Here is a 72,089-nt window from a genome sequence, read left to right as displayed (position 1 = left end):
GTGGGGAGCATTTCCAACTCCTTCAGAAGTTTATCATAAATACCTCAGCAGGTTAAATCACATTCCATTGCTTCTACATCTAAGAAATAACAGATAGGCTTAGGGGATTGGGAGGGAGAAGCAGGGGCAGGGAGAGAGACACAGACAGAAAAAGAGAGAGACGCAGAGAGAGTTTGGAATACATTAAGGAGTTTTCCTCTCATATCTTTTCCTGCAGATCTCTTATTCTCTTTTGAGATTATTATTGTAAACTCCATAATCTTCCTTGAATCATTTCTGATATCAAAAGGCTAATATTTTAATGCAGGTATGATTTAGGAGTTCAAAATTACCATGAGAAAATCACCCTTGATTTCTCATCCAGTTGCATAAGTCACTGAGGAAGTCAGTCAATCTCCAGAATTTGCCTAGGAGAATCTGGCTTATTTACGGACTAAATTTGAAGTAGTCAATCAATCCCCACAATGTAAAGACAACCAGATTGGTTAGCAAGAGAAAGGGAAAATCTCTCAAAATACTAGATGACATAGAGCAGTAGAGTAACATAATTTTAGAGTTTGGAAGGATCTCAGCAACCATATAGTCTAAATTGTACTTGAAATCCCTACTGTAATACATCAAAGAAAGGGTCAGTGAGACTCCACTTGAATACATCCAAGGAGGGAAAGAGTCATGCTTTCAAAGGCAATCAATTCTACTTTTTGACATCTATAATTATTAGGAAGTGTTTCTTGACATCACACCTAAATTAGCCTCTTTGAAACCCTTCAAATATTGGAGGACAGCTTCTCTTCTTCAAGCTAAAAATGCCCAGTTACTTCAGCTAGATGGTGCAGTGGATAAAGCACCAGTGCAGGAGTCAGGAGGACTTGAGTTCAAATCTCACCTCAGACACTTGACACTCACTAGCTGTGTGACCTTGGGCAAGTCATTTAACCCCAAATGCCTCATCCTGGGTCATCTGCAGTCATCCTGATGAATATCTGGTCATTGGATTCAGATGGCTCTGGAGGAGAAGTGAGGCTGGTGACCTGCGCAGCCCTCCCTCACTCAAAACAAAGTCAGGTGCAAGTCATGTCATCAATTCTCTGATGTCATCGTTTTCTTTGGCAACGAAGGATGAACACACACAAATGACATAGACTCAAAACCCTTCACCATCTAGGTTGACATTTCCTGTGAATATTTATTTTCCCCTTTTGGGTGAAACTACAAATCAAATACCTCTTCTAGATGATATCCTTTCAAATTACACAAGGTTCTTATAGATACACCAAAGCTAACTCGTTAGATGAGAGTCAGGATACAAAAATATTTACACAGCTTAGGATTCTAAACTGTCAAGGGAAAACTATGATAAAATGGCCAAATCAGGCTCAATACTTGTTTTTATACAATTCCCAAGTTAAGAATGTGGTGGGTTTGGTTTTTTTTACATACCCCTAGAAGAGCATTAGTTTGATTCAAATAAGGTGAAGTTTCATAAGGATAAATATATAAAGTCTTACATGTAGGAATAAAAAAAAACCCAGCTTCACAAGTACAGGATGCTGGTGAGATGTAAAGGCAGTAGAAACTCTAAAAAGTGTGGAGGTTTGAGCGAGCTATACATTCAACATGAGTGAGTAGTATCATATATCAGCCAGAAAAACTAATTCCATTTTGGTTTTCTTTAAAATAACCCTAGTTTTCAGGAATAGGGAGATGATAATCCCACTGTAATCTGTCCTCAGCAGACTTCAGGAGTGTATTCAATCCTAAACATCACATTTTAAGAAGGATGTTGATCAGGTGGCATGTCCTGAGGAAAAGCAACCATGATAGTGGAGAGTCTTGAGTCTTCACAATTTGAGGATCAGTTGAAGGAACTAGACGTTTTCAGCCTCAAGAAGAAAAAATCGCATGGGGGACATGCCCATCCTTTAGAATCTGACGGATTATCATGTGAAGGAAGGATGAGACATGTTCTGTTTGTCAGAGTACTACCCATCCTTCTCAATTTTATTATTTGAAAACTTGATAATCATGACATGTATGCTTTTTACCTATTATTGCTAAAAATGTTAAAAAGCATGAAACCAAACACAAATTCCTGGAATGCTCCAATAGAGGTGTCCCACCAAGCTGACATTAAACTACTGGTGTCTTTTCTTTGGGTATAGTCATTCAAGCCATTCTGTATTCATTTTACCATAGTATTGTCTAGTCCACATCTCAACATTTCCACAAAAATAATATGAGTTATTTTTTAAAAGTATAAAAGCTACTCTCCCAATTTGGGTTCCCAGAGTTTGGTTATGATATCCCCTTAGGGCTCTAGGGTTAACCCTGAGAAGGAGGGGGAGTGTCTTTCTAATGCTGTCTTTCATGAATTCCTATTGGTGTATTTTCCTTATTGATTATCAGTCAATATCACTTAGGCAGCCACATTTAGTTAGCTTTTAGAAATGGATATTACTAAGATAATATACAGAAATGAGTGGTACAACTGGTCCAAGGGAAAGTAGTCTCAAGCTTAGAACACAAATATAGGCCTTTAGATGTTTCCCCTATAAGTGCACATATTATAAAGGATTTTTTGTAGAGCCTTTCATTCTTGAGTTTCCTATTCCTTCTGGGCTGACTCCCCTACAGAATTTTAGTCCGCAGAATCCTACCTAGCCTTCCCCTGAATCCTTCAAAATATGTTCTTCCAAAGTCAAGAGTAATTAAGCCTATACCTGACTTTACACTTCACTATAACAAGAATCTGAGAAAGTATACATGGCCTTGTAAGTTTCCTACCATTACTACCTTAGCCAATAGCTCTTCCATGGAAGTGACAGAGACAAAGTGACAGAGAAAAGACAGAGACAGAGACAGACAAAAAAGGAGACAGAGATAGAGAGACAGAGAGAGAGAAACAGAGAAACCGTGACACACACACGCAGAGAGAGAGAGAGAGAGAGAGAGAGAGAGAGAGAGAGAGAGAGAGAGGGAGAGAAAGATAGAGACAAAGACAGAGACACACAGACAGACTTTAAGAACATTCTAGCAGATGCCTCGATGCCTCTATGAGACAAATTAGTTATTTCCTGAAATTTGTATCTATTTCCTTTTTCCCCCCAGGCATTCTATAACACATTATCTCTTGATGGAGGTTTACCTAGATGTTTTATATCATGCTTTCCCAACCTCAGTTCCCTGGTTACTTCACACAAGCACACCTTCTTAATATACAATGCTATACTTTGCATTTTTATTAATTCCGTATTTGTTGTTTTGGTTTTAACTAGGCAGACACATTTTGAGCTAGGTTTCATCTTGTGATACTTTTGAAGTCAAACTTCCAAGGCATATTAGGATTGTTCTCTTCCTTGTCCACAAAACTTTTAATATTTGTATATAGATGCACATGGATTTTATAACTGACTCTTTTCTTGCTTTTTTTTATTTCCTGTACCTCCAACTGTCCCAACTGTTAGCCTTCTTTCATTATAGCTATTCTCTAACAGAACATGTAAGAACTGATTGGTTCAAGTTTGATAAAGGAGTACAAGGTTGTATATTGTCACCTTATGCATTTAACTTATATCCAGAGGACATCGTGCAAAATGCCAGACTGGATGTATCAAAAACTGGAATTAAGGTTGGAAGGAGAAATATCAGCAATCTCAGATACGTAGACAATCACACTGGCAGAAAGTAAAGACAGATTAAGAAGCCTCTTGATGAGGGTGAAAAAGGAGAATGCAAAAGCTGGCTTAAAGTGTTATATTAAAAAAAACCCTAAGATCATGGCATCTGTAATAGTAATTTAAATGGAAAGACCTTTCTCATTCATTAAAAGGCCCATATGATTTACTTAAATCACCTGGAAGCCTAAGTCACATGTTGTGGGAGGAGTTCGCTGAACAGACAGAACAGGAAAGGTGGAGCAGAACCGGGGAGGAAGTGAGTGAGTGCAGTTGGGGCAGATGAGAGAGGACACAGGCAGGAGCGTGGGCGAGGCTCAGGCTCTTGAGCGTTTGCTTGTGAGAAGGCCCTGGCTGAGGCCGGGAGGCTTGGGAATGGCTTTGCCCCCTGTGGTGATCATGGTTATTAACTTCTTGGTCACCATGACAGATTTTGCTTTCTGGTTCTGGGATTTGACTTTCTGGTGTCTAAATAAATGCTTTTCTGCTGCCTTCTATATGGAGAGTCTTATATTTTGCAATTGAGAACTACACTGACATATTCATAGTCACCACCAGTGCTGTGACTATTGCCTTGGCGATACAGCTTCTGGTCCCATTACTTCATGGCAATAGAGGGAGAAGAAATAGAAGCAGTGTCAGATTTTACATTTTGGGGCTTAAAGATCACTGCAGACATTGGTTGCAGCCATAAAGTTAAGACACTTGTTTCTTAAAAGGAAAACTGTGGCAAATCTGGGCAACACAATAAAAAGCAGAGACGTTAGCTTGCTGGCAAAGGTCCAGACATTTAAAGCTATGGTTTTTCCATTTCATGATGTGGCTATGTGAGTTGAACTCTAAGGAAAGCTGAGTTTCCCAGTATCAACAGTTTCAAATTGTGGTGCTAGAGAAGACTGGAAGGATAGTGATGGGGCATTATCGTTTCTTCTTCAGTGGGTTCAAGCTAGGGGATGTGAGCATACATACTCATGCTCCCTCAAATCCCCTTACTTTTCAGTTTTACAACCTACTCACTTCCCATGACCTGTTCCTCTAATCTGCCTCAGCTACACACAAGGATACTTATACCTTTGAATTTTTCTTTACCCATAACTCTTCTACTTCTATGTTAGCAAAATAAAACTTTTTATCTGATCAAAATATTTGATAAAAATTTCTTTATGCCTTATGAATCTAACTCTTTTTATATTCATTGCAAATTCTATTCCCTCTATTCCATTTTTTTTCCAAGACCATCAGCCCTACATTGACTATACTCGCTTGCCTTCTCTTTCTCAATATTTTGGTGAGCCAATTCAATTCTACAGAGTCTTGTACTCTTAAATCCGTTCTCCTTTTGTCTACACCTTTCCAAACCACAATCTTATCTTATTCCCACTATCCACTGATTTTGCTCTTATTCACATGCTCCTGAAACAAGCTGGGGAAAATCCTGAAACTATTCCGACGGGATCCATCACAAATTTATGTTGCATAATCTCAACTGGGCCCTCATTGAAGCAAGACAATCATTCTGCTCATCCCTAGTCAATTCACAATTCCACTCCTTAAGCTTCTCATGTAACTCTTCCCCTCATCTTCTCAGTTGAGGAGCTCACATCATACTTTACTCAAAATAATCTGATTCTTTCTTTTCCCCTCCTCTTTATCCATCACACAGATGTCATACAGCTTCTACTTCTTCCTTGTATCTCTTTCTACATCCTTGTGTCTCATCAAGAGACTTGCAAAGTCAACCTCATGACATGCACAAATGATCTCATCCTATCTTTTCCAGATCCCCTCTCTAAAATCCTCTCTCTCATTTATCTTTAATCTCATCTTATTTAATGGTACATTCTCTGTTTCCCATATGTCTTCCACTGAAGACATGCCTATGTCTTCCCCATACTAAAAAAACCAAACAAACAAACCAGCAAAAATATTCATTTATTTGATCCTATTCTCCCAATTAGCTATTATCCCTTATTTCCCCTTATAGGAAAATGTCCTTTAGAAAGCCATCTACTCTTCTCTTTCCACCTTTTCTCCCTTCACCCTTTTCTTAACCCTCTGTAATCTGCCTTACCTCCTCATCATTCAATTTAAATTGCTCTCATCACACTTACAATGATTTCCCACCTGTCAAATTTGATGGCCTTTTCTCAACCCTCATTCATCTTGACCCCTGTGCAACATTTGATACTGTTGGTCACTCTCTTCTGGAAACTCTCTTTTTTCTGGATTTGTGCACCAGTACTCTCTTGGTTCTCCTCTTACCTGTCTGACCACTCTTTGGCTGGTTTTTTATACATGTCAAATCTAATAACAATGACTGACTCTATTGCTCTATCCTGGGCCCTCCTCTCTTAATATTTCATTTGGTGATCTCACCAGTTCTTATAGGTTCAGTTCTCATCTCAATGCCAATGATTCCCACATGTATATGTCCAGTCACAATCTCTCTGCTGAGATCCAGTCTTTCATCACCAACTGCTTTTCAGAAATCTCAAACAAGATGTCCCATAAGCATCTCAAGTTCATCTTGTCTTCAGAAGAACTCATTAAACCCACTCTCTCGATCTTTTTTCCCTTGAACCTTTCCTATTACTATTAAGAGCACTATAATCCTGCCAGTCACTAAGGATTGCAAATATTGTGTCATCCTCAACTCGTCATTCTTATTCATCCCTCCATATTCAATGCATTGCTAAATCTTGCTATTTCTACCTTCACACCATCTTTCATAGACATCCAGTTCTCTCCATTTGGACCACTACCATCTAAGTTCAGGCCCTCAACACCTCTCATCTGGACCACTCCAAGATTTCTAATTACTCTCCTTGCCTTGTCTTTCCTCATTCAAATCTATCCTCCCCACTCAGCTGCCAAAGTGATTTCCTCAAAATGAAGGTCTGACCATGCTCCCCTTCATTCAATAAACTCTACCAAGATCAATCTCAAAGTCTTATTTGTAATTGAAGGCTTCCCATCTTGTGGAGATTTTCTACTTTCAGTCTTCTTACATTTTATTCCCTTGCATATTCTCTCCAATCCAGCTAGTATTCTTCACATAAGACCCTATCTCCCATTTTGCAGTTGCTTTACTCTACGTAATATAATGTAGATAGTGGGTATATCCCCTACTACAGAAGAAATTTAGTTGGTGTACACTTTATTGTGGATCTCTATACTATAATACCATCAAGGTGGTCACCTCTCACACAGTTGATACCTGCTCACTCTCTGGATTGGATGGTTCTCATTCTAGCTTCCCAGAGAAAGACAAAGACCAAGTTGTTGATATCACTCTAATTCTCTTAGGATAGTAGGGTTAATCTCATAGGAAGAATGTATACTTTCCCTATTTACCAAGCTAGCTCTTGTGCCTCCACAATGCGGTTCCATTTATATAATCAGCCACTTACAATAATATACTTTTAGATACTAAGCATAACTATTTACTTAGCAATAAGTCAAATGAAATTAAAATATTATAACAGAATACTTAAATATTAAGCAAGTACATGAATAATAAATACATGCTTATAAATATTTATGACTATAATATATAAATATTTAGCACATATATACATATATGTGTACACAATATAATTATAAATAATATGTATATCACAATCCACACAAACCTGTATCATTTTCTCTCACCAATGTATCCCAGCATCTGTTGAGAAGAAGGCACATTTATAAGAACCTGCTGTGAAGTCCACAAGGGATGAAAATCCATGTGCTCTTATTAGCACAAAGGTCTAGACTTCAGGCTTTATTATCATTGGTCAATTCAGGAATATCGGTGCTACATGAAACCACTTCTCTCCAGATTTCTATTGGTCTTCATCATTCTCCAGTCAGACAAATCCTCTTCTCTTCTGTACTTAAATCTAGCATTTACAAATTCTTAAAACTTAAAGTGACCCTGGAAAGGTTACTTGGAATGTGTTACCTCAATGTGAATAGCAGCTCCCCTTACCACAAAGAACTGCAAACCTCATCAGGTTGGCTCTCTCTGGACTATACAGGCAAGCCCAGACAGTTATTAATTCAGTTGGGTGCTACGTCATACAGTCAGAGCAGAGACCACAACAAACAGTGCATATTCACTCTGTGAGCAAGGAAAATTAGCCAGTCAGCTCTTGTTGTGAATCAAAGCATCTGAATAGCCTAGTTCAGGGATGGGGAACCTATGGTCTTGAGGCCACATGTGGCAATATAGGTGCTTAAGTGTGGCTCTTTGACTCTAAGTTTTACAGAACAAATTCTTGTATTAAGGGGATTTGTTCTGTGAAGTTTAAATTCAGGCAACGGTTTTCCAATCCTTTCTGTATCCTTGAACTGTGTTCTTTATACTCATTTTAATACGTAAAAAGTTGTTTCTCTGATATCTTTACACCATTGATACATTGAGGCATCATTCTATTTTGTTCACAAAGTGATTTGTGTGTGTTTGTATGCACATATGCATATGGTTATGTGTATATATATACACACATGTATGTATGTGTGAGCACATATATGTATATAAGACATACACATACAAAATGAACTGCGGTATGTATAAGTATGTGTAAATAGATAGATACAAAATGTGTGTATAATATATTACAAATAACATATATGTCATATGTCTCAGACTGTTAAATCTATCAAAAACATATCTGAATAAAACAGCTTTTATTACAAAAAAATTTATGATTTCTTTTAGACATCAAAATATTCATTTGTAACAGCAGTGATATCATGTCTTTTAACAATTAATTAATCTCTTTATCTTTATGTAAAATTACTTTTTTTTTCTGTCCCTCTCAACATTGTACATTAATGAAAGTGCATGAAAAGGACAGTAACTAGGTGACAGCACTCAACTTCTCTACGTCTACTTGGATTCTGTGGCTTCTTTCAAAATTCAGTTCATCTCCTACCTTCTGCAGGAAGTCTTTCTCAGACCTTCCAGCAGGCACTGCCCTCCCCTTTGAATTGACTTCCCATATATTCAGTACAGATCTTGGATGTGCTTAAGCACTTATAAGTTGTAACCCACAGAAGAATGGGAACTTCTTGAGGGCAATGACTGTTTTTAACCTTTCTTTGCATCTCCGGTGCTTGGCACAGTGCCTGACACATAGCAAATGCTTAATAAATGCTTCTTGAATGACTAGCATAAGTGGAAATAGAGAAGTCAAGAGAGAGTCAGATCTGGGGGTAAAATGACCATATTAAAAGAAGTTGTCATTTGGAAATCCCAGAAAAGAACTGTACTGGGGGAGGCCATATAAATTTGAGAGGCAAATGCAGAGAAATTACAGTCACTGTCTATTCAGAGGAATGGCAGAAATTAAAAAACTGATTTAGCTGCAGCATCAGGAAGCTATTGAACCACCCTGAACCTACAGGGAGAAAGACTATCGTTCTAGCCTGACATAATTACAAGAAAGATATTACCTACCTCTTCCCAAACTCTCAATCTACACTCAGCATTGCCAAGCCTTCAAAGGTTTGGGATCACTAGGCAAGAGAGACTTCAAAAGGCTGATTCAGTAATGAGTGAGGTGACTCTAAGGAGGAGTGGTCAGTGGTGAGGTAACCCCTCAACTTGATACCAGAGAAGATGGTGTCAATGAGCAGAAGGGCATTCCTTAAGTGCTAAGCTTCTAAAACATTGTGCAAATGGCGAGCAGTAGGGCTGCTTTACTTGCCACCCCTGGCTATGGTAATAGTAATATGGAATTCTCTTCATTAGGAAGGTCAGAAGGAGTTAAAACTATAGCAGCATTGTTGAGAAACTAGGGCAGAGAATGATGAGAATGTATTTTTTCTGAAAAAAAAAATCAGAGCTATTATAGTCTTTAAAGTCTTTCACCTGTAATATTCCTCCATTCACTTATCCTTTAGATAGTGCTGTGATAGTAGTCTCACTTTGAAAAACTTTGAATTGATTTCAGTTGATAAAGGAAAGAAATCTCAGTCTAACAATGGGCAATTTATTAGACAACTTGTCAGGAAATACTAGTGAAGACAGAAAACAATATAATAGTGGAGAAATAGACATAGTGTTTTATTTTATTTTTCTTTTCTCTGATTGTAAATGGAAAGGGAATGACCGCCCCCCCCCCCAAAAAAAGCCTTTCCTTACACAAGTGAACTGCTGTGAGTCTTTTATGATGTGAATCTTAGGATTATACTTCTAGGGGGAACCTGGTAGAAGTGGCAGGTGTAGGGGTAGGAGACAAGATCTAGATGGGAAGAAAAAAATAAAACTTTTAAACAACACATTTGATATCAGAGATTATGGATAAGGTAATTTGCTAAGAATGTGATCAAAATTCTAACTGAATGTAAGCAAGGGATTTCTGAAATCCAAGACTCAGATTTTATATGGTCAGTTGTTGTTCAGTCATTTCAGTTGTGTCTGATTCTTCATGATCTCATTTGGGATTTTCTTGGCAGAGATACTGGAATAGTTTGCCATTTCCTTCTCCAGCTCATTTTACAGATGAGGAAACTGAGGCAAACAGAGTTAAGTGACTTGCCCAGGGTCCTACAGCTACTAAGTGTCTGAGGCCAGATTTGAACTTGGGTAGATGAATCTTCCTGACTCTGGTGCTCTATCCACTGAGCCACGTAGTTGCTGCCCTCAACCCCTACCATGGCTAGACTCTGCCCTTATTCTCAAATCAAAACTTAAGTAGTGTCAATGGGGCTAGTTTTTTTTTTTTAAGTAAGGAGATAATGTACTCCCCAACTAATTTGCAAACTCTCAGGGGGCACATATAGGTGTAATTCCATAGAGAGTGCACAAATGCATATCAAATGAATGATTCTCAGAATTTATGCAAATGCCTAAATCAGTCGTACATATATGTATTTTGTATTATACATACATCCACCTAAACATGAGTCTCTCACGTCTAATGGTTTGGTACTCTAAATCTTTACAAGTGAATTTCCATTAAAAGTAGTTGAACTTAATGTTATTTTCTTTCTTAGAGAGCCCTTTTTGTTCATTTTAATATATTTCAGTTTCTCTGTACTTTTATACATACACACATGCCACAGATAATGACTAAAAAGTGATGAATGTTCACAGCTATTAAAAAAACTGTTAGCTAATATGTTATTCTTTATTTGTCTGTTCTCATGGCCAAGTTTTTTAATATATGATTTCTTTTCTTATTAAAGCCAATTGTTAGCATAAGTAATTGTTAATATACTTGGATTTCATAAATAAGCTTGAATTTCATCTATTTCATGTCATAAAAGGGATCCAGAATCCAAAGTCAGTATTTTTTTCAAAACAGTCCTATATTTAAGACAGGAGGTTTTAATCTAACACATCATTGTCCAATTATTTAAGATAACAAAGTATTGTCCTCCTTAACAGAGTTGTAAAGAGAATCCCTAATTTGTAAATTTGCTCCTCATTCTTCCCAGTTCTAGTTATTGGTTGGTTTGGCTTTTTAGCCACTAACATATGGTTTTGTGTGCGTCAATAAAGATTTAAAAACAATTTCACATTTGCTTCACCACCATATGATGACTTTCCAGAAATTACAAATTTTCCAGGCTCTGTATTTAACTGGAGGTGCTTTTGTTTTGTTTTGTTTTTGGCAAGATGTAAGGGAAATTCTTCACCTGTTTTTAGTTAAATCAATAAAAAACATAGTTTCTTGGTGTCAAAAACATCTTATGGCCTTTTGACAAAAATAGTTGAATTTGAAACTCTGACTTGGCACATAAATAATTTTTGATGCAGAGTCTATGCTTTACTGAATTTTCAAAAAGCAGTTTAAAGTTAAGCTAGTTAACATTTTAAAATGTCATGTTGAACATGAGCAGTTGGATCTCTGTTCACATATGCTGTCTGTGAGAAGTGTTCACTTAATTAAATGTAAACTTAATAGATACATTAATGCAGTACATTTTTCCCCATTAAAATGTTAGCTCCTCATTCTGTAGGTGTGGAATATTTTTCAATTGCAACACAGTGGATCAACATATTTTGACCTTGTCTATCAGAGAACAAAACATCAGGATGAAGAGTGAAAAATTCAACCAGCTGTCCCAGACGATCCCTGTCACTGAACCAAAAATCTTCCTAACTAGAAGTGTAGCAATACATTTAAAGTGAGAGCAAGTTGGATTATTCTTCTTCTGAAAAGGTGACCAAGGTCATGTTGCTAGCCCTGTGTTGCCTAATCAGATTATTTTTCGATCTCTATATATCTTTTGGCCACTTTTAACTCATCTGAATCAAAGAGGTCATAGATTTAAAGATAAAAAGGACTGTTGAGTTCATCTAATCCAAAACCCTTAGTTTTATAGACAAGGAACACAGAGGAGCAGAGAAGTGAACTAAGACTCTCTTATTTTGAGAAAATGAAGACCAAGGAAGGTTAAATGATTTGCCCATAGTCATGGGGGTATTAAATGTCTGAGGCAGGATTCTAACACGGGTCCTCTGATTCCAAAGCTCTAGATGGCAAAGAAGGAAATAGGATAGGCAATTAGTATGTGGAGAAAACAGAGTGGAATGATTCAGAAGTGAACCCCTAAGCATTCCTCGTAAAGCAGTTCTCATTGACATCTATACGTGGCATAGGCTCTTAAGGAATCCTGACCATGACCCCAAAGAATACAGGGTTTGAACTCCTCTTGCCACTTTTTGCTGAACTTGCAATCTGAGATTCCATTTCTCATGTCCTCCACCTGGCTAAAGGGGAAGAAGATTGTTTGTTTGTAGCTATAGACAATCAAAGACCATTATCCTCCCTTCTCATCCATTCTTTTCCCTACTGTCCTCACTCCCTATCACCATACACTACGCACACACAACAAACTAACCCTGAAACTCTGAGTTTGGATTCAAAAGGAATTAGAATGGCATCCTCAGGCTCTCTATGATCTAAAATTGTGATTTCCTAAGAAATGACTTTGTATTTCCTGAAATGAAGTTAGTTTTTCATTCCCTAGATATCAAATAGATTTAGCTGGATCTCCTCTAAATGAAGGGAAGCTAAATATCCTTATAGTTAATGTAGAGACTCCTAGGATCCCCTAAATTCTATATGTAACTTTTCTGTCTAGATTTTTTATATCATCCTTACAAATCATTTGGTGCCCTAGTGAAGCAAAAGAAAGACTTTTTTTTTTTTATTAAAGAAACTTCTTTCAATAGGACTTAATAGACTAATACCTAACAAACCTTGGCCATTTCTTAACTTGACTTTACTCTTTCTCATAGCCTTTTTTAAAGGTTGAATTTATCATTTAAAATATAGCTGGAATATCTTGAAAATAATTTTTTCCTTGCATACAACTAAAATTATTTTCAAACAGCTATTGAAAACATAGTCATCACCCAAGACATTATATAGAACCTAGGGACAGCTAGGTGGTACAGTGGATAGAGCACCAGTGCAGGAGTCAGGAGGACCTGATTTCAAATCTTACCTCAGACACTTGACACTCACCAGGTATGTGACCTTGGGCAAGTCACTTAACCCCAATTACCTCATCCTGGGTCATCTCTACTCATCCTGATGAATGGATTCAGTGATAAATGGTCACTGGATTCAGATGGCTCTGGAGGAGAAGTGAGGCTGGTGACCTGCCTCACTCAAAACAAAGTCAGGGTGCAAGTAGTGTCATTATTTCTTTGATGTCATGGTTTTCTTCAGCAATGAAGGAAGAACACACACACACACACACACACGGGGCCTACTAAAACAAGTACACCAAATTTAGTTTATTTACTCTGTAATTCTCACTGGCGACATCTTTTTAAATGATTAGTAATTCAATTCAATAAACATCTATTAAGCCTCAATGTCAGGGTAATATTCTAGGTAATGAATACAAAGGCAATTATTGAGGAAAAATCCCTGTCCTCGAAACTTCTATTCTACTTGTGGAAAACAAAACATACATAATTAATTAAATACAAATACATACATTATAGATAGACATGCACTTATATAAACATATGTGTGTACATATATTTGCATGTTATGTTCATATGTGCATATACACATACATGTTTGTGTGTATATATCTCAAGATAATCAGGGGATAACACTGATCTACTGGATCCACACAGCTGATCATAGGTGTTATGGCCATAAATAGAGAGACAAATTCTGAAAAACTATGACCATAAATAGACACACAAATTCTGAGACACATATTGTTCCTTTGCTAAAGGAGATGTATGACCTGTGGCTTTTGGCTGGTGCATTTGAGTAACCATAACTTGGGGTTCTACTAAAGAGGATAAGTGACTAAGCCAGGAAAAACTATCCATTCTATGAATTCTATAAGTAGCAAAGGCAGCTTCCAACCTTTTTCAAGGGGGGCATTTCTGTTGAGATATAGCCAGTGCTTGTTCTCTCTTGGAAAAGGATCAATGCCATTTAAGTATGTGAGAAGACCTACCATGATCTCCAGGTTGGCTCTTGTGTCCTTGTCAGAGGGGTCTATGCCAAAAATGCTGCCTTGAAAAGGCCCAGAATCCATCTCTCCTTGCTCCTTATCGATCAAAGACTAGGCAGATCTCCCTGGTTCCAACACCAATACTCTTTGGCAAAACCCCCTGGCCAAGATCAGTCAGAAGTTGCTGGTGTCCATTAATAAAGGGCTGTGTGTCCCTTTCCCCCAGGCCAAAGCATGCTTGCTGGTTCAATAGATCAAGAAAAACAGTAATTTTAAAAAGTAATTTCAGTAGAGGAGGAACACAAAAAGTACCCACAACTATGTGGATCAGGGAAAACTGTGCTGGAGATTGCTTCTGAACTGGAGAGAGGGAGAGACAGACAGACAGACAGAAAGTCATAGAGAGACAGACAGAAACAGAGATAGAAAGAAAAGAGAGGTGATATATGACAGACATAAGGAAAATATTGAATGTTTACATAATGAAGTTAATAATAGTTCAATAGTCCAAAACAATGTGCTTCCCCATGTAACTATATTTGAAATAGCAGAATATCTCAATTGCTGTTGTACAAAGCATTGGTGCAATTCCTAAAATAACTCACTAATTTGATTCACTTTTGGCTTAGTAGAGTTATCTCTAAGAGGTCACAAGTCCCATTCTAATCCACAAAATTTTGGAGAAACTTTTCTCCAAGTCCATCACTCTCAAACTACTTCCTTCTTGGAGAGCTGCTTTTATGTTTTTGTTATTGTTTTTTTCAATTCACTGGCATGATGGAGGTGGAAATCTCTAGAAGCCCTTTATCAGTGTCCTGCTGGGCATGTGTTTGGCCTGGTATCTGTTTATGTTAGGAGGAATGCCTGAAAATCGGGGTTCATTTTTGGCAGTAACATAAGCAGCTGCTTTCCTTGGGGGAAAACCAATCTGAGGATCATGTGTAATTTAATTGCAAGCTGCCAATCACATGCAGGATTTCCGTAGGCTTCAAATAAACAAATGCTGTGTCACGTGTTTTGTTCAATCTCTTTAAACCTTATAATTATGCCAGAAGAAGGAACAAAATAAATATTCAGATGTTTAATGCATAAAAAAGCATGGCACTACTAAAAAAAAAAAGTTATTAGAAATATGTTCCTCATGAGACATTAAGCATGACCTTTCTCTAAAGAAGAAAAAGATTTCCAAGTTACCTCACTGGCTACTTTTGTGTGGACATTCCTTCTTGGTTTAGATAAGATATCAACAGGTAATATTGAAATTCATGTCATTTTTAATGAGAAAAATATATCCAGAGTTTACTGAGTTTACCAAACATGGTGAGATCCATGTTCAAATTCCCACAGTGGAAACTTTTACACAATATACTGTCAAATAATAAGACAAGATAATTATGGCTCATAGAAAGCATGAACACACCCAGTGTGCTCAGCAAAGTAGTGATTAAGAACCTTGTAATTGGTTGTCAGACTCACAGGATTTAAAAATTATGAGATCAATCACCTACTTTATGGGTTTCCTTTGGGAAAGTACACACCCATGTAAGTAAAAGTCCATAAGACCACTTGCAGTTTAACCTCTATGAACTTTACACTTTACTGAAAGTTTTTTTTTAATGATGTAGTGTGTGTGTGTGTGTGTGTGTCTGTCTGTGTGTGTGTGTGTGTGTGTGTGTGTATAGCAATAGGAGTTTGGGGTGTTTATTTCTTAAGCACAGGCTTTATATTCTTGACTGATTCTCCATATTCTTCATAGAGTCATAAATCTGAATTTTAGAGTTAGCAGCTTCAAAGTTCTATGGCTACATAGTTCAACCCATACTTGAAAAATAATCTCATTACCTTGTAAGGGGTCATCTTCCTCATTTTATTTCCTAGTAAAAAAAATGTTTCTTATTTCAAAGAAATCATTGGATTAAAAAAAACTTTAAAAATGAAACCTTGAGATATGAATAAATGATTTTGATTAGTGTCAACATCTAGGTCGTCAAGATCCATAGGATTCTTTTTTGTGTTTATTTGGTTTTGGTTTATTTGTTTTGCCAAAGGCATATTAACTCTACTCAGTTCCCATGTCATTGTGGTTGGTATGAAAGGATCATCTGAGGTTCTTTCTTACATACTTCTTTGGAAAGCCTTTCCCTATTCCCTTAGTTGTTAGGGCTCTCTTCCTTTTCCTCCAATTATCATGAACGTCCTTACCTGATTACATGTAGTATCACCCTAGAAACACATTAAACTCTATAAGGGAAGGGGCTGCTTTTTCATTTGCTCATTGTATTTACCAGCACCTAGTATAGTTCATATTACATAGGAGACCCTTACTAAATAAAAATTTTATAGTGCTTACTATATACAACAAAATATTGTAGGATCTGAGCACACAAAGACACCAAAGCAAAGCAATTCCTTACTTCTAGGCATTTTCCTCCTGCTGAGGGGAAACAACATATACAGAAATAATTATAATACAAAGAAAAGGTAAGAGACAGAGACAGAGACAGAGAGACAGACAGACAGACAGACAGAGAAATTTATTGGTAGTTTTTATTTTTTGGTATAATATTTATGAAATAAAATATGCATGTATGTATATGTATATGTGTGTGTATGTACATATACACATATGTACACATATATGCATTATGTGCATATAGATTGTTGTTGCGTTTTATGTATGTGTATATATACATATATGTACACACACATCTCCCATAATATTCCAAATATTACTTTTGTAGTAACAAAGAAATGAAAACAAACAGTTGTCCATACATCGGGGAAGGCTAAATAAATTATGATCCATCAGTACAATGGGATGCAACTATGTTGTAGGAAAATAAATAACTAATGAAAAAACTCAGAGAAGCATGGGAAAACACACACGAACTGATGCAAAGCAAAGCAGAGTACCAGGAAAACAAGCTATAAGGACCATAACAATTTAAACAAAAAAAAGCCAAAAATAAAACTGAACACTGGGTAATTATAATGACCAAGATAGCCCTAGAAAACAGCTAATAAAACTGACCTTCCTCCCTTTATTACAGAGAAGGGGAGCTATGGATGTGGAATATTACCTAGTCAGGCCAGGTCAGTGGTTTGATTAGTTTTACCAGTTTTTTTCTCTCTGTTTTTTACTTTTGTTATAAGATGTGGTTCACTGTGTAAAGGAGAGAATGAGATACTCATAAATAAAGGCATAATAAAACAGAGTACCAATAAAAATATTTTATGTGCATCAGAGGAGTATATGATGTTCTGAATTATGACATGGAGAGCATAGCATATGAGGTGAATTTAGAAGTATACATAGGGTACCAACTGAGAGATCAGTTCAAAATGTTTCCCAGACCTGTGTCATAGCAGGAGGAAAGGAATTTTCTAATCTAATTTTCTTTTCTCTTCTATAAATCCATATTTTCAAATATTTAGCTTGCTTAATAAGTGCAAGCATTTATAAGCACTAGAATTATAGCAAAAATGAAAGAGTACCTTCCCTCAAGGAGCTTACATTCTACTAGGATTTCAATTATATTTCCTACTTAAAACAGGGCCACTCCTGTTTCACATCTATTAAATTCTTATGATCTTATTTAAAATACCTTGCATTACTCATATGCTCATGGTACAATAAACATTTCTGTCTCTAAAAAAATGGTTTTCATTCCTTGTCATAAAAAGTACGAAATTAAAAATTTTGACAGAAAGCAACTTTTTTGTTACAAAGAAACGCCTACTCTGAAGCATTCTGGGGATTGATAGTAATATTTTTAGAATTAAAAGCAGAGAACAGGAATATAAAGCTTTGTTTGGAAATAAAAAGTTATTTGACCTTTTTCTTGTTTCTGTTTCAGAGTTGACACTTTCAAAGACTCATGGAAGAACACAGACATGTACAAATACTTGTGAGTCAGTCCCTTGATATGTTTGTATGTGTGTCCACCTTCCTTACCTTTTTCTTCTATGAAAAAGAAACTGAGAAAACCAAATAAATTAAAACTAATCACAGTATCATCATAGCACACAGCATGACTGTGAACCTCATGCATGTAAATAGTGCAATTATTCTAAGTGTTATTACACTAATTTAAAAGGCTAAGATTACTCTAAAATAAAAACAATTAGGCTCAGGGATTGCATTTTATTTATATGATTTCCCATTAAATTATTTAGACTGTGAGAATCACAACACTTACCAATCTGCTACTTAAATCTAGACCCCATAAAATAAAAAGGAAAGCTGGTGAGGAGACATATACTATATTATCCTCCCAAAGGAGATAATCTAACCACTAGAAGAATGACTTAATTGGGTCTTTGTTAAAAATTCGTAACATACAAGGTACATTGTTTTTCTTTACCTCCAATCTGTCTCCGGAAGAACTAATCACCTCCAATACCAGCAGCCTTTGGTTTGTTGATGCATCAGTCCAATTTAGGTACACTTCATAATTTGGGAGAAATGCTAAAACAAATAGGAGGGTTAAGGAGGATGGGAACAGCCCTAGGGCTGAGAAGGTTACACACACAATGTATGTAATGTAACTTGAGAAACACCTGCACGCTGACAGGACTTGATTAATGTGTTTTTTTTTCTTTCTTTGTTAGAACAAATAGCTCAGGCTTAAGTAAGAGTTGTCTTCTTTCCTGCTTTCCTTCCTTTCCATCTTTCTTTCCCTCCTTTCCATCTTTCTTTCCCTCCTTCCTCCCTTCCTCCCTTCCTCCCTTCCTTCCTTCCTTCCTTCCTTCCTTCCTTCCTTCCTTCCTTCCTTCCTTCCTTCCTTCCTTCCTCCTTTCCTCCCTTCCTCCCTTCCTCCCTTCCTCCCTCCCTCCCTTCCTTCCTTCCTTCCTTCCTTCCTTCCTTCCTTCCTTCCTTCCTTCCTTCCTTCCTTCCCTTCCTTCCTTCTTTTCCTTCTCTTTCTTTTTCCTTCTTTCCTTCCTTTCTCTCTCTTTCTTTCCTTCTTCTCTTCCTTTCTATCTTTATTATTGGTGTGTGTGTGTGTGTGTGTATGTGTGTGTAAGCTGTTATAAGACTGGATTTATTAAAGAAATTTCTCATTTTACTCATAGCAAAGAAAAAGAGATTCAGAGAATTCTAGAATTGTAGAGTTGAAAGGGCCTCTTCTAGCCTAGCCTAGCCTAGCTCCGTACAACAACCCTGACAAATGATCATTAAACCTTCACTTGAATGCCACCGGATGCAGCAAATATCAGGAAATTTGCTCCCTTCAGAGACAATCAATTCCATTTTTGGATAATTCTAATTACCCTTAAGTTTTTTGTAATACTAAGCCAAAATCTGTCTCCCAGTGGCTCTCCAGGACGTTATATAGCCGATAAAATACTAATAATATATAACATATAAAATAATATGTAAAATATGTATAAATAAATATAAAGAGTACTGGATCTGGAGTCAGGAAGTCTCATCTTCCTGACTGGCTGCAGACACTTACTAGCTGAGTGACCTGGACAAGTCACTTAACCCTGTTTGCCTCAGTCTCCTCATCAGCAAAATGAACAGGAGAAAAAAAAACAGCAAATCACTCCAGGATCTCTGTCAAGAAAATCCAAAATGGTGTTACAAAGAGTTGGACAGGACTGAAATGACTAAACAATAGCTGCATGTAAAATAATAATTTGAAAATAAAATATAATCCCTCTTCCAGCTCATTTTACAGAGGAGGAACTGAGGCAAAGAGGGTTAAGGGCAAGCAACTCTAGTATCTTTGCCAAGAAAACCTTAGATGGGAATCATGAAAAGTTGGCCATGACTGACTCTACTAAAAACCATCAACAATCCCTCTTCTACACAATGACTCTACTACATTAAGACAGCAATTATGTACTCATTCAGTTTTCCCTTTTCCTGGTTAACCATCCCCAGGTCTTCCAAATGATTATGGTCCAATGTAGTTTTTAGCCTTGTCCATGATGCTAGTTGTCCTTCTTTAGGTGTGCTCCAATTTACCTATTTCCTTCCTAAAAGGTGATGTCCAAAAGTGGACACATGCTGCAAATTTGTTTGGACCAGAGTAGAGTCTAATGGAACTATCACCTCCCTCAACTTAGGCACGTCACATTAAAAGCTTAAGAACACATTGCTGAATATCAAACTATAGACATATTGAAATTGTAGTCCACCTTCCTCCATCTCCTTTCTAAGGACTTTTAGTTGTTGTCATATTTATTTCATGCTCTACTTGTGTAACTGAATTTTTAAACCAAATATTGGCCTTAATATTTATCCTTCTTAAATAGTACCTTTTAAAAACTCACCCTGTTATTCCAAATTAACAAAAACTTATTGGATTCCAATTCTGCTATCTGTTAGCTTTCCTTCTCAAATGGAAGTCATTCACAAATTTGATAAGCGTGTTTTCTATATTTTCATCTAAATCACTTGACAAAGATACTAAAGATGACAAAATGAAGACTGATGATTTAACTTATCCTGTGACAAAAGTAAACCTATGGGAGAAACACATGAAGGAAAATAATGCAAAAGATAAAACTCCCCAGTTGGCTCCATGAAGGTGTCATGCGGTGATGAAGTAGAATCAGAATCCTTTTAGTACAAAAAATGAAGTAGTGAAAGGAGCGAGAAGTTATTGGCTGTACTAACCTAACCATCCACAATAATCCTTGCTTTCTCTTACTCTGGGCTTTGACACAGTTTGGACCAGCTTTATAAATCCACACTAATATTTAGTTACTCCTAGAAACAAGTGAGACCGAAGGGGAATGTATTTGTTAGGGATCACCTTGATTAATTTGAGCATGGTACGAGGGATGCAATCATTATCTTAACTTCAATTCTGGAGAGAAGCCAGGTTACTTGGTACAAAGAAAACCTCTGTCCCACTGCCACTAACTGAAATTCTAAACCTATCAATCCATTTCCCAGAGAGATATATGGGACACAAGCAAGAACAGATGAGTGATTGTGATTTGCTCAGTGCAATCCATTATATCGTAAAGCACTTGTCCTTCCAACAGAGGGTCTAATAGTTAAATTTGAAGAGTTACAAAGGGATGGTTCATGTTAGGTTGAGTCCTACAGCAAGAAGTAGGATTCTAAGCTGTAGGATTCATCATCTAGTGGTGTTACTGACCTGTCTCTTACTTGGCATCATGAGACCTATAGCCACTTTCTTGAAAGAGCTGACATTTCAAAGGCATGTACAGTAAAGTTTCTTTCATTCTGCCTCTTTTAAAGCAACCATGTAGCACTGAGAACAAGACAATATATTTCAGGCATGATCCAACAAAGATCTCAACATAGATTAAGTAGATAGTTATGGATTACACACTTGACTTCTCTGAACAGATAGAGCTGGTTCTAAAAGTACATAATATTTTACATCTTTGAACTCCCTGGGAGCATTAAAGCTGAGTTAAAAACTATTTTTGATTAAGTAAATATCTCTTTAGGGCTCTGCTTAATAAAAACATCAGCCTATAAATGATAGAGTGCTTCTCTACTGTTCCTGTATTTGAGCCAGGACATTATTAGAACATTGTAGGCATCCATAGAACATGACCCAGGAATACTGTGAACAGGTAAGGAAACGAGTAGGAACAGGTAAATGGAATATGGTGAAATATTATTTCTTGGAATATTGCTTTAGACAGCTGATTAATCTGTGAAATAATCAGCCGTGATTATTTCTGATGGACTGGGAGGGTGTTTTTGTAGGTAGATGGTGGGGTGTAGGGTTGTGTGTATTATAAGAGTGAGTAGTTGACATTTTGACAATTGCTATCACTCAACAATAGGTGAGGTGGTTAGAAGCAATAGAAAATTTAAGGATCACCTGGGATTGAGCAGTACACTCAATAGACATGGAGATATAAACCAGGGGATTGAGTGTCTTAGGGTTAGCCAGGAGGGACTGGGACAAGAATTCTCAAAGAAATCTCACAGATACCATTGGTCTTCAGTCAAATAAATAGTCAAAAGCAGTGATGCCAGTTGAGGTAGTGAAGGGTAAGCAAGTACCATAAATTGTAAAATTTTGTCAATTTTCCCTACACTCCTCTCGCAACCTTGTTTTTCACTCCATTCCTGTAGTCACCTCTCCACATCCCCCAGATTAAGCTCTTCTAATCTCTCCCTTGAGTTATTGCCATAGCCTCCTAATTTGTCTCTGCCTTGTCTATCCCATCTCTGATCTAGCCTACATACAGCTGTCAAAGCAGTCTTCCTAGAGTACAGGGATGACCATGTCACAATCTGCTCACCAACTGAAACAGACCAAATACAAATTCCTCTGATCGACATTTGAAGGTATTCAAAGTATCGCTCCAATTTAACCAATTTACCCTATAATACTTCACTCCTCCTCATACTGTATGTACTCTAACACGTAGGGCTGTCTCACTGTCCCTGACATGTGATATTCCATTTGTTGTACTCATACCTTTGTCCAGACTACCCTCTATGTCTAGAACACGCTCTTTCCTCACCTTTGCCCCTTAGAATCCCTACTATCCTCCAAGGTTCATTTCCACACTTCCTCTGTTACACTACCTACCCCTTACTGCTACTGCCTTCACTCTCCAAATTACTGTGTATTTGTCAGGAGGATGTTTTGAATGTACGTAGCTTGTATATGTTTCTCTCTCTATCTCTGTCTCTTTGTCTCTCTCTATCTCTCTGTTTCTCTCTGTGTGTCTCTCATAAGTTCTTGAGGCCAAGGATTATTTCCTTTTTTTCCCTTTACATCCCTAGCATTTTAACAGTTTGTTTCATGTAGCAGATGCTCAAGAAATCCTTCCTGATTATGTGATAAATTTAAACAAGCAGGCAGAAGGGTCCAGAGACTAGGAGGTCAAAATAGAAAAGGTAGAATAACCAAAAAATACTGAATCACCTCTAACCTTTGAGTAGATCGTGCTTGTTCTCTGACCTATGTTTACACTCATTGATGAGTGTGGGAAATCTTAGGCCCACATGTGTTGGTTGAGGTAAGATGAAGGTCAGAAATCTGAAAACAAACCCTGGTCCTGACTCTGACAGTCCCCAAACCCTCAAAGGATATTCTTTTATATCTAAAGGATTTTCTTTGTGGTTATAACAGTATCCACAAAACCCCTTTCCAAGCCGACACCTTCAGCGTCAATTTTGTATCCAACCTCAAATGTACTCCCACAATACCAACTTTGTCACTTGCCCTGATGGCATCATTTTGCATTATCACTTATGTACAATCTATACGTAAATGATAGGAAGATGGGGATGTTCAAAGCAGCTTAAAAAGATAAATCTGCATGTCAACAAAGCACCACTGGACAGATTCTAGCTCTGTAAAACATGACTTCTGATAGTAAGTTCCCTTCTGCATGTACCAACAGAATTTTCCAGTGGTTTCCAGTCAACCTCCTCAACTCACTCAAGGTCAACAGTCCTCCACAACTTTCTTCCCAAGTCACATAAGAAGAATGCTTTTCTTTCTTTGGGTCCCCATTGGGATAGCTCTGTGAATAGGCAGATTTTTCATATTTCCAGGATCCAGAATCGTTCTCATTCTCTATATACAAAATAGAAGAGGTGCCCATAGATCTTCTTAAAGTTGAAAATGTGTTGGATGAGAAAAGGGATGTTCTTCCTTTTCTTCTGCAATGAACAAAATGAAGGCATGAAAAGGGAAGGAAAGAAGCATTTATTAACTCCTTACTATGTGCCAGGCACTGTGCTAAGTGCTTTACAAATATAATCTCATCCCCTTCAACCAAGTACTTGTTCTGTAAAACTTGAACTCAAAAAAATGCACCCAAGGACCTAGAAGGCCACATATGGCCTGGAGGCTGCAGGCTCGCCATCCCTTATCCAGTCCAATGGTGTCTAACTCAAATAGAAAGGGGGCCATTGATCTTTACATAAGGAACCCTGCAGCTGCATGCTGACTTTGTTTTAAAATGTAATATCTATGTTTTATTGTATTTTGGGGGCAGCTAGGTGGTGCAGTGAATAGAGCACCAAGCCTAGATTTAGGATAGACTGAATTCAAATTCAGCCTCAGACACTTACCAGCTGTGTGACCCTGAGCAAGCCACTTAATCCTGTTTGCCCCACTTTCCTTATCTGTAAAATGAACTAGAGAAGGAAATGGCAATATCTTTTCCAAGAAAACCTCAAACAGGATCATGAAGAGTTGGACATTACTGAATAACAAAAATATATTTTAATTTATTTTGTTAAATATTTCCCAGTTACATTGTAATCTGTTTCCACAGACCTTAGAAGAGTTGTGACAACATGTGGCCTTGTGTTTCACACTCTGATCTAACCCACCTTACTCATTTTATTAATGAAGAAATTACAACTCAGAAAAGCTAACTTTCCCAGAGTCATACAACTAAAGAATTGAGATCAAGACCTGGTACTCCTTCTTCTTATTCTAGTGCTCTTTTCTATCCCACAATGGTGACACCTGATCAGGATGTTTAGAATTTTCCCATGGTATTAGTTAAAAGAAAAATATGTTTGACTTTATCTTTTTTTAAAAGGCAAAGTCATAATGGTTCCTAATATATCTAAAATGTCTTCATACCCAGATTCAAATTAAAAGATATTTTAAATTGAGATGGAAGAGGGAGAACAAAATCATGCCAAGAAATTTACAAAGCTTTATCTGAGAGAAGCTCTGTTCATTTTCCCCTCAGCAATCTATTTTTTTTTTCTTTTCATTGTACCATGTATACCCAAATTTGGTATGCTATGATGGACAAAGTTATAAATCTGAATATGGCAGGAACATGAGAATTTTATAGCTATGGCTGGATATATGCAAGGGAAGTTTATCCTCATTCTTGGCTAAGAAGCATTAAGTGTGTGGCCCTTCAGGGCAGGGAATACATTTTTTTTTCATCTTTGTATCTCAGCCTCTTAACCTAGTACCTTGTACATAGAAGATGTATAAATAAGTTTGTTGAATTAAATTAAATTGCCCAATTTTATACTGATTATACTGAATTTTTTCCCCAAAATAAAACTATTTCTCCTCAACACCAAGACATCTCAAAAATGAACACATTTAATATACTTATGATCCAGTTTTTTCTCTGTGAGTCTTCTGATAAGAACTGAAATACATGGACTTTTTGATAATGTATGTTTATATTATCTCTAGAATATTATTATCTCTAAGTATCTTTGAGCTGTCTAAAATGCACCCAATTTAGCAAAAAGATATAGAATTTAGGAACAATGTACCTTTATTAAGTTATATCCTACAATATCCCATGGATTCACAGACTTCTGAAGCTACATTTGTTATTTCTTATTGAAAAGGAAATATCCCAATTATCTGTTCCCTAGGGAAGTTTCTGGGCTTAGTCCTAAGAGGACTAATATGATGAAATGTGATGAGCATGTAATAATTTTGAGGTAAACCCTCCATTGGTTCCAAATCCTATACCCAATCTTAGCTGATTTGGTTGGAAGTGGACTAGTAAAGAAAGTTCTAGGGTAAACTTGCCATAACAGGTGGTCTCTGATGGATAGATCTCTCTCAAATACCTTGCAAGATGCTGAATTTGACAACTTCATGACTAGAAGGTAATCTATCACCCTCAGAAATTAGAGAAAAAAGAGATACCTAGATAGCAACTTCACCATTTCAACCTACTTCCTACCACCTCCCACAGCCCAATAACAACTTACCAACTGCAACTAGCAGTGGAAGGGCAGGTCCTTTCATTCCTTATGATTTTTATCTTTATGTGATGATCCAGACAACCAAAAGCAAAGAAAAAAATTGGTTTGCTTTTATCCTGTATGACTCAGTCATCTACCCTGTCAATTTATGGAGCCCCTGGGAATTGGAGGGCTTAGACAGATACATTTATTTCTTGCTAGTTGAGGTCTTAACTGAATAACCAAGGCAAGTTATTGGAGCTATGCTGTGGCAAGGAACCTGAGTGATATCACTGTGACTTTACTGTGGGAAAGCAGTGTGTTAACATTTACATAGTTTTTTTCCCTCTCCATCACGAAAATGTGGGCAGCCCTGATATGAACATGAAAAGGAATCTTTGGTCTTGATTTTTTTTCTTTTTCTTTAAATTAGCTAGCAACATTGGAGATTGGAAGTCAGTTTGAAAGTGACTGATTTTGCAAACCATGAGGTGCAATTTGAGTGTCTTTGCTTATACATCAATTGAGAAAAAGAGTCTTGATTCAAGGTATCTGAACCTACAGAATAGTGGTCTCAAAAAAATTTGTTTCCTTGTATGGTTCTATGATTGTCTGAAAATGAATCTTTTAAATAAATTAGAGCAGTTCACATTTCTCCCTTCTTCTTAGTAGTATTGTTCTTACCATTGAAGATTTGATGGTCAGGAAATGCTAATGAGTTAGAGAAGAGCTTAATTATGACAATTTTCATTTTACAGATAAATTAACTCAAATCTGAAGATGGAGATATCCCAATGATACCTAACACATGGAGTGCTATGCTTTATTAACCCATTTCACTAACTACTGAACTTAGATAAGACATAAATTTGATTTTTAGTAACTAAAGGTATCCATTATTAATTCCCTGGTCTTATCTAGGGTGTCACTGTAGAGGGTGATTATAAAGCAGCATGGTGGTAAAAACACTGAAGTGGGAAACAGAAAATCTGGTAACTCAATTTCAGTTTCCCACATTCTACTTCTGTCACCTTGGACAAGTCGCAGCTCTCAGGTCATTTGTCGGTAAAATGAGGAGTTAGACTAGCTAACCTCAAACATTTCTCCCAGTTCCAAAAATCATATGATTCCCACCCTCCCATAAATAAGTGTATCTCTGACTTTTTAGACAATATTTCAGACTCTAAAAAGACATGAAAAAATGATTAGTTTTCAAAGTACTACTCTTGGGTGATTAAAACTTCTTTTAATTATGTCATCATCATCATTCTTTTTAAAAAATTCTATATGGGATACTTTATGAATGGTTTTGTGAGTTTCACACAAACATAGGTTAGTGTTACGTAGGCTAGTGTTTCCTTTCAAAGATAATAAAACTGTTCTTGAGATAAAATTAGTCCGCTGGACTAAGACTGAACCAATGGCATGACTTTTTGGTTGCCTAAAAACAAAAGCCCAGAGAAGATATAGGGGGCAGAGCTGAGATGGTGGAGTAGAAAGATGGACCTGTAGAAGCTCCCCCACATAACCCATAAAATACCTGCAAAAAATGACTCTAAGCAAATTCCAGAGCAGCAGAAGCCACAAAACAACAGAGTGAAGAAGATTTCCAGACCACGATCATACCAAGTGCAGAGCAGAAGGCAGCCCAGCACTGGGCAGCAGAGTCAGGACCTGGAACAGACTTCAGGGAGCCACCAGCAGCAGCAGTTCCCAGATTGCTTAATCCACAAACACCACAGATGGCTTCAAAGGTCAGTGGGAGGGCTTCTTCACCCAGGAGAGGGAAGAGTGGTCTGAACCACAGGCATTAGCCACTGCAGCAGCACTGTCCATTTTTGGAGTCTTCCTCCTGAGCCCCTGGGGGAATTGATTGGCTGATCTGAATCTCAGCCTTAAGCGTGGGCCTGGGATAAGGAGGAGCACTGGTGTCGGGGAGTTGAAGGCAGTTGTGGAGAGGGAATTCTACTCTCAGTTTCTAGATAGAAAAGATTTTGGTTGCTCCCAGATCAATTCACAGACCAGGAGAGGAACATACTGCTCTCCCTTGATTGTGCCACCTTGGAGGAACTGAGAACTTGCAGGTCCCGAGAGTATACCCTCCTCTTGAGAAAGGACTCAAAAGTCAAGTAACTGACTGGGTAAATTCCCCAAAAAAGGGAGAAAAAATTAGACTATAGGAGGTTACTTTCTTGGTTACCAGGTATTTTCTTCCATTCTTTTGGATTAGGAAGAACAATGCATACCATCAGAGGTAGTCAAGGCTTCTGCATCCAAAACCTCCAAAATAAATATGCAATGGTCTCAGGCCAGTGGAGAACTCAAAAAGGATTTTGAAAATTAAGCAAGAGAGGTGGAGGAAAAATTGGGAAGAGAAATGAGAGGTATGCAAGAAGATCATGAAAACTGAGTCAACAGCTTGCTAAAGGAGACCCAAAACATGCTGAAGAAAACTACACCTTTTAATATAGGCTAACTCAATTGGCAAAAGTGGTCCAAGAAGCCAATGAGGAGAAGAATGCTTTAAAAAGCAGAATTAGACAAATGGAAAAGGAAGTTGAAAAGCTCACTGAAGAACATAGTTCTTTAAAAAGCAAAATGGAGCAAATGGAAGCTAATGACTTTATGAGAAACCAAAAAATTACAAAACAAAACGAAAAGAATGAAAAAATAGAAGATAATGTGAAATATCTCATTGGAAAAACAACTGACCTGGAAAATGGATCCAGGAGAAACAATTTAAAAATTATGGGACTACCTGAAAGCCATGCTCAAAAAAGAGCCTAGACATCATCTTTCATGAAATTATCGAGGAAAATTGCACTGATATTCTAGCACCAGAGGGCAAAATAAATATTGAAAGAATTCACAAATCACTTCCTGAAAGAGATCCGAAAAGAGGAACTCCTAGGAATATTATAGTCAAATTCCAGAGTCCCAAGGTCAAGGAGAAAATATTGCAAGAAGGTAGAAAGAAACAATTCGAGCATTGTGGAAATATAATCAGGATACCACAAGATCTAACAGCTTCTACATTAAGAGATCAAAGGGCTTGGAATATGATATTCTAGAAATCAAAGAAACTAGGATTAAAACCAAGAATCACCTACCCAGAAAAACTGAGTATAATACTTCAGGGGGGAAAAATGGTCATTCAATGAAATTGAGGACTTTCAAGCATTCTTGATGAAAAGACCAGAACTGAAGTGAAAATTTGACTTTCAAACACCAGAATCAAGAGGAGCATAAAAAGGTAAGCAGGAAAGAAAATCAGAAAGGGCTTTCTAAAAGTTGAACTGTTTATATTCCTACATGGAAAGATAATATTTATAACTCTTGAGACTTTTGTCAGTATTTGGGTAGTTGGAGGAATTATACACACACACAAACACACACACACACACACACACATATATATATATATATATATATGAGAGAGAGGGAGAGAGAGAGTGCACAGGGTGAGTTGAATGAGAAGGGATGATATCTAAAAATAAAATTAAGAGGTGAGAGAGCAATATATTGGGAGGAGAAAGAAAGAATTGGAATGGGGCAAATTATCTGTCATAAAAGAGGCAAGAAAAAGCTTTTTCAATAGAGGGGAAGAGGGGACAAGTGAGAGGGAAAAAGTGAAGCTTACTCTCTTCACATTTGGCTTAAGGAGGGAATATCATGAAGACTCAATTCGGTATGAAAATCTATCTTACACTACAGGAAAGTAGGGAAAAAGGGGACAAATGGTGTGAAGGAAATGACAGAAGAGAGGGAAAATGGGAGGAAGGAGTAATTAGAAGTAAACTTTTGAGGAGGGACAAGGTCAAAAGAGAGTGTAGAGTAAATGGGAGACAAGATCGGATGAAAGGAAATATAGTTAGTCTTACACAACATGACTATTATGGAAGTCTTTAGCAAAACTACACATATATAGCCTATATTGAATTGCTTGCCTTCTCAGTGGGGATGGGTGGGGAAGGAGGAAAGAAGAGAAGTTGTAATCCAAAATATTAGGAACGAATGTTGAGAATTGTTTTTGCATACAACTAGGAAATAAGAAATATAGGTAATCGGGTACAGAAATATATGTTGCCCTACAAGAAAAGAGGGAAGATGGAGATAAGGCAAGGGATGGGGTATGTAGAAAGGAGGGCATATTGAGGGAAGGGGTAATCAGAATGCAAGGCATTATGGGGTGGGGGGAGGGGAGAGGCAGGGAGAAAATTGGAACTCAAAATTTTGTGTAAATGAATGTTGAAAACTAAAAATAAATAAACATTAAAAAAAAGAACAAAAGTCCAATTTAAGGGTAGGTATGAATATCTCAGGCTTTATAGTTGCTTCTAAGAGGCATGCTGCCATAGAAAATGCAAAGTCAAGGAAGCTGCACCCATTGAATCAATGCAGGACCATTGCTAAATTATATATTTATATACATATATATATATATATATATATATATATATATATATGTAGAGAGAGAGAGATGTATACATGTGTATATATGTATATGTGTGTATCATATTACATATACATATACATACGTGCACACATATTCTTTTTCATGTTGTTTCTAAATAAACCTCCTTTTTGTTGAATGTTAGTATCTCTTTTCATTCCAGTCCAAGATGCTCTTTATGGACCATTCCTGGTCCCAACCATCTAATCTGATGTATTCTGGTGAAGAGAAAGTGAGACAGATTCTGTTATAATGAGATAGCTGGGTTTGATGTTGTTCCAGTGGGCATGGGCTCATTCTTATAGACTTTAGGAACATTTATGATCATGCCCCCATGGACATCCCCACTGTCTATGGGGAGTGGGGCAGGATGAGTTGTCTTGCTTTATTGGCCTGGAGCAGTGAAAGAGGGGGTTGTGAAAATAAAACTTCCTCATTTTGTTCAGATCCTGAAAATGAATCACCAAATGGACCAGCATGAGTTCAGCCTAAACTGTTACAATGTCCTACCAAACTTGGTTACCGTCTTTATACACCATATTTAGCCAAATGATTTTCCCCCTGAGTTAAAAAAAGGACAAAGGTTTGACACCAATGGGAATACTTTAAAACACAACATATATGATTATCTCTGAAAGAAATATTAAAAGGATAGCTCTGAAAAGTTGGGTTAATTTAAAAAAAAAAACAACAATGGCACCATCATTGAAATAAGAATGGGTAAATTTATTTCTTGCTAGTTAAGGTCTTAACTGAATAACCAAGGTAAATTACCCTTAACATGATTGCCAGCTTTGAATTGAACAATACTCACTTGCAAATGAAATTTTGGGGATGTTTCTTAAAATATAGTCCCATTATTTTATTGTTGAAACTCCTATAGGATTATTTAATCCTGAGCGAATTCCCAGGATGCCAGATGCTTTAGCAGAGTTGCAAAGGTCAGAAATAATCACAGGAAAAAATGCAAAAGGTACAGATTACTTCTAAAGTCATCAAGCAAGTAAACACCTAAATATACTTGGAGGGAGGTGGGGGAAAACTAAACATGCTCCTCATATGGCACATCCTCCCTTACCCAAAGGAAACAGCTCCACCTTGCTGGAAATTCTAAGGAGGTATCTATCAAAATTGCTAACTTCAGCAATCAGGAACATGAGTGCAACTAAAGCTTCAAAATCCACCTAATCCACTCTTGCTTCTTTCTGGCCCAATTCCATCAAATCTTCATTTTATCAACATTTTTCTCTCTGAATACTCAAGTGATTTCCCCTCTTGATTAATATTCCCTTATAAATATTAGCTTTTAAAGCTCAAAAATACACTAGTCACATTTGAGTACACAGCCATATCCCCCTGCCTAGAAAACACAGATCTCACTTCCTCTTGTTGCCTTCTGAAGCTTTTGCTGAGTATGTAAATATTGTCTTTTTCCTTAAGCAGTCTGGGACACATAGTCCCAGAAGGCAAGGATCCATTTGATTGATGGGCCTCCCTTCTGAAAACACCTTTCTACAAACAAGTTCTCATTTAAGGAGCATCCTGTGTATATGGGAACTGTTCTGACTTTCTGGTACACTTTGCTTACTCCTCTAACCTCAATCCAAACAACCTAATCCAGAGACAAGAGAAGGGAATTACTTTCTAAGATGTTCAGGGTTTTTTTTTTCCTTTTTAAGATAATAAGAAAAGTAGCAAAAGAAACTACAGAAATTCCAGTCTTTGCAAAAGTATATCATCTTGAGGGCTGACAGATGGGGGGTGGTTTCATAGTCTCTTGGCTCTCTTATCTATCTTCCATGTAGCTGCCAAAACACCAGATCTGTCCTTGTCATTCTCTTACTCAAAAATCTTCAGTGGCTCCTGTTGCCTCTAGGATAAAATACAAAATCTTCAGCCTTGGATTTAAAGCCAACTCCTTCCTAGCTCTTCTTGTTTTATATTGCATATTGCACAATCTCTTATACTCATTATTCCAGTCAAAATGACCTGTTTATCCAATGTTCCTCCCTATAGCCTCATCCTGTGCTGCTGTTCAGGTATGTCCCATGCCTGGAATTCACTCACTCCTTTTTCTGCTCTTGGAACTTCTGGATTCTACCTTGACACAGGTAATGTAGCACCTTGTACACAAGGTTGTCAATGTTGTCTCCCTCACAAAAATTACTTTATACCATTTTGTATTTACTTAACTACATATTATATCCACCGGATGAAAATAGATGATTTGGTTTTTATCTTTACATGATCAGGACCCAGAATAGCACTTGACACATAGTACGTGTTTATTAAATTCTAGTTGAAGTAAATTGAAGTTGAAGAGAATTGAATGAAGCAAACTTATCTTTTTCACAATAATGCAATGTATATATGGTAACAAGAGGCATATCCAGCTCTCTATTTCTTCTATAAATTAATGGTAAAAAGCAATTTCAAGAAAACTTGCATCATATAGGTATCCTTTTGGGTCTTGAAAAGAAAGCTTATGGAATAGAACTTATTTCCTTCTCTTCCACCTCAAGTACGTAAATAATGGGCTATCCTTTAGGGGATTCTGTAAACCCCAAGATATCCCCAAATGATTAGGCAGGACAGGCATAGGTTATTAAGGTTCTGTGTCCAGATAGCCTGAGGAAAAGCTTGCATGATGACCCTTTCATTACTCTGGGAAATTGTAAGCATCAATTGGGATATCTCTGTTTAGAGGATTTTCCTCTCCAGCATACTCATATGACTCATTTCTTGCCATAATACCAATAGGGATTTGAAGATTTCAACAAAAGGGAAGTCTAAGATAGCCCCAGGAGAGCTGATTAATTCTGAGTGATTCCAAACACTTTGGGGCCTCCTCAAGCAGTGGTGCCAGATACAGGGAGTCTGCTCAGTTGGAGTGAGGGAAGGGGACAGGCACTAACAAACAAATGCTGTGTTGACATTTGTTTTTTGGCCCAATAGAATGTAAACACTTTGAAAGCTGGAACTGTTCCACTTTTGTACTCCCAAGAACGAGCACATAGTAGGCATTTAATAATGTTTGCTTATTGAACTGGTCTCACTCCATAACACATTAGTTTTTATTTGAAGCAACAAAGCTGAGCAGTGCCATTTTATCTTTACCCTGTGTGTAACTCCTTGTATATTAACAAATAGAACACATGTGTTTTTACTACTGCAAACTGTGATTTTATATAGTATTTTCTCACAATTTGACATTTTAATTGATATTGACTCAAAAGACTCACCTATGTCAATGGCCAATGTTCCCCATATGGAAATAAAAGCTACAGATGCCTTATTTAAAAACTATCTTCTCCCACTTATTTTTTTTTTTTTGATAAATCCTTGTAACCTCCAAGCCTGAGGTTAAGCCTGAATTAAACATAGTGGGGAATAGAAGCCCTTTAGAAAACTTTGAAAATATTTGATATTTTAATCCTCAGATAAAACAGGGCCTTACAAATTAGGCTCTCAAATCCTTCTGAAGTTGAAGCTGGACAAAAGGACTATGAAGTACACCTATGTACAGCTCACTTCTATGGAGAAACCATCTTGGAATGATCATTAACTTGACTGAAAAACAAACAACCAACTCAAGGCAACACAGTCTAAGGCATTTTGTCTTTCACAAAGAGAAGGAAATTCAACTTTTAGGGTTACCAACTCTGGAAATGAAAGAAAAAATCAAACTGAAACAAAAACCCCCACCAACACAACAACAATAAACCATACTGTAAACAAATGGAAATCTAAGCATAGATAATATCATGGAAGATTCCCCCCCTCTCCCACCTCTAAATGGCATATACAATAAGAAAAAGCTTATAAACTAACATAAATAAGTTTTCTATTGAAAAAAACCTTCCAAGGAAGCAGTAGTCAGTATCTTCTAGCAAGATAGCCAAAGGCAGTGACATTTGAACAGCATGTCTCCTCTAAGCTTACCTAGCTTGGTAGTGCATATCTGCAAGTGCTTAGCCATGTTAACATAAACCCTCATTAGAAGGGATTAGGAGAGAAACAGTGACAAACAGGATGGACACTAACCCTCAGAGGAACCAATGCAGACACCACACACTAATTATCCTTTTAAATTACTTGAAGATTCAGAGAATGAATATCAGCGTATGTGCATATGATTGCATGGGGAATTGTGTTTTACATACTGCAACCTGTTTGTGTTTTGCAACAGTTTTACATACTATCCCCTCTTTTGCTGCCCACTGAAACACATGCCCCCCCACTACATACACATACCACTTCTTGAGCTTTGAAGAATCTTTTTTTTTTTTGAGGGTATCTACTAAAGTGAAACCACATTGTTAACTAAGAAAAGCATGAGAATTAAGAATATTTCTATCTTTATTGAGCCAATATGCAACATTCCAGCATGACTGTCATCTCATAAATGCCCCCAACAGTTTAATTCTGAGCCTGAACTTGGGAAATAAAGATATCTGAGGACATTTAACGGACTAAGTTGGCCTGACAGACTACAGAGACTGGCATAGTGATTTTTTTTGTATAGTTCTTGAATGAAGTGTTTTTCTCTGTGGTCTAAGACTAGTATTTAGGTAGATAGGAGATTCAAGGGAACAATGCTACAACTTGGAAATTCAGCATCAGCATTTTTCCCCTAAAGAAAAATTAAGAATTTATGTGCCTCCCAAAAAGGGCATTCTTGAGAAAATGCCCCATGATTACTCCTTGTGAAGTCATCATTGTTTAAATGAGAAAATCAGAATTCTTTCTGGAATAAACTCTCAGTGGATTAAAAAAAGAATATTTGGTAAAGCTGCTTTTATATCTAGGTTCTAATCGTGGTTCTGTAATTAAATAATAGTATGGCTTTGGGTATGTCATTTAAGCTCTTTGACTCTTAAATTTCTCACCTTTGAAATGAAGATATAGAATCAGAAGAAATCTAAGATCTCTTCCAGTGCTAAATTTCTAAGTCACCCAGATGCAAAATTTAGAATCATCTTTGACTTTTCCCTTTCCTCTCCTATCTCTAATTAAGCACAAGGTCCAGTTATGTATTGTTTCTTTCTCCCATCAGTTCCTTCCTTTCCATTTCCCCTTGAGGCTCCTTATAACTTCATGCCTTTATTGCTGTCTGAATTGATTTCTCTGCATTCAAATTCCTCACACTAGAGGCTACATATGATCATGACACTTCTGTGCTAAAAAAAAAAAAAAAAATCCTCAAATGCTCCCTATTGACTGCAATAAAATCTAAACTTTTTAGCCCGGTTTTCAAAGCAATGAGCACTCTTAGCCTCAATCTTCATTCATAGTCTTATCTTACACTAGCCTTTATGTTTCAAATTTTTCTACTTGCTTACCCTTCTATAAATACTTTATATTCTCTCATCTTTAAACCTTCACTACTATTGCTCTCTTGGCCAGAATATCCTTCAGTCTAATCAGGCTAATTTCTTTCACCACCACAGTCTTTCTAACCTGTTTCTTTATTCCTCAATTCTCTCCTCCAGATGTATTTCTACTTCCATGGATTTGTTCACGTTGTTCCCTTTGTCTTCTATGTCTAGCCCTCCTCTCTGCCTATCAAAATCCTATCTAGGTCTCAAAGGTACAGCTTATCAAGGTCTGTCTTCTTAAGGAAGCCTTCCCAATGACTGTGAAACACAATTTCTCTTTTCTCTTATAACATAGGCATGTCATGGAGACCTACTTTTATCCATTAGGTTGGTTAAGTCACCCAACTTAGACTCACACTGATATGTTATGGGATTCTCACAGGTGCTACATGCCATGCTGCTACAACTCATGGTCTCTCTCTCTCTCTCTCTCTCTCTCTCTCTCTTTTCCTTTTCATCTGACTCATCTACTTCTAACTCCATTTTCATGATCTTCTCTTTCTCCTCTTTTTCTTCCTATAGCTTCTTTTATGGCAAATGAACTAATGCCTCAGATCAGTGCCTCTTCCTAGATAGCAACTCATCTCTTATTTATAAAATAAAATTAATATTTCCACCCCTCTGTCAAGTATGACCCCATGTATAATTTTCTCATAGTCCTCAGTTATTTGATATATTTCTTAGTTATAACCTTTAAAACTCTGAAAACAATTAAACATAAAGTGCTAAAAGATCATACCCCGAAGCTTTTATTACCTCAGTCATTACAGCACCTTCAATAGATATTTTCAGTACATTCATCTGAGAAGCAGTTCCTTAAATAATGGGATATATAAGTTTGGACAGTTTGGCTAATCTTTTGAAACTTGGAGGTGTTTAAATATACTCAACAGGAAATAGGGAAACACAGGCTTCTGAGTAGAAAAGTGGCAATCACAGGTTCATAGATTTGATTCATGGAGCAAAACAATAAAACCTTAGAGACTCGTCCAATCACCTCATTTGCAAGTAAGTAACTGAAGTTTAGAATGGTTAAGCAATTTGCCCAAGGTAATACAAGTAGTAAGTTTCAGAGCTGTGAATTGAATGCAGGTTGTCTGATTTCAAATCCAACATTTTTTTTTGTCATGTCATAATGGAAATTATGTTTAAAGAAGTCTCCCTCCCCCATCAACATGCAGATTTGGTTAAAATTGGGGCACACACCTGAATCAAGGACATCAGCTTGGAGACTCAGTAATTCATGTGTGAAGTGATGCATAGCTGAATCTTAGAGACATTTTGAAGGACAAATTGACAGCATCTGATGACATTAGATAAAGAAGGTGAAGAAATGGAAGGAGGTGCAGATAAGTATGAAGTTTCTAGATTGAGAGATGAGAAACGGTCATATAACCAACAGAAATGAGGATGTTGAAAAGGGAAATTGGTTTGAGTTTATTTCAGAAGGAAAATCAATACACATTTGCCATAAACCACAAAGATACAAAAGTAAAACATGTAGAAAAAGGTCTCTACTCTGCTTTTTACATTAAAAACCATTATTTTAAGATAGATGCAAGCCTTAGATCCAATAATGAAGTGCTTCTGCTTTAAGAATAGGGCAGTTTTGTCAGACTACATGTGTTTGAATGATTTGTGACTTCCTTAACCTGGGGAACTCCCTCTAACAACACAGATCACAGGTGAGAGATAAGACCTATGTCCAGAGGCCATAGAAGAAAAATATTCCCCAAGGTCGCAAGTGTTAGAGGTGGGCTTTCAACCTAATTCTTCCTGACTACAAGTCATACATTCACTGTGTCAGGCTCTCTCAGGCTACTTGAAATATCTATATCCTGTCATACAAGGTTCAGTAATCAAAATAAAAAACAATTTGTATTTTTATAACCAATCTTCGAATTCTAAGAAAATTTAGAAACTACTCATTCAACTTCCCACTCAGGAAGGAATCCCTCCTATAACAATTCTGAAAAATAGTCATCTAGCTCCTTCTTGAAAACTTTCAGTGACAGGATGCTTAGTATCACACCAGGCAGTCCATTATATTTGGGAACTGGGGGATGGCGGTTGAAGAGACAACTTGACTCAGAAGTTGTTTTCTTATCTTGAACCCAGCTTTGAATTCTACCTACTTGTCTTAATTACACTACTGCTATATAGGTAAATCTGTCTTCCACTTTCATTTCTGTAATGTAGTAAAGTTCAAACTCTGGTAGCATCTACTACACTGAAAGTTTTCAAGGAAAAGCTCAACCATGGAGTGCATGCCTGTTTTCTAAGGACTAGTTTCCCTAAATTGGGGATGCCTATTACCAGAACGTTGGCCACCAAGGGATCAATTTATTTGGCCATGGCAACTTAATGAAGTTGTTGTAGAGTTGTTTTTCAGTTTTGTCTGACTCTCTGTGACCCCATTTGAGATTTTCTTGACAAAGATACCAGAGTGGTTTTCCATTTCCTTCTCCAGCTGAGTTTACTGATGAGAAATTGAGGCAAACAGAGTTAAGGTCACACAGCTAATAAGTGTCTGAGCCCAGATTTGAACTCAGGAAGATGAGTCTTCAAGACTCCAGCCCTGGCACTCTATCCACTGAAGTACCTAGCTGCCTTTAACTTATGAAGATTGTCTAGCAAAACATTAAGGATGTATTATCTGCACAGGTGGAGATATGAACTATATCATACTGGGGAAAAAAGGTAACTATACAAGCACATTGTTATATAAATGCAAACTGTTGTGACTTGAATAGGCATTTTTGAAAGGAAGAAATTCTTACATCAAATTGGGTAAAAAAGAAAAATGATGAATGTTAAAAGGACTACAAAAAAATGGCACATTAGTGCACCAGTTGTGAAGGTATGAATTGGTCCAAGCATTCAGGAAGGCAACTTGAAACTGTGTACAAAAAAGGCACTAAATTCTGTATACCTTTGACTCTGTGATGCCACTTACGTCCCAAATAAAGAACAAAAGGATATCTGTGTACAAAATATTTATAGCAGTTCTTTTAGTAGTGGCAGAGAATTGGAAGCCTTATGGATACTCAACAACGGTAAGGTTAGAGGGAAGAGAAAGACAGAGACAGAGACAGAGACAGAGAGAGAGACACAGAAACAAAGACAGAGATGGGGGGAGAGAGAAAGAGAGAGAGAGAGAGAGAGAGAGAGAGAGGAGAAGGAGGAGGAGAGTAAACAGAATGAAAAACCAATGGAAGCAAGGACAAGCATGACAGCAATGAAAATTATATATACTTTAAAAGAAAAGCAAGATTCATATATGAGAGGTTTGCAAACTCACGTATATTTGTCTCCTTTTCTACATCAACAGCCATTTTTAAATGATTACTAGAAAAAAATGCTACCAGAGATTCATCACATCACAGGAATGAATGTGGAAGACAGATTTCACTTGCTTAAATATTTATTAAACACCTACTATGTTCCAGGAACTGTGCTACATGCTAGTGGTTTAAAAAAAAAACAGTCTACCCTTAAGGGGCTTACAAACTAATGGAGAAAGACAATACACAAGAAGACACTTAGGGGTGAGGAGTTGTTTGGGGGAATTGCCAGAGAGTACCCAGCTCAGGGAATGATATTTGTGGAATTGAAACCAAACGGAGTAGTTGATATCAAATGAAGTATATGAACATTAATATTTTATTTGATATTTAAGTTCAGAATGATAGCTATCAACATGTTACTGAATAGATAGATAGATGATAGATAGATAGATAGATAGATAGATAGATAGATGATAGATAGATAGATGATAGACAGATAGATAGATAGATGGACTCTATATAGTATGTATATCTATCTATCTATTCACTACTGAAATGAAGATCATCCGGACTATTTATTTCTTTTAAGACCCATCTGGGACAGTGATCACTATCAATTTCAAAATGTTCAAAAACCATCAAAACATATGTTTGCCAAAAAGACTATTTTATGGAGAACTCACACAGAGCAAGAGTTCACATGGTGGTCAGAAGAAGTGATACAAGGACACTGTCTAGGTCTTCCTAAAGAACTTTGGAATTGGTTGTGTGACACGACAGACACTGGCACAGGACCACTCAGCATGGTGTGCTAACATTAAAGAAGGTATTGTGCTCTATGAGAAAATCAAAATTGAAACAGTTGAAAGGAAATGCAGAATGCACAAATTTAGGGAATCCACCTCAAATGTTCATATGGACATCTGTGCCTGACCTGTGGTAGAGCATTCTGAGCTCATATTAGTCTGATCAACCATTGTAAGACACATTGAAACTTGACTCTAGTGTAGTGATGTCATTTTGTTCCTCTTAAAGAATGAAGGACAACAACCAACAAGCCAACTATCATAAAATTTTGTCTTAGAATTTATTTAGTTTTCCATATCTGTTTCCTTTTTGAAAATCAGAATGTTTGTCCATCTCCATTCTTCTACTTTGCTTACTCTCTATGATTTGTCAAAGATTACTGAAAACAATTTCATGGTTATAGCTAAGTCCCACAGCATCCCCCACCCAAGCCCACCACCTTCTCCAAGAAGTCTTTCTTGTTCATTCTGTAGATTTCTTACCTATTAGGACTTACGAAGCACTTTGATTTATAATTCTCTAAAATGCGTGTTACACATATTATTACAGTTATTTTTGGTTGCATTTGACTTCTTTGTAAGAAAAGCTTGTTCCCTGAAGGCAGGTCCTGTTTGCTTCTTATCCTGGCAACCTTCCCACTCCATCTACACGATGACTTACCATGGCCCAGTTTAATATTCTGCACATAACAGAAATCTATTAAGAGATAATTAAGTGGATAGACCACTGGCCCCAGAATCAGGAAGACAGAAATTCAAGTCTAGCTTCAGATATTTACCAGTTGTGAGGCCCTGGGCAGTCACTTAACCACTGACTGCCTCTGTTTCCTATAGCGTCTACCTCCCAGGGTATTTGTGAGGCTCAAATAAGATGTTTGTGAAGTGCCCAGAACGCAGGCTGGAATATATCAAGTGCTTAATAAATGCTTGCTGTCTTGCTGTTCCTTTGTTCCCTACTAATAAAATATTTGTTAACTGACTAAATCTGTTCCTTTTGAACGTGAATATGTTTACTTAATATATTTCCATTCATATATACCAGTTATCAGTCCCCTTTGACTAAGCATTGGTGAAAGGTATGAGTGGCAAGGTAGTATATCGCAGTGTTATATTCTGGGTTTTGAACACCAGCTCAGTTACTTACTACCTGTGAGATCTTGGGCAAATCACTTCACCAGGATAGACTTGGTTTTCTTGTCATTAAAATGAGGTTTCTGAATGTAGTGGTCTCTGAAGTCCTTCCTAGCTCCAAATCAATGACTTGACAAAATTGCACTTATTTCTTTATTTTGGGATTTCAAGTCATTTCATTCCTCATATTTCATGTGTTGGTATGTAAACAATTTAACCAACTCTGACCATGATCAGGAGCCTAGACACAGTACAGGAAGGACAAAAGAAAAAAAATTTATTAAGTGCCTGAGGTGCAGGGGATAGCGTGGTCTGGCCTGGAGTCAGGAAGACCAGTGTTCAAATCTAGCCTCAGACACTTACTAGTTGTGTGACTCTGGGCAAATCACTTTAAACCTGGGAAATTGATGACTTTATGCCATTCTGTTCCACTTAATGCAATTGAAGCACAAGTCAAGACATTGCCCCATGATGTCATTGGTCCCCTTGAAAAACAACAGACAAATAACACATCAGTAAAATGAGAAGGAAAAGGAAAGGGTAAATGACTACAGTCTTTGCCAAAAAAGCAAAAACAAAAAAACAAACAAACCCAAAACAAAGAGTTGGTCTTGATTGAAACAACTGAACTACAATAGATGCTCTGCTAAATACTTTACAAATACTATCTCATTTGATCTTTATAACAATCCTGTGAGGCAGATACTAATACCATTCCCATTTTAGAGTTGAAGACTCTAAGGCAGACAAACCATGAGTGACTTCTCTGCGTTCACACAGCTAGTAAATGACTAAAGCTAGATTGGAATCCAGGTCTTCCTGACTCTAGCTATAGTGTTTTATCCGTTGTACTATCTATTTAGCTGCCTTTAGTGCTTTAATACTGGACTACCTTAAAGCCCTGCAACTTTGGGATATGCTCGAAGGGCCATGAAGATAGCCCCTCAAGGTAGAGTTGCAATACCCAAGACTAAATGATCTATGTAAAAAAAAAAAATCAAGTGAGTAACTATTCAACTTTTCATAAGGCTTATCCAGTCTTCTCAAGTTGTTCACTTCCTATATTTTCCTTTCTTTTCCATATTTACATCTATCACACAATTTTTCTTCCATATTCACAACTATCAACAGCTTCTTACCTACCGCCTTTTTTTTCCTATTTCCTAGTAAGGTAATTCAAGTAATCAAATGTATACCTCATATTCCTTTTGACTGCATCGTTCTTTCCCAAACAAATTAGTAAAAGTGGATGGTGGGTAGTAGGATTGATGAGCTTTGGCAAACTTTCTATCACATTTTGGATGAAATTACCTAAAAGGTATCATATCTCCAATTAATCAGGTAAAGTCTATATGTGTCTTGAAATTCTCCAGTGGACTTGTCAAACTTGTATCTGCTTGCCCTGTGAAATCTCTATTGCATATGAGATATAGGTCTTTTTCAGAAGGTCCAGGCTTACCCTTTATAGGGGTAAAAAGAACTGTGGTTCAGTCTTTCTTGTCTTTCTACTCCAGATAAATGTCTTCCATTCTCCAATCATTGATCACTTTTTTGTTTCTTTCCTTTTCCTTGGAATCTTCTTCTACAGATGATTAACAACAGGACGTGGATAAGATGACTGAGAATGAGCCAGCTTGAATAAGTTTGATTCTATGATAGAGCAGAATAATAGATTTAGAGCTTGAAGAGAATGACCTTTAAAGGTCTAGTCACCTATGGATTCAGTCAAAGGGCTGCACTAGAGGACCTAGAGGGGTACATGTGGCCTCAAGGCCCACTCCTATCTCTTACATAAGAGGAAACAGAGGTCTCAAGAGGTTAGATTACTTGTTCATGGTCACAGAAATGGTAAAAGACAGACTCAGGATGTAAGCCCCGTTCCTTCACTCCCAATTGAGCTTCCTATTGCTCCACAGTGTGACCTTGTACCATGTACAGTCTTCTGATTCTCTTGTATCATGTCACTCCTCTCTAAGGTGCTGATGCCTCTCCTACCACAAAATGATTTTATATTTACTTTGGTTTTATTTTACATGTATAATCGTTGTATATCTTATTTTTCCTGGTAGAATTTAAACTCCTTGAGGGAAAGGAAGTTGTTTTTTTACTTTGCATCTCTAGTACCTAGGAGAGAGCCTAGCATACAGTAGGTACTTAATAAATACTTCTTCATAGAAGTTGATCCACATAAGTAGTGCAGTAAGTATGACACCTCTGTTTTTACACTCAATCAACTCAATAGTCATAACTGGAGAATCTTAATTTAGGAAAGAAAAATGTCATTGACCTTGAAAAAATATTGGATAGACAAATTCAAGCAAGTTTGCAGCAATTAGATTTCAAATTAGTCATAGTGAGATAACCAGTTCTACCTGGGGTAGCCTTATGGAAAGGTAAATAGTTGCTCATTTGATTTTTTTTTTACATAGCTCATTTAATCTCGAGCATTGCAACTCCACCTTGAGGGGCTATCTTAATGGCCCTTCTAGGATCCTCCAAAGTTGCAGGGCTTTAGGACAGTCCAGTATTAACTGGATTTATACATTCTCCAGATTTTCATGGCATAATTAACTATCTAGATGAATACTCTGGACCTCTGAAGAGAATTCGAAGACAGTTGAGTATGAGGGCAGAGATGAGAAACTTGACAATTCCCTGGGTATATCGTGAACACATTGAACTTCCTGTAAATTTGTTCAATAATATAATACAATTTCATGAACTGAAACTCTCTTCCAAGTATGCAAAGTAATATGGCACTATCAGAAAATGTGATGCCTTGGACTTAGGAAACATATCTTCACTTAGGCTGTTTAGACAGACTACCTGAATTGCCTTTTTTTTAATTGTTAAATTTCTTTTGCTTTGTGAGCATGGAATTGTAGATTGCATCAATTGCATTTTGTGGCAATTGAGTACCTGCAAATTGATAAAATATTTTTATATCAGTCCTATTCTGCTATTATGATTCATTTCAATGTTTAAATTGAATTATGTGTCATATGTTGTCCTAAGTTTCCTGGTAGATTCCAGGCTCCACAATAGGATGGATAGTTGTATAAGTATTTTCTTAAACTTCAAAGTCAGATTAGAGAAACTGAGGACCCAGACTAAAAGTGTGACTACACCACAGGTGGGACTAAGAGGGAAACATTACATATTATAGAGATGGGACGAATTAGAAATGTATAAGTCTCTTAGAAATTATTAAGAACTGCTTTAGTGTCTTACTTAGTAAAATAAAACTCCATTACACTAACCCATATCCACAGAACATAGAAAAGTGCTGACAAGAACTATGATAACAGATTGAACGGATTATTAGACTTGAAACCAAGAAGTCCTTGGTTCAAATCTAACTCTGACATTTAAGAGCTTTGTGATCCTGAGCAAGCACGTCACCTCATTTAGTCATTTCCCAAAGAATTAAAATGAGAGGGTTGGACTTGAGGGCCTTTAAGATCCCTCCCAGCTTCAAGTTTAAGATCCTATGATTAAGAATGCTTCTCAATCTCCTAAATATAGAATGAGGAAAACTTGTAATTTTCAGGAAAATTGTCTGCTTAACTATCAACATATTTTCACATCTGCTATTCATTAACAACAAAGAGATAACCAAAGAAAATGCCTTTAAATTGTAGTATTAGAGAGGTGGATTAGAAAAAAGGAAAAATTTTATAAATCATCTTTGAAAACAGCAAACTCTAATCTGGTCTTGAATAACTACTATGTCATTTAGTATTGAAGCAGAAGGATGAACCATTAGGATCAATCACAATGTCTACCATCTCTCCAGTCTTCTTTACACATTTCTCCCCTTCACACACCATTCTATCCAGGGGTGGTGATCTCTTGGTTGTTCCATGAACAAGATTCTATCTCTCAGCTCTGGGCATTTTCACTGACTATCATTACGCCTGGATTATTCTCCCTCTTCATCTCCACATACAGGTTTCCCTGGTTTCCTTTAAGCAGTTTCTCATTTATTAGGGGCAGCTAGGTAGTACAGTGGATAGAGCACCAATGCAGGAGTCAGGAGGACCTGAGTTCAAATCTCACCTCAGACACTTGACACTCACCAGCTTTGTGACCTTGAACAAGTCATTTAACTTCAATTGCCTCATCCTGGGTCATCTCCAGTCATCCTGATGAATATCTGGTCACTGGATTCAGATGGCTCTGGAGGAGAAGTGAGGCTGGGAACCCACACAGCCCTCCCTCACTCAAAACAAAGTCAAGTGCAAGTCATGTCATCATTTCTCTGATGGCATGGTCTTCTTCAGCAATGAGGGATGAACTCATTATTTCATAATATCCTCAAAAGCTATATCACTGACTTTACAGCATCATTTACTTCAATGTTTAAAACTTTTCAGTGACACCCTCTTAATTTTGGATATGTTAATTACTCTGCCCAGCATTGAAAGTCTACCACAATTTTGCTCCAACCACATTTTCCAAACTTCTTTCATATTATGTCTCCATATCCTTAATCTAAAAACCTTCCTTTCTATTGCCTAAACTCAGAACCTCATCCCTACTCTTCACTCCTTTTCACAGGCTTTCCCCAATACCTATAATCCAGTCCCTCCACCTCCACCCTCCATTCTGCAGCCAAAGTGATTTTCTGAAGTGCAGCTCTGACCATGTCACCTCCCCTTCCCCATACACACATACTTGATAGATTCCATTGGTTCCCTATCACCTCCAAGATCAGATATAAACTGGCCTATTTGGCCTTCAAATCATTTCACAACCTACCACCCACCTTCCCAGTCTTCTTATACCTTATACCTTTCCATATACTCTTGAATCCAGTAATTGTGGTCTCCTGGTTTTTCCATGAACAAAATGCTCCATCTCTCAGCTCTGGGCTTTTTCACTGACTGTCCCCCATGCCAGGAACACTCTCCCTCCTCATCTCAGTCTCCTAATTTCTCTCCTTTTTTTTCAAGTCCTAACTAAACTGCTATCTTCTATAGGAAGTCTTCCCTAATTCTTCTTAATTTTAGTGCCTTCTTTCTGTTAATTATTTCTTCTTTATGCTGTATGTAGCTTATTTGTATATATTTCTTTGCTTGTTCTCTCCCCGATCAAATTCTGAGGTCCGCAAAGGTAAGGAGTGTCTTCACTTCTTTTTATATCCCCGGTATCCAGCACAGTGCCTGGCACACAGCTTAATAAACTGGCTTAATAAATTCTTATTGACTGACTGATGTACAAGCTCATAAATGTGGATGCTACCTAGAGCAATTCAGATCATGATTCCTTCATCACTTTTTATCCTTTGCCTGGTCCATGTCCTTCCATAAATCTTTCATAGTCACAAGTTTATGGACAAACCCAATGAACTAGAGGGATTTTTTGTTTGTTTATTTCTTTTAATGGCTTTGAGTAACCAATATGTCATTTGAATTGTCCTGTTGATTTTTATTTTTGCTACATCCCTGTTGCATTCTTTTTATACTTGTCCTTGATTCTCCCTTTTACATGTAGACATCATCACTGGTGGTATGTCATTGGTCTATGAGTCATGCACGACCTTGCTGAGTCTGTGCCATTCCATGACTCCTAACCACATGGCATCATTGGGGAAGAACATTGGTGTTAAATTGCTAGGCTTTGGCAGCAGTTAGCATTCTGGCATCAATGAAAGTCCTGAACACTTTCCTAAATATGATAGAGCCTTTCTCCATTATTCAAAAATTACTTTGATACATCAGTCACTAGAGTTTCCAAGGAAGCATATTTTTGCTCTAAGCTGTGAATGTGAATGTTGTAAACCCTCACTTGTAGCCACTGTATATAATACCCATCATACATCAAATGAGGTAATGTATATAAAGAGTATAACAGATTTTAAAGCTTTTTTGAGAATGTTATCTATTATAATTGTTCGTAAGAATAGCATATTTTATGTTAAGATATAAAATACTTCTGTTTCAGAAAAGAATAATTGTAAAAGCTTAGTCCACTAAAGCATTGCCCAGTCAGACAAGGATTTTACTAACCTGCTATGCAATGTAGTGATAGCTGAACCACAAATATGAGTCTACATGAATTTTCTCTTGGGCTAACCCTGCATTAAGTAGAGCTGTATTTAAACATTCCTTTCCATCTATTTCCATGCCAATTGTCTTGACATATATCCAAAAGAATTGAAGTTGTAGGCAGAACTTCAAAAATATTTTCTGTCTTTAAAATGTTAATTGAAAAAAAGTGAGTGGTATTTTATTATTAAAATACTTAATATAATTTTGGCCCTAGGAAGCAAATGCGTTCTTTCTTAGGATCAAAGGATAGTTCTGTAGTTTCGCAAACCCTCCATTAGGTTTCCTATTAAAAATGAATGCTGCTAATAATTTCATTTATATGCATTAGTATTTTAGAAACCCCACCACCTTCCTTGAATTTGCCTTAAAGTTCAAAACTGCTTTCAGGAAAGAGCATGACAAGTCACATTGTCACAGTATTTTACTGATTTGTCTGTGTTCTTTAATTGTACCATGTCATCATTAGATAACAAAGGTATTGCCCTAGGAGAAAGCATTTTTTTAAAGTTGGATTGGTATGTTATTTTGTGTTTTCAATTTCAAGTTAATGCATATTTGTGTGGACTGTGATAAAAAAGGATTTTTTAAGCCTTCTCCACCCATTTACCTAGTATGGAATGATTAAAATAGATTAAACTAATTAATTTTTGAATTGAGTAGATAAACTTCCTTGATTGGCATGTTTTGTGATAGTTCATCTTCCTGGTAGTGTGACAGTTTCCAGAAAACAATGTATAGGTTCTTAATGCATATGTTTGTCTATGATAATACACATATGCAACCTTTTGCCTATCATATAATGCCCCTAAAGGCATTGTGGGTTAACAGTGATTTAATCCCCTTATGCATGCATAATATGACAAGCTTTGCATAAATGATAATAAATAATTGGTATATATAAATAATTTATCATTTATTTTTGCAGTAGAAGTAGAATTCTTCAACATATTTTAAACAAAGGGAACAGCAAACATGATCTCAATCAGGAAAGGGGTTAAATCATATTGCAAACAGTGTTTCAAACATTTGAAGCTCATATGCAATAGGCATACATTTGTGATTTCTTATTATATTGCTACCCGTCCCTTGAGCATTGTACAATATACATTTATCAGTGTCATAAAATAATATAAAAATATATTCTAAATTGGACATTTATTTTAAAATAAGAGGAATAACATCTCATATTCACATTTTTTTTTCTTAGGGTAGATCCAATCAAAACCTTAATGGCTCAATACGTTACTTGGTATATAAGATTCTGTCATTCAGTTCAGTAAATATTTCAGATAATATTTAAGAACATGACTTTAAGTATCTGCAAATGTTGATCAGGAAATACATGATAATAACAGTAGATAATATTTAGTTGATAATTTTTAGCAAATAGATGGCAAATATATAGAATAATTCATTATATGAATTTACATACTTAACCAATTTTATGCTGGGTAAGATATTATTATTTTACTGCACTTGGGATTTCACTACTATTAGAAAATCTCAGTGAGAAATTCCTGCTAGTAATGTACATCAGCACCTCTTTTACAAATCAGAATTACCTAGATTATTGAGAAGTAAAGTGGCTTTCTCACCCAGGTCATTCACATCTGTGTCAGAGGCTTGAACAAAGCCTCTGATGTTGGTCTCCACTCCAATCACCATACAGTGCTGCCTCTCTAAATGTACCTAAAATTAGATGATTTATGTTATTAAGCTATTGATCTTATTAATCTATTAAGCATATTAATCTATGTTAGATGCTGGCTATCTCTTCTAAGGAGAGTGAATACTAGAGCTTGGATGCAGATTGTAGTCATCCAAATCCAGGTAAGTGGAGTAGGGACCTAAGAACCAAAAACATTGCTGCTATCATAATATGGGGGAAAGAAACTTGCAAATTCCCTTCCACAGAATAAGTATAGAATAAGAATCATTCAAATATGATCAAAGAAAATATTTTTCCATATTTTATCACTTGAAGGATCTTCGATCCATATGAGTACTTTGTCAAATGACAGAAGTCAGAGCCTTTGTCCAATTTAGTCAATGGTCTTTGAGATGTTATCGCCTTGTGGCCAGTCTGTTGATGAGCCTTTCTTGAACTTCTGTAGTTTGATCCTAGCACAATGGACATATAGTCTATCACTGAATTCAGACTTGAAAACTTTTCAGTTTTATAAGACCCAGTAGTTCTTGAGAACCCATGTCACTCCTGTGCCACAATGAGGTACCCAATGAGGACTTCTTCAAGAACAAAGAAAAGAAATTGCACACACATGCACACACACATACATATCTACACACAGAGATATAAAATATATATAGATAGATAAAAATATCGTAATCTGAGATGCCGATTTATTTTATGAATATAAAATGCATTGGACAGTGAAGAACAACTACAGCTAAATCTGAAGTTAGTTGATTATTCCTGATGTTGTACAGGTTTTACACATATGTATCACTGCATATTTTCCTCTATTTGTTTTCATCTCTCCAATTTGCAGGAAAAGAGCCTAAACGATTACTATCAGCAGAATTTTCAAGTATATAAATCCTTTGGTTCTGCCAATTTAGAAGCCGATGATTAAAAGATAATAGTTCTCACCTACTTTCTGTTTTTCAACTTTAAACTTTAGTATATAGAACATGGATAATAGCATGAGTACAATGGCATACAGCAGTTGAAAACTTTTTCTTTAGTTTCCATCTTACAAAGGCTAAATTGTATACACACATGTATATAATATGCTTATATAAACACATATACATACTCTCTATATACATACACATGTATATATATTCACATACGTGTATATACACATAAAAATGAACATACATGCATATTTATATTACATGTGTATTCATACACACTTGTATGTGTTTGTGTAGATTTGGGACTTGTATCTGACCATTCTATCTTCTGGTCTCTACTTGTGTATGCACTTTCATTAAAGCATCTGATATCCTTTGCCACTGACCCTTGGAAGCCTGCTTTTTCTTTCTCTCCATCTCCTGCATTCATCTTGTCCTCTGAATGATTTTATCTAGGATATTCATATTTCCTCATTGTTCATCATCTGTTTTTCCATAGGATGTTGTCATTTACCCCACACCTTGTGTTGTTCACATCCTAGATTCTCCTTGGTGCTGTTTTTCTTTCTCACATCTACTGCTTAACACATTTCTATTGAATTGCCCTGAATCAAATTGCATTGAATTCTTTAATACTTCAAAACTCCAATCTAAAGAATAATCAACCTGCTTTACTAAGTTTGGAGACTCATTACACTCCATAGTTTGAATAATCCTATCTCTTTTCTTCTGTATCTGTTCAAAAATATGATACATATACATATGATTATTACATATACAATATACATGATTATTAAAATACATTCATCAATTAGCCCTAAAAATTCCCATCTTCCTTTGAACACTTAAAATATCTGATTCTATGTTTTGTGCACTAGATATAAAATGTTGATGAATGTTTCATCCAATACTTATCCTTCTGCTCTGTGGATGACTCCTGATTCATGGGCATTTTTTGGTAAAGAGGGGAGTTTATTAGAACTCCCTATTGCATCTGTTCCCAATAAAAAGGATTTCCACTGTAGTAGAAATCTTTCTAAATAAACTAGTTTTATGTTTTCTTTTCCTCTACCTCAAAGGTGTGATCATCTCTCAGAGACCCTGCACTTATAAAAGGATCTTCCCTTTGTTTCTGACTTTAATGACTACCTTGACATTTTTCCAGACACCTGAACTTAGTTTGATCTCACATGAACACTTTGGTGATTCTAGTTAGGCAAGGGGAGGATGGAATAAAAGACAATAAATAGGAAACAATGATAGCTTAAAGTTTCAATCAATCTGAGACAAATTATTAAAAACACAAAAGGATTTCCTCCCTTAATAATACATATTTCTTGGAGGGAAAGAGTAAAGTTATACTAAAACAAACTTATGAAAGATACTGTCTATGTCTTGCTTTGATCTTTATCTTAATTGAAAGCCCCAGGCTTGGTTCATGTATGTATATTTAAATAATTAGTCATTTTGTTGAGGTGTCATGCTTTTAAAAAAATTTTAATAGACTACATCGTTCATTGATCAAATGTTGACTTGTTTGTGTACATTTACCGTATTTCCAGGGTATGGTTTCTTGTGACCAACATGATCTATTTCCTTTATTAAACTTGGTTGCCTGGAGGACTGAAATATATTTGATAAAACTTCAGGGAAGTATGTTCAATGGGGAGAACAAAACAACCTGATTAAACTTCTCATCAAAGTTGAATTTTCCTGTAATGTCTATAAAGGAAAGAAAAGCATGATGGCTGTGTAGACAGACAGAACTACAACCCCAGTAACCAAACTTCCAATAAAGATGGAGGATCCATGTAATTCCATTATGGCATGTCAATTGGCTTTTCTCTCTCTTCAAGAACCCATTCTTGCGAGGACACTTAAAGGACCAATCCAATCACGGATGCCATTTCTGCCCTACATAAAGGGAATTGGAGCTTTTTGAGAAAGCATTTTTGACTGATAAAGGCCTACTCCTTCAAGTTTGGTGCAACATAATATTTCTTTTGGCAAGGGGTCACTGGTGCTCAATGTACATCATCACTAACTTATTAGATCTTGAGGCAATTAGCTGAAAACAAACAGACGAGACAAGCCCTGTATTGAACCATAGAAACCAGAAGAAAATAGCCCATGGCGGTCCATTATTTCAGAGCTGCTTCAAAGGCCAGGGCCTGCCTTCAGCTTAAAGAAAGGAGTGCATTGTTTTCATGTAACGTCTATACAGTAGAAAGGCTTACTGCATTATTTTTCTACTGATTCAGGTTACATTCAAACTTGACTTGAAATAATAGGGCAGTGGAAAGAACTTTTCAGTTTCCACCTAAACACTATATGCAATGTGTTGCATGATTAGCTAAGGATTAAGAATCCAATTAGGTCCTCCCTTGGCATGGGAAATCAGATGAGGAATTTTGAGAAATGTATTGAAAACCACTTCTTAGCATGATTGAGTATGATAATGAGCACTAAACAGAGAACTGATATTTTAGAGACCTACCAAATCTTTAAAGCAAATTGACCTTAACCATCCCCAATGATAAATATTCATTCCTGGTTATTAGAAGGGTTTTTTTACATTAGCTGAGAAAGATAGTCATGTTTCAATATCCGAAAGAGAGTATAACAGTTGTGGTTTGTTGGGGTTTTTTTTGTTTTTTTTTTTCCCTGAGAACACACATGCAAGTCAGAGGTAACTTTACTCTCAGGAGAGAAGTGATGAGACAAATGCTTATTATGATTACGTTATCAAGTCTTTGAAAACATAACATAAAGCTATATATGTGATACCTTTAAATTGGAAGAGAAAACAATTTGATGTATGGCCCGTATAGCTTACTTAGTAATGTGCTACCCCACTTGACATGGTAAATATTATGTTATCCAATATGATGTGACTGAAGTCACATATGGTGAATATTAAGAATTATGATGCAAAAGCTCATTTGATTCTTATCGCTAAAAACAAAATTCAAAGATTTTGAGTAATTATATTAGTCATAGGTGATCATGTTTACTTCTTGCTTTTTATTGTTATGAAATGAACAATTTTTTTTATACAGATTAATAAAATTGCATTTTATATCAATTTTTTTCCAATAAAAAAGGCTGAATTAATTGGCATACAAATAAAAGAGTTGTGGCAAATTGAAATACTTAAGATTCTCACATATATGATCTTGTGATACGCAAATATTTTCTCATCTTCTCAGTGAAGAATTTATGGCATGCCTAGGATGAATTAAGGCCTTTTTGAATTCATTTTAATTGTTTTGAAGGTGAAAAAAATTATTCCCTATCAAGAGAATTTTCTAATAATGAATTAACTTTTAAAATATAACCTTTCACTACACTGTAAAGTTTCCTGTTTCTTGTATTATTTGGGGAAAAGTCAAATAAAATAATTTATTTATGAATTAGTTGGCTAGTATTTGTTTCTCACAGATAAATTTCTGGTAAACTTTCCAGAACAGCATTGCACTTGTTAGTGGGGTTTTTTTCTTGTTGTAAAAAAGGCTTCCATTTCTCAGATTTAAAATAGTTTACCTTTGTCCAATAACAATTTCTCAAAGTTCTTCAGATGAATTATAATAGCCTTATCAATTTCATATGACTGGTGCCTGGAATGTTAGGATTTGGTCAAATTCTTTCCCACAAGAGGTTTCAATTTGTTCATATCCCTCCTTGGTATCTGATTTCCAGACACGATGTGCTGAATTACCTTTAATATTGGTTCAACAGATATTCTGTATTAGTTCAGAAAATTAGACACAATTCTTTTAAATCTGATGTGCTGCTGTTCATAGGTCTGTTATCTTTAGCTTGTCAGGGTGTCAAATAAATGGCTATTGGAGAAGACTGCCATAACTTAAAGGGATCACCGGTAAGGGAAAATAATACTTTATATCTTCACTGAGACAAGACAGCTGCTGCACATTGTTCTGCTACCAAAGAACCTCAACTCATCAGTGTTTTCTACATCATTATTTTAAATAATCAGGTTAACAAAAAATGAAAGGGAACACATGCAGATGATATTTATGAAAATGTAGATAGACACAGACAATCACATACCTTTCTCTTTGGTCTCAAAAGATTGTAATTAATCATAATGATGAATATTTTCTCCAAACAATCAGGGCTGTGTTTCACTGCATAATGCATGTAAACATTTAAATGATAAAGTATTGCTAGAGACTTTCATGTCTGGGAATTTGGGGATGTTTTCATATAATCTAATCTACAAAATGATATTTTTTCCTGTAGAAATATCATAAATAAATACCACAAAAGCATCATTTTATTAACATCAAAACATGAATTTCTGCACATTTAATTTTGTTGATGATTCTGAAGCCAGAACAAGTGATCTTGAAAGAGACTTATCTATAATGTAACCTTCTATAAACACATGGTTCAAAAAAAAACCTCAGGGAGAAAGGTCTATGTTGGAAGTCATGACTGTAAAAATTTCTTTGGAAGTGATCTTACAGGAGATAGGAATAAGCATGAACCATGATAACTCCCTGTTCCTCTGCCATACCCACTCACCCACTAGGTAGATGGGCTGATATGGAAAAAAAAAACTCACCTGGAAAATAGATCCAGAAAATACAATATTAAAATCATTGGGCTTCCTGAAAGCCATAATCAAAAGGAGGACTTGGATAGCATCTTAAAACATAATCAAGGAAAACTGCCTTGATGTCCTGGAATCAGAGGGCAAAACAGGCATTGAAAGAATCCACCAAACAGCTCAAGAAAGAGATGCTTAAATAAAAACCCCAAGGAACATTTTAAGAATGTTCCAAATTTAAGAACTATGAGGTTGAGGGAAAAAAATACTACAAGTGTCCAGAAAGAAATAATTTAAATATTAAGGGGTCACAATCAGGATCACATAGGACTTGGCAACTATAGCATAAAAGGATCAGAGGTCATGGAACATGATATTCCAGTAGGCAAAGGAGCTAAGATTACAACCAAGAATCACTTTCCTGGCAAAATTAAGCATAATACTTCAAGGAGAAAAATGGTCATTCAATGTAAAAGAAAGATTTTAAGCCTTCATAAGAAGACTAAAATTGAAAAAAAAAAGGTTATTTTCCAAGACATAAGTGAAGCCTAAAATGGGAAAAAAGGGAAAAGAAAATATAAGGGATTCAACAGAATTAAACTGCTTATATCCCTATATTGGAAGATGTTACTAGTAATTCTTGAAAACTGTACTACTAACACTACAGCTAGGAGGAATATCCATAGACAGGGGGTGTGAGTAAAAGGTGAATTTGAGGGAATGACAAGAAAAAATAATTAAGAGATGAGAAAGAGGAGAACACCGGATGCAGAAGGAAGGGAAAGGTAGAATGGGGTAAATTATTTCACATGAAGAGGAGTGAAAAATCTGTTGTAGTGGAGGGAAAATGGGAGGATGAGTGATCAGTATTATTTGAATGTTACTCTCATCAGTTTTGGTTCAAAGAGGGAATAATATCCACAATCAGTTGAATATAGAAATCTATCTTACCTGATGGAAAAGGAGGAGGGAGAAGATTAAGTAAAGGGATCAGGATGACAGAAGAGAGGGCAGATTGGGGGAGGCAGTGGTCAGAAACAAAACACTAGGAGGCAAAAGATGAAAGAAGAGAGAGGACAAACAGGAAGAAAAATAGGATGGAGGGAAATGCACAGTTAGCAATCATAACTGTGAATGGGATGAACTCTCTCATAAAACAGAAGCAGATAGCAGAGTAGATCAAAACCCAGAATTCTATAATATGTTGTTTATGAGAAACACACTTGAAGTAATATCAATAATAATATATATGCATCAAGTGAATTCTTAAAGGAGAAGTTAAGTGAGTTACAGGTTCATGACCAAACAAAAGATAGAGAGCATTATGAAATGTAAAATAAATAATTTAATTACATTAAATTAAAAAGTTTTTGTACAAACAAAACCAATGCAACCAAGATTAGAAGGAAAGCAGAAGCTGGATAACAATCTTTATAGTAAATGTCTCTGATAAAGGTGTCATTTCTCAACTGTATGGAGAATTGAATCAAATTTATAAGAATATAAGTCATTCAATAATTGATAAATGGTTAAAGAATAAGGACAGGCAACTTTCAGATGAAGAAATCAAAGCTATCTACAAGCATATGAAGAAGTGCTCTGAATCACTTTGGTCAGAGAAATGAAAATTAAAACAACTCTGAGGTACCACTTCATACCTATCAGAGTGGTCAATAAGACAGAAAAGGAAAATGATAAAAGGGAAAATTAGTACACTTATGTACTCTTGGTTGATTTGTGAACTGATCCAATCATTCTGTAGAGCAATTTGGAACTATGCCAAAAGCCAACCAAACTGTGATCCAGCAATAGCACTAGTAGGTCTTTATCCCAAAGAGAACATTGAAAAGGAAAAAGGACCTAGATGTGCAAAAAAAATATTTGTAGCAGAGCTTTATGTGGTGGCAAAATATTAGAAGTTGAGGGGATGCCCATCAATTGGGTAATGGCTGAACAAGTAGTGGTATATGAATAAAATGGAATACTTTTTTGCAATAAGAAATGATGAACAGGCAGATTGTAGAAAAACCTTTAAAGACTTTTACAAACTGATGCAAAGTGAAATGAGCAGAACCAGAAAAACACTGTACGCAGTATGAGTAATATTGTGTTATCATCAGCTATAAATGACTCAGCTCTTCTCAGCAACACAATGATCTAAGAGAAGTAAAAAAGGAATCCTGAAGGAAAATCCTTTCCACATCCAGATAAAGAACTGATGGACTCTGAATGCAGATCAAAGGATACTTTTTTCACTTACGTTATTTTTTCCTTTTTTTTTCTTTTTATCCATTTCTTTTTTCACAATTGTGACTAATATGGAAATATGTTTTACATGGTAGCCCATGTATAACATATTAAATTGCATAACATTTTAGGAAGTGGGGAAGGGAGGAAGGGAGAGAGAAAAATTTGGAACTCAAAATCTTGTAAAAATGAATAATAAAAATTTTCGACATGTAATTAGGGAAAAAAAATAAAATACCACTTTAAAATGGGAGGGAAGCAAAACTAAGGCTAAGATCCAGTGTTTTTGAATGTGAGCCCAGACCCTTCATTTTTCCCCCCTTTATGACATCCTGCTAGGATTTTTTTTCTGTTTTCTGTTTTCAGCATTTCTCAGCTGCTGGAAATGTCTGAAGTTATTATTTAAGAGGAAACAACAAATAAAAACCAAAATGAAGCAGCCCTAAACACATTTCTACACAACAAATGAACAGTTGATTCAGGGGTTGAATGTACTGCAAACTTGCTGCTCACCGGGCACCCTCAGTGCTACTTTCTTCAATTTCAACTCCTAAGGTGAGCAGATAGGTGAGCTGTGCACTGTATTTCCCTTCTTAGCTTAGAATGGACTTAATGAGACTGAAATGATAACTTATTTAATCTACGTTTTATTCTACAAATGAACATTGGGAATACTGACCTGGTCTCAAAGAATACCAGAGATGATGCCTTCAGAAACCCTGCCTTGTTTTGTTCTTAAGTGCTGAGTTTAAAAAAAAAAAAAAAAAAATTAAACTTACCCTAGGATTTTTAATCCTCTGTGCTGTGGAACATAACAGTGGAGAGAATGATTAGGGTCATCAAAATCTGAGACTAAAGCCCTCTGATATTACAAGGATGCATGCTTGGGGACCATCCTTAACGTTCATGTGTTTTTCCATATCAGATGACACTGACTTCCATTAAAGACGTGGTCATTGCCAATCAAATTATCCTTCAAAGTATGTTGGTACTGTAATGACAATACAGTATAAGCACACTAGTGCACCATAGGAATGCCATAATTTGAACTCAGGTTTAGTACGCTGTACATGTACTCAAAGATCTCACTATTATGAGAAAAAGTGCTCACACCGTTTTGAATGGCAAGTGAATTTACAAAGATAAAGAAATAATGCACTGCATTATATACCATATGAGTATCATTCTTTCCTTTTTATATCATTACTTATATTTATTCAAGTAGAATTCCATGGTTTTCACATTTCTGTTCTTTAGTTTGAAGTAGAAGAAACAAAATGAAAGAAAGAAATTGAAAGCATTTGAGTTTGCTTCTGAGGCAGGATTTAAAAGTTTCATGTACTCTATACTGAGAAGCAAGATGATTTTTTTTAAACTAAAGAGAGATACATAGGAAAACTCCAGGCAATTATAACCTATTATATTCTTCCTTGAAGAACTAGGCATTGTCATATCCCAGGGTTACCAGTACTCATAATGTTTTGGAATCCTAAAGTTTGATTAGCAACTTTGGAAATTAATTGTTGCTTGATATTTCACCTCTCTGTAGAACTTGTCTCATCCTATTATTATATATAATTATTTAGTTTTGTTGTTGTTTTTGTTGTGTCTGTCCTTAGTTCTTGAAGGGGACCATGACATCAGGGAGATGATGACATGACTTGCAGTTGACTTTGATTTGAGTGAGAGAGGGCTGTGCAAATTCACCAGCCTCACTTTCTTCTCCTGAGCCATCTGGGTCCAGTGGACAGATATTCATCAGGATGACTAGAGATGGCCCAGGATTCAATGGGAGACTCTGATACACATAATACATATGTATACACACACACACACATATATATATATACATACACATATACACATACATATTTGTACATATGTATACATACACATACACACATATATATCCAAGTATATAAATAAATCCAGACTGGGTGGATCTCAATTCTTCATTCTATCAGAGCTCTCATATAGATAAGCTAACACCGCGACTTGTACCTAGAAGTTAATTGTTAATACTAAGGAAAAGAGGACACTGCTACTCCTCGACATGGATAGGGCATTTGAACCTGGAGTTATGAAGACGGGGACTCAAATTTCATCTCTAACATACTTGCAGTGTCACCGGGCATATCTCTTTTACTCTGCTCATTTGCCTCATTTATAAAAAAATATAATTATGTTTGAGTAATAGAATTCTTGTGAGTTTCAAAAGATATGATGTTTCTAAAGCTCTTTAGAAATTTTTTAATACTATAGAAATGTTGGTTATCATTATTCCTGCTATTTTTGAAATGTTAATTATCATTATTCCTTTCACAGGACACTCTATCTTCCGATTTACTACCTTTTCACTGGCCATGCCTCATACCTGGAATGTTCTCCCTCATCTCTGCCTCCTGGCTCCCCTGATATTCTTCAAGACTCAGACCATCTCCCACTTTCTGCATGAGACCTTAGTGTTACCCCTCCACCCTTCATCAGTGTTTTCCCTCTGAGATGACCTTACATTTACATTTTATATGTCTTGTATGTACTTAATTATTTGCATCCTGTTTCTCCCTTTAGAAAGAGAGCTCCTTGGGGCTGAGACCATGCTTTTGCCTTTTTTTTTTTTTATACCTAGAGTTTAACATAGGGCCTGGCCTATAGCAAGCACTAATGAAGTCATGTTGACTAAATGGTCGTTAATTAAGGAGCGATTACCTGAATAACCACAATGATTATAAAGATAACGTCATAGAAATTCTCTTATCTCTGGATATTTAGATACAATAATAGAGATAATGGATATGGACTTTGGACTGGTATAGTATATGAAATTCCCAGGGAAGAAAATGTCCCTTACCAATGTAGGTCAGCATTTTGTCTGCAATGTACAGTCTTCGAGAGTTGGATAAAATAAGGAGAGGTAAAGGGACCTGCCCTGGGTCACATAGCCATTGTGAATCAGAGGCTAAACTTGAACCCAGATTTTTCAGGCAGCTCTCTATCTACTACTCCACGCTGCCTAAATGAAGCTGTATTGAAACATGTTATAAATACAGACATTGACACCTTTATGTAATCGTCTGTCACAATGTAAAAATCAGTTGTCATATATCATGTAAATAAAAGGGACACGCATTCACACCATGGCAAAAATACCTTGGAGCTTCCCTCTGCTCCCAACAAGATGAAGGTTAATATATTCTGCAGAGTTTGTCTTCACATATTCCCCTTCCTCTTTGGACCATGTTTCCTCTTCCACCTTCTTGCTTCCCCAAATCCTTGAGGCACCAAATTACTTCTTGTTCCCTTACTCACCCCTATCCAAAAAAAAAAAAAAAAGAATTTGACACCAATCTTTTATCCTTGTTGACTTTCTTACATTTTAGTATGAATGACTCTCAGTCAACTTGAATATTCATGTTAATCCTTTTATCTCCCATTCTGCAATGAAAGACTTACTCAGTTATTAAAGACTTAGTTTATACTTAGCTGGATCAGTGATCTTATACATGTGGGTACTCCTTTCAATCCATACCATCTCATGCTATGCTACCTTTGTCCTTTTCCTCCCATTTTTCCATAATGGGGATCCCACCCAATGTAATAGAGGTTTTCTCAAGTTCTTCATATCACAAGGTGATCAGTGGAGCAGCACCCATACTATAAATATCTATCATGTTCATCACATGATCAGCACACTGCCTTTTTCTATTATACATTTTCCTAATAGTAATTCATACAAGTTCTCATGAATTTTTATTCATATGCAAAATGCTACAGATTACTATCACTCACTTTGGTTGGTGAAAGACTATGGCATTCCATCCACTGGAACCACAAGGCATGACGTGAAGAAGAGTGCTGTTAAGAGAAGAACATTTGTTTCAAGGAGAAATTCAGATTCATTAAAAGTATTGTGCAATTTTCTAAATGCAGCTTCTTCTCCTCCTACTTGTCTTGGTGCCTAATTTATCATTTATCAGCAGAACTTGTCTAACAGAATCTGCAGATTTAATTCTATAGAATTCAATGCTTTTGTATGGTCAACAAAATATAAGTGTGATAGGATCATGTTCTTGTTCATTTAAGTGCTTTGGGTGGTTCATAAATGATGTGCTATGCTCCACAGAATGTTCCTTATAAGGAAAAAAAGAGATCTATAGAGCTATGGGGTGGGGGGAGACAATAGAGACAGAAAGGGAAACAGAGACACGTAGAGGATAGATAATGTTGAATAAATTAATGGGATAATGTCTATATACAGGGAAAATCATTTGGCTCTTAGAACTATGCCTTGTACATGGAAAACTTAATAAGTGTTGAATTTAATTGTATCACTAGATAATTTATTTATTGGGTGAACTTCATGATTCTTTCACTGAAATTTTTCATTTATTTGAATTAGGGTCTCCATAGTATTGTTGTCTTTAGAATTTGACAAAACTAGGCAATAAAAAATGTGCTTGAATATCAAGCATATGTCTGCATGTTATACACCTTATATTTGCCAGAAAGGGCTAAAACTTCCCTCAATAATTTCACATATGTATATATATATACACACACACACACGTAAAGGGAAAATGGAACAAATAGTATCTCTATATATAATACATATATATTTATTTATGCATGTGTATATATACATACACACATGCAAATACACACATGTGCACACATACTGAATATACATATATATCTTATACACACACACATACATATATAGATATATTCCCAATTTCCTGACTTTTATAAATGGCAAGACTAAGGAGAAGTGACATTGAATTTTAGTGCCTATTTTACTTGCTAAGATCTGGCAAAAAGAGATGTAAGTGCATAGCAGAGTGTATGTTTGTGGAAGGGTGCAGTATTGGAGAAAAGAAAGAAGGTTAACTATGCTTTACAGAGAAGTAATTTATAGAAGTTTTCTGAAGTGTGGGGCTATCTATAGTATTTTTGTAGGATACATTTGTTTGTTTTTCCAAAAGGGATGCTCAAAGTAACAAGAAAATTATAAAATTTATAAATAAGTCATAGCAATGATAGAACCTATAGGATGAATGTCTGTATCTATCCTAATACTTGCATGTCTTTCCTTATTCTTGATGGCAAAATTTTGAATATCCTTGATTATAAATATGCCTAGAAGTCAATCTCTCTCGACCAAAAGGAGTCAAGTAGGTGGTTGGTTATGTCGTTACTCGTTCAAAAAGCTTTAAAAAAAACCCATAACATGAAGTATTGATTCAATAATAGCTGAGAGAGTAGGAAACTATCTGATGAACTCTCAGCACAGATTTATGTGCAATTTGGGTCCCACTTAGACTTCCCAAATATTGGACCTCTTAACGCTCAAGCCAATATTAAGAGTGGACAGAGTCAAGCTCCCCCCACCAAAAAAAAAAAATTAAAAATGGAAACTCACTTCAAATTTGCACCTGAGGCAACTGTGAAATGAACTAAATAAGTGTGGTATATTGAGAAGAGAATGCTTGTATTGAAGTAAGATTAAGTGGGTTCATATCTCAGATCCGTAACACTTACTAACCATGTGAACTTGGTTAAATAGTTAATCTCCTCTGATTCTCAGTTTCTCCATTTGAAAAATGAGGTGAATTTAGCTGGTAACTTCTGAGGTTCCTTTCAACTATGTCTATGACACCAAGATTTTATGGAATACATATACTCACTGTATTGAAGCTTATATTCTTATTCGTTTTTCTACAAAGGAGTTATTACTGTTTCTTAAGTAATAATTGCTAATTATTGAGTGTGACTCTGTTTACTCCTTTTCCCAAGGGGAAAACTTTTTTTAACCTTATCAAACCACCAGAAATACCATAAAAGCTCATTTCACCAGTTTTGCTTCATGCTTAAAATGTTCTACACAGCTCTGCTTAACAGGGCTGAGATGATGCCCATCTGTTCTAGCAGTGGGGATCTCTTTCATGAAATGTCTCCACTCTATTCACCATAAATAAACATAATGTGTAAATTGAAATCTTATTGTAGCTGGTAGACAATAGGATTTTAAAAGGTCTGAGAATAGGATTAACATATTGTTACAATGTTATGGTCTGATTTAAACAATCTTGATCTCTTGTGAGAGTTCTTCATAAAATATCTATTTTACAAGTGGTTCAACTCCCAACTGAGTTTTTTTTTTAAAATAGTTGACATTACTCAAACATTACTTTCATATTAGCCACCAAGAACAATTAGGAAATGTTTCAAGTAACTTTAATCTCTCTGCCTGAATACACATTGTTCATTTTCTTATGTCAACAAGTACATGCTGATATTTTAAAGCAGATTTCCATATGCTAATTTACCTATTTTCCTCCCTGAAAGACTATAGTTTCCTGACTGCTAATTCTAGTTGACAGTGAATGGTTCTGTTTCCAGTTCTCTGCAAAATAATGCGTTGTCGCAAAGTGATTTATAATAAACAGTTTCTAGCAAAGAACTACAATGTTGATGAGTTTTGACAACCAAAAATGCATTATTAATGAAATAATAACATTGGCAGCATCTTGAAAACAAGCTGATGGTGAGGAGTTTGTTTTCCTGCTCACAACATAGATGCCCTCCTTCAGTTTAGAGCTTCCTCTAGGTGTGGAGGTCATTATGGAAATTAACGTGTGTAATATAGTGTTTAAATGTGTCTAGAGTAAATAAAGAGTAATTGACCTGAGTCATTGTTCTATTCTCATTGAAATAATTTCTTCAAGCTTTATTTACCATCCTTGATTATTATCCTTTAATATCGGCTCCTTAAATCAGACAAATTGAATATGATTGTAAGGGTTTATTTTTTAAGGTGCATGTTATATCTAGAACCATGAGTTAAGGTAATGCAATAAACAAATCCATAATGGAGGGCATTGCATCTTAAGCAAGCTCAAAATTACAGCATGCATAAAAACTGAGCATTAGAATAGATCCCAAAGTAAAAGCATACATTAATTCAATTTGTTGTGACTGAAGAAGAGGAAAATCAGCAATTTATCCCTGCAAAATCCATATCCTCGCAACATAACCTTACCATGGCAAAGCCTCAGGCCGGCGTGCATGGGGCACTTAGTTAGACACTCCATATCATTTAAAGCTGACTAATTATACTAACTAAATAACTTTCTTATATTTAGTCTATCTAATTTCTATTATTTAATTCCCTGAAATATTTGTGCCTCCAACCGAATTATGATGTTCTTTAGAAAGGAGTAGTTACCCATTGTTATTGGGTTTTATATTAATTATAGTATGAACTTTATTGAATTTACTGAAGTGCTTTCCTGGATAGTCTCCAAACACTAACAGGCGAATGAAATTAAATAAAGAGGGTCAGCTATATTTAAGAGCATTGTGTAAGTACTTTAGAGACTGGTTATAATTAAAGAGGTTGTAAACTAAAATGCAAAGTGCAGATGTCGCTACTCACCTGTACCCACCCCCATCCCCTGCCCTCAATGTGCCAGAGAGGCAGGAGGGATCCATCACAGAACAAGATGGTCCAAATCCAAAAGAAGAGGCAAGTTAATGGAAGATATTTTATAAAAGGGGTTAACAGATAACGTATAGAATTTAAAGTATGCATAATAAAGGCCACTTGCTGATTTCCAGTTTTGCTGTGGCATACAAAATTTCACTTCATAGGTTGCACAGGGCTCAGATAACACAAGCTGGAACAAGGCAGCACTTAGTTCCAGAACCTTTGGTTAGTCCTAGGTCCCTGGAGAATCAAAAGCTTTCTATGTACTGTTGCCTTGTGCAATTGGTGTGGGTAGCATTTGGTGCCCCTTACTGCCAGATACACAGTCAAATGCCAGTTTATATCACCTGTGTGTTCCTGAAGAGTTAAGGATTAATTGAATTTTTGTAAAGTAAATCCGATCTCAAAAGCATTAAAGAAACTTGCTACATGAAAGAACTCTGGTTAATTCTTAAGTAAAGACTTTTTTCTTTTTTTTTTTTAATGTCATCATCCTTAATTAATCTAAAGTCGGAGAAGGTTAGAGCTGTAAGAAATCTTAGTGATAATTTACCTTTATTGTATATATGAGGCTGTTGAGGATTAGATATATTGCAAATAACAGATTTAGAGCTACAAGTGAACTTTGAGGTCATCTAGTCCAATCCCCTCTATTTATAGATAAGGAAACTGAGAGGAAGAGAAATGATTTGTTGAATGTCACACAAGCAACAAGAGGCAGAGTCAAAATTCAGTCTGAGGTCTTCTGCCTCCAAATCCAGGGGTCTCTCTATGTCATGCTCAAACTCACATAGCTAATAAGGGAGAGACATATTGCACACATACATATGTATATATTATATATACTTATATCTTTGTGTTTGTATATACATATATATGTACATGTATGCATATATACACAATAAAAGACAAGTTTCTTTGTGACAGGGACAATTTCACTTCTATCTTTGTACTTCTAGTATTTACCATTACACCTGGTAGGCACTTAATAAATGCTTAATTGAACTCAGATCTATGTCTTCTGCCTCTAAATTCAATGCTCTTCCCGATGTGCTAAGCTGCCATCCACTTCTTTGTTCAGATTTTTGTATATTGGGCGTCTTTAACATTTCACGTGCTCATATTTTAGCATACTCAATAAAGCATGGTCAAATCTTCCATGTTCTATCATAAATTCAATGAAAATTGAACTGTATGTGATTCATGAGACTGTATATGGCAGCCAAGGACTGAATTCACTTTCTAAAATGTTAGCAGTTTTAACACTGTTGTTCTCAATGAAATGATGATCTGCTCTACTGCAAGTACAAATGTGGGGAAATGAGTACATTATACATCAACTCCTGACCAAGAACACATTCTCCTGAGTGAGCAAGTGCTACGTATCATCAAGCAGAAATGGGTCTTGATTATTTGGGCACCACTGCCCCATAACATAATGGCCATTGACACAATCTTTATGAGAGGGCTACTGACTTATCCAAATCCATTGCTCTTGAAATCAAACTAAAATTAACTAAACTAAGCAAAAAGCTCACACTCCCTTTGAAAAGGTGTTTTTAGTTCCTGATGAAAGTTAGTAATATAATAATACAATAAAATTAGTATTTGTTAAGCACTATGTGCCAAGAGGGCAGTTAGGCAGCTCAGTGGATAGAGTGCCAGGCCTAGAATTAGGAGGACTCCTCTTCCTGAGTTCAAATCTGGCCTCAGATACTTACTAGCTGAATGACCCTGGGCAAGTCACTTAACCCAGCTTGCCTCAGTTTCTTCATCTGTAAAATGAGCTGGAAACAGAAATGGCAAATAATTCCAGTATCTTTGCCAAGAAAACCCCAAACAGGATCTGTCACTAAGAGTCAAACATGACTGAAAAGACCAACAACAAATGTGCTAGGAACTGTGCTAAGGGCTGGAAGTATAAATTAAAAAAAAAAAAAAAGACAATCCCTGCTCTCAAAGAGCTTACAATCTATGTGGAAAGACAGTGCACAGGAGACTGGAAAAGGTAGAGAATATAAAAATGAAAAAGAGAGATATGCTCTGCTTCAATCAACTTACATTCCATTGGGGAAATGTTGTTTAGTTGTTTTTTTCAATCAAGTCACACTCTTTGTAACCCTCTTTTTTGGGGTGGAAGGATTCTTTGGAAAAAATATTATAGTTGTTTAACATTTCCTCCTCCAATTCATTTTACAGATGACACAACTGAGGCAAACATGGTTCAGTGACTTGCCTAGGGTCACACAGTCTGAGGCTAGATTTGAACTCAGGAAAAGAAATCTTCCTGATTTCAGGCCACCACTTTACGCACTATAGTGCCGCCTAGCAGCCCTAAATGGGGGAAGACAATATACAGGAGACTGGAAAGTAAGAGGAGGTAGAAAAGGGGAGGAAAAGTGTTGCCTAGAGTGGGACATCTTGTTTCACGGAGTTGAAACCTGGCAGAGACGCCGATACAAAGTGGAACAAGCTGAGAATCCAGTTTCTGCCCTCTATCAAGGAAGGCATCGGGAGAAGTTTGGTACTCTGCCCTTCAGCTCTCCAAGAAGAGGGGAGAGAAGACTAAGGGAGGTAGTATTCAGGTTTGAGTTAGAGGTATGGTGATGAGGTTAGAAGGAATGACTTTTTATCCCAATTGACTTCAATATGATTCTTTTTGCTTGGTGATATACAATAACTCATTGTGCAAAATAGCTTAACTGGCATGTGCTGTTTGTGCTGGTACTTTTCTGAAACCATATATAATATAAACTGAGGTGGGATCCTTCTTATGACTTTCTTCCTCTACCAAATGACATAATAATAATTAATAATAATAATAATAATAAAATAGAAAGAGAGGGAGGAGAAGGAGGACAAAAAGGCAGAGGAAGAGGAGAAAGAACACAAAATAATGACTTTATCCTGTTGGTGGAGTTCAGATCAGGCAGAGCTACACATGCAATGTAGAATAAATAGCATTCCTCTAATGGAGTCAATGGATGTATGTAATCTCACTTAGGGATATTCCAAGAACCTCTTACTGAAGATGATCTCAAACAGTGCTTTGATAATCAAGCTAAAAGTGCTTTTGGAAATCAAAATATATCAGCAGAAGGCTATATGACCAATGCTGACCTGTTGAATTCTCCAGCTATCACCTAGAGATTCGATCCCTATAGTCAATATATTAAATAGAACTGACATATCTTAATTATATAAAATCTATTTTTAAACTAAAAATTTTACAAATATGTCTTAACTTGTAACCACAAATATCTCTGAAAAAAAAGCAAGCAATTACATATTTTAAATAAATTAGAATTAACACTCAGTTCATACATGGGAGAATTATGTAAAACAAGCTAAGGAGATAGATGTTTGGTATATCAAATAAGCCTAAACGAACAAATCAGACAATATATTTATATATATATATATAAATATATTTATGTAGTAATTTTAAAGTCTTAAATTGTGATATAAATGCTAGTAGCAGTAGTAGTACTAGTAGTACTAGTAGTAGCAGCAGCAGCAATTTTATTACTAAAGTAGATTGATTCCCACTCTGGAATAATGATGAGCATTATATGGCAGATGCTTCCAGAACACTCATTCCTCTAATAGATTAAAAAAATAATAATAGGGCAACAGTTGCCATCAACAATGCATATTGTTAACCAAATGCATAATTTAGAACCTCTTTGTAGAAAGTTGCCTCTATAGATATGCTGAATTTAATGTTACCAAGATAGATTAGAATTGTATAAATTGGAAATTGTATTAAAAAATCACCAATACTAATCCTAGCTATACAATAAGATAAGGCACTATTGAAATCCAATAGTGTATTCTGGTGTTGAAACAAACATGTTCCATAGATTCTTCCGACATCATTTGAGTCAAGATTATGCTGCTAAATCTGTTTATTTTATGGCTAAAAAAAAAATAGTAATGTGGTAAAAATTAAAGGTTGGTTGTGGAGGTAGAACATGAAATTCTCATATAAAAAAATTGTCTCAAAGAAAAGAGGGTTATATGTGATTTGTGTTATCTAACAAAATAAGAGGCAACATGGGATAATTAAAGAGTCCTAGACTGGAAGAAGCAGAAGACTTGAGTTTTAGGCCCAACTTCACCACTACCTAGTGGTGTAATGGATCAAGTCAATCAACCTTTATGGACCTTATTTTTTAACACAAATTTCCATGAAATTAATATGTAATTAAACGATGTAGTTCTGTAGAGTAATTGTTGTTCAGTTGTTTTAGCCATTTCTAACACTTCATGGCACCACTTGGGTTTTTCTTGGCAAAGATATTTAAGTTGTTTACCATTTCCATCTCCAGATCATTTTACAGATGAGAAAAGTGAGGCAAACAGGGTTAGGTGACTTGCACAGGGTCATACAGCTAGTCGATATCTGAGGTCAGATTTAAACACAGGTCCTCTTAGTTCTTGAGGAGGCAGTCTATCCACTGTACCATCTAGCTGCCCTCTGTAGAGTGTAACAAATAACAAATGATATTACTAAACTAGAAGTTTTGAGAAAGGGTTTTTGATAACCTATTTCTAATCTATTATTTTTTATATGAGAAAACTGAGACAGGCACAGAGAAATAAATTGTCTTATTCAAGGTCATGCAGTGCAAGAACTAGAACCAGAAGAAAATACTTTCATTTCACCCTCAGTTTTATGTTACTTAATAAAGCACAGTCATGTTATATATAGTAGTTGGTTACTTTATAGAATTGGACACCTGACATCCTTTGGCAATAATTAGGACATTTTTTTTCTCTTGTCACTTATCATAAGAAAAATGTTGTATTGTTTTACTTGAGTTAAATATAACAGACTCTCCATATGGAAGACAGAACCTATACAGTTATTCAGACACCAGAAAGCTGAATCCTGACACCAGAACACCAAATCCATCATAGCAACAAAAATATCTATACACAATAACAATGCAGGGGAAACTACCATCTCCAAGCCTTCCTTCTATTAGGCTTCCCACAAACCAACTCCCTTAAGCAAATTACTAACAAGCTCTTCCACTCACACTAGTTGCTGCCCCAGCTGCCTGCTTTCCCTATCCTTCCCACCTTTAACTAGTCTGACCAACTTCCTCTCAGCTCTGTTTGATCTCTGCCTCTTTCTGTTCCACCCTTCCTGCTCCACCCTTTCCTGTTCCACCCTTTCAGCAAGCTCCTCCACTACAGGCTTCATGTGACTCAAACTCATGTGACTCAAGCAGGTCACTTAGGTCTATTAAGGAATAGGAAATATCTTCCTAGTCCATTAAAAATACATTAATTCCATTAAAAATATATTAGCAATACATTTGGCCCCAAGATCTTTCTTATCCATTTATACATCAATGGGGCAGCTGGTATCAACAGAACTTTGCAAGAATATAATAGAGTTAACACCAAATAGGCACATAAAACAATACTTAGGGTGGGGCTTAAATACAAGCATCTTATCACTCCCCAGTCAAATGAATGGGGCCCCAAATCCCTTGGGGTAAGGAGTAAAGGTCTCTTCCTTCTATAGCTACTCCTTGATGAAATTGGATGTAAAGCTGTCCCTGCCCCAACAGATCCTATTCTAGGGGTCAGTGTTTCAGCTGGCATTCAGAGCTTGGTTGACATCAGGTCCACAGCTGACACATTACAGTCATGGACAGGGGGTACCATCTGGCTTAAACAATCAGAGGGTATTAAACCTGTAGAAAGCAAATCCGACAAACAAGATGAACAGACAAAAAGCCAAAAAGAAGCAAGGAGACAGTAACCAGAAGCAGGGTAGATATGGAGATATGGGGTCAGTCATGTTTCTGGAGTCCATGATCCCACTCTCATAGCTTCATTCACTGTTGTTTATTGTTCTCTAATTTGCAATTTTGGGGTCATAATTCTGGCTAGAGGCATGCTTTCTTAATTTGAGCTATGGCCTGGCCAATTTCCTATTCTTTCTGCAGGTGTGATAAATTTGGTTTCAGGAGGATCTGTAGGGGCAGTTCTCATTTCAAGTCCCTTTTCTTAATACATTTTGTGTAATTCATTAGTTGGAATGAAATCTATTCTTCCAAAATCTACCCCTGCTCTCAACAGGGCAGTAAACAATTCTTTTCTTGTCAATCTATTCTGACTTTGAATCTGCTGGCTATTTACTCCTCTCTCTTGAGGAAATTTATCTTTTTCACTGATTCTTACCATCCAAGACACCAATGATTCTCCCATCCTTTGGGTGAACTGACTCAAAATATCTGTGACCTTCTGTTGAGTAAAATCCTCAATTACCTCCACAAACACCATATGCCCCCCACCTCCCCACTCTCATTCTCCTACTTTCTTCTTGATATTGGACAAACTTTAGCCTTCTCCTCTAACTTTGTTTCATTCTCCTCCAACGCATCCTCCTGGCAGGTGTTTGAGCCCCAATCAAGCCCAGCCTCTGCATGGATCTTTCTCTTGTTTACCTTTTGCTTATTTTCCTGAGCTAAATGAACAGCTTTTTCTCTTACCACCTGAAACCCTCTAGCTTGCTCCTCCAAAGGAAACTTCAAACACTGTAGCTTAGAAAGCTTCTCATACAACCCAGCTAATTCATTTCCATCTGAATTTTCTCCTCCAACAGCCTGTCTCTGCTCCTACACATAAGGTGATAGCTTATCAATAAGGCCCATCCTCTCCTATACACCCCTGATGGTTCTTTCCTGGTTCTATTGGTATTCCTTGCAAACATCTTTCCAAATCTCTAGCTTCTCCCTTCAGTAGCCTCAGTTCCCAGTTTTCACAGAGCCCTGTGCTTTTAGTCCATTCTTTTGCTAGGGAGGAATAAGGTAAATCCTTCTGTCCTGGGATATCAATTTCTCTAAATAAAGACTTTCTGCCTCCAAAGGGAGATCTAATATTCCAAGATCCAATTCTTGTCACCAAATGTAGCACCAATGCAATAGTCACAGTGCCTATAGCTTCTATGAATATGCCAGCACAGTTCTGAATTGCAAAATATAGGAGACTCTCCACACGGAAGACAGAACCAAAACGTTTATTCAAACACCAGAAAGTTGAATGCCAACACCAGAAAACCAAATCCAACACAGTAACAAAGAAATCTATAAACAACAAAAATGGAGGGGGTACTACCATCCCCAAACCTTCCCTCTATTAAGCTTCCCACAAACCAGCTCCCTTAAACAAAATCACAAACAAGCTCTCTCACTCATACTAGTTGCTGCCCCAGTTACCTGCTTTCTTTGTCTATCCCAGCTCTGATTAGTCTGACCAACTTCCTCTCAGCTCTGTTTCAGCTCCACCCCTTCCTGTTCCACCCTTTTAGCAAGCTCCTCCCACTACAGGCTTCATGTGCCTCAAATTACTGTGAATTAGTCTTCCATGTGACTTAAGTAGGTCACATAGGCCATTAATGGATGAGAAAAATCTTCCCATTTCATTAAAAATACATTAATTCTATTAAAATACATTAATTCCATTAAAATACATTAGCAATACAGTTCCCTCAGTTGCTAATGCCTTCCCCTTAAAGGACATATTCCATCTACCCTGAATGTATCATTATGCATCCATTTATATACATATTGTGCCCCTTATCAGAATGTAAGCTTCTTGAGCATAGGAACTATTGTTTTGGTATTGTCTCCTCTAGGGCTACATTCTCTGCTCTGATTTGCAATGGGGGAGTCAGATTCTCAGAAGATGGTTGATAATTTCTCTCCTTTAGGTTCTAGATAAAACCATGGGCAGCTGGGAGGTTTTCCAGGATCATTCATCACCAGTCACCACTCTGTGCTCCTCATTGATTATAAAGTAGGCATCCAGAATTGCCATTTTAAAAAAGTTAATTTAATAAAAACTCTTCCTACAAAAACATCCTGCTGAAAGTCTAGGACACTTTATCCCATAATTATATACAGAGTCTAAAGGAAAACAGCTTCAAGTGGAGATCACATGTGATAAAAGGGTCTCTCATAGATCCTGATTGCTAGATAAAAATCCTTCTGTTTTTCCTTTTCTGAAGTTCTCCTAAAACCTTTGGAGGGCCCATGGAAAGTCCTTGACCAAAGAAGTTACAGTCCATGAATCTGCCTTTCCTCAGAATGCTTAGTATGTTCTTTATCAGATTCAAGGTAAGTGAATTGTTTTCACTTTTGTAGGCACTCCCAAGACATGGTCAACGGGAGAATGGAGAGATGAGGAAGAGAGTGAAATTCCCTCTACATTTGCTCTCATTCTCCTTTGGCTGCTCTCGGGTTCAGATGCAAGGAATCTTCCTTCTCTCCTCCCAAAACTTTACTCCTGGACCAATTGTGGGAATAATCT

Source organism: Notamacropus eugenii, chromosome 4 (genome assembly GCF_028372415.1).
Source record: "Notamacropus eugenii isolate mMacEug1 chromosome 4, mMacEug1.pri_v2, whole genome shotgun sequence".
Taxonomy (NCBI): Eukaryota; Metazoa; Chordata; class Mammalia; order Diprotodontia; family Macropodidae; genus Notamacropus; species Notamacropus eugenii.
The sequence above is the reverse complement of the archived record's forward strand: the minus strand, read 5'-3'. Positions refer to the sequence as shown.